The 64,405-nt window shown below is 34.3% G+C and overlaps 5 protein-coding genes and 1 pseudogene across 7 annotated transcripts in view; 4 read left to right on the top strand and 2 right to left on the bottom strand.

Annotated features, from left to right (window-relative positions):
* Nucleotides 1-273: 273 nt before the first annotated feature.
* LOC115958053 (LIM domain-containing protein PLIM2b) lies at nt 274-2,196 on the bottom strand. The gene is made up of 5 exons (XM_031076415.1): nt 1,908-2,196; nt 1,300-1,399; nt 1,173-1,195; nt 889-978; nt 274-614 (listed from the first exon to the last, which is right to left on the bottom strand). Exons 1-5 carry the CDS (start codon nt 2,040-2,042, stop codon nt 348-350), a joined length of 615 nt encoding a protein of 204 aa, XP_030932275.1. The 5' UTR covers nt 2,043-2,196; the 3' UTR covers nt 274-347.
* A 1,656-nt stretch (nt 2,197-3,852) lies between these two features.
* Nucleotides 3,853-11,253, bottom strand: LOC115957008. Its single transcript, XM_031075257.1, has 15 exons — nt 11,076-11,253; nt 10,133-10,209; nt 9,829-10,030; nt 9,272-9,346; nt 8,942-9,043; nt 8,476-8,740; nt 8,121-8,142; nt 7,784-7,897; nt 7,102-7,216; nt 6,814-7,004; nt 6,616-6,732; nt 5,996-6,076; nt 5,568-5,806; nt 5,033-5,072; nt 3,853-4,670 (listed from the first exon to the last, which is right to left on the bottom strand). The coding sequence occupies exons 2-15, from the start codon at nt 10,178-10,180 to the stop codon at nt 4,089-4,091; spliced, it is 2,193 nt and encodes a 730-aa protein (XP_030931117.1). The 5' UTR covers nt 10,181-10,209; nt 11,076-11,253; the 3' UTR covers nt 3,853-4,088.
* A 4,805-nt stretch (nt 11,254-16,058) lies between these two features.
* LOC115957717 (pre-mRNA cleavage factor Im 25 kDa subunit 2-like) lies at nt 16,059-26,328 on the top strand. Its single transcript, XM_031076027.1, has 7 exons — nt 16,059-16,295; nt 18,829-18,874; nt 23,227-23,320; nt 23,383-23,456; nt 24,970-25,056; nt 25,152-25,262; nt 25,720-26,328. Exons 1-7 carry the CDS (start codon nt 16,168-16,170, stop codon nt 25,789-25,791), a joined length of 612 nt encoding a protein of 203 aa, XP_030931887.1. The 5' UTR covers nt 16,059-16,167; the 3' UTR covers nt 25,792-26,328.
* A 1,619-nt stretch (nt 26,329-27,947) lies between these two features.
* On the top strand, nt 27,948-35,337 carry LOC115957716 (annotated as a pseudogene). Its single transcript, XR_004084395.1, has 11 exons — nt 27,948-28,188; nt 28,966-29,585; nt 29,894-29,962; nt 30,556-30,663; nt 30,738-30,911; nt 31,081-31,194; nt 31,278-31,432; nt 31,891-31,942; nt 32,024-32,092; nt 33,481-33,558; nt 34,213-35,337. The product of XR_004084395.1 is annotated as an acetyl-coenzyme A carboxylase carboxyl transferase subunit alpha, chloroplastic-like (transcript).
* Nucleotides 35,338-45,776: 10,439 nt separating this feature from the next.
* On the top strand, nt 45,777-53,671 carry LOC115957714 (DEAD-box ATP-dependent RNA helicase 8-like). The gene is made up of 10 exons (XM_031076026.1): nt 45,777-46,944; nt 48,884-48,944; nt 50,187-50,421; nt 50,655-50,893; nt 51,464-51,715; nt 51,805-51,985; nt 52,551-52,639; nt 52,714-52,787; nt 52,885-52,999; nt 53,346-53,671. Exons 1-9 carry the CDS (start codon nt 46,595-46,597, stop codon nt 52,961-52,963), a joined length of 1,560 nt encoding a protein of 519 aa, XP_030931886.1. The 5' UTR covers nt 45,777-46,594; the 3' UTR covers nt 52,964-52,999; nt 53,346-53,671.
* A 7,689-nt stretch (nt 53,672-61,360) lies between these two features.
* LOC115954573 (transcription factor MYB17) overlaps nt 61,361-64,405 on the top strand; it is a 3,082-nt gene continuing 37 nt past the window's right edge. The window contains exons 1-4 of one of the 2 annotated variants that reach the window (XM_031072465.1): nt 61,361-61,848; nt 61,996-62,144; nt 62,755-62,884; nt 63,397-64,405. The exon at nt 63,397-64,405 is cut by the window's right edge and continues 37 nt beyond it. In XM_031072465.1, coding sequence (XP_030928325.1) covers nt 62,009-62,144; nt 62,755-62,884; nt 63,397-64,081 — 951 coding nt within the window. In that variant the 5' untranslated portion in view covers nt 61,361-61,848; nt 61,996-62,008 and the 3' untranslated portion in view covers nt 64,082-64,405. Of the gene's footprint in view, nt 62,145-62,754; nt 62,885-63,396 lie in introns of both variants that reach the window. The other variant, XM_031072463.1, reaches the window with a different exon arrangement.

Raw genomic sequence — 64,405 nt, 5'->3', positions numbered from 1 at the left:
TTCTGTCCATGGTTGACATTATGAGCATTCTTCAGAAATCATCCACAAAATCATGAAATTGAATAATGGTATCTAAACTCAATTAAAACTAAAGCTGATTATTATACCCATAACATACAGTTTTCAAAAAAAATGAAAAAAAAAAAATTACATTGCTCCATTCTTTTTTTTGTTTTAATGACATTAGTAACTTCTCAAATAAGCTTACTAACTGAAAATAATTTGTAAATAAAGTTTGACATGAATTTCAACAACATGACAGGGTCTGCACCCTTTTTTTGTTTTTCTTTGTTTTGTTTTTGAAGAACTCTGAAAGATAGGGAGGAACCATTCATAGTACGTGCTTTCTAAGACGATTGCTCTTGCACGTTGCTCTCGGGTTCCGGCTTTGGCTCCGAGTCTGCTGGTGGAGCAGGTGGTGTGGCTCCATTCTTCTTGTGTGCAGCTGCCTGGAGGACGTGGTGGTAGTTTCCTTTCACCATGAAGAGCTGAGCAAAATGGTGCTTGCAGTAGAGGTTTCCATCAAGAGCAGCATAGGAAGAATGTGTTAGATGGCACCCACCATGAGCACACCTAAAGCATGTCTTGTGGTAACAGTCTCCTTCCAGTGTCACCTGGAAACCAAGAAAATTAGACAGTTGATTTGGATGGAGAAAAAAATAATAACCACATCAAGTTATTTGACAGGGTCAGATTACAATCCACTTATTCATCAACCAAGTTTTAAAGCAAATAACTCTGTTACATTTACTTGAACAGTGGCTTATTTCTCTTCTTTTGGCATGCCTAACTATTATGATTTCTATAACTTTCCTGAATGTTCACATTTTTGTTACCATTTACAAGCAAGATGGGATATAATAATGTAAGTGGGAAAGTAAAACCAACCTTCTCTAGAGGATACACCGTTTTTGTGCAAACGGCACATTTGTCTTGGGTTCCACAGAACATGGAAGAAAGTTTGCTTGGACGCCTAGCCTATAAAGATATCAAGTTGAATATGTTATTGTTAGTAAAAAAGCAAACAGAAATGATAAATTTGTAGGTGTATTTGAATGTCCCATGATATCTTTTATAGCGTTTAAATGCACCGCCATAAAAAGAAAAAATAAAGACCTTTAATTCACAGGACATTCAAACACAAAAGCTAATAGAGTGAAGGATGAACATACCAACTGCTCAGCAGACTTTGCTACTGCAATTTTGAACACAATACAACTTATAGTTAGCCACCAAGAAAAAAAATATGTATAAAATTTTTAATACAGCAAATATAATGGCCTGAAAGAAAAGTCTTACCTGGATGAAAATTCTTGCTGAAATTGCCAGATTCCTTGAAAAGTTGCTCAAAATGTGGCTTGCAGTACAGGATTCCATCCATGGAGGAGTAGGTGCTCATCTGTCAACCATAGGATGGTTAGCCCCTCTTTAATTATTTGAATCATTGCACTTACAGGACAATGTAAAAATCAATTTGAAGCTTTTATTTCTGAAATTTTTTTAAAACTGGTTCACGAGTTTGTCACAGTAACACCAGATGAACAAGAAATTTTAAATTATCTTTGAATTGAAAATCAGTTTAGTTTCAAAAGCAACCTAAATGCCTATTTGTCATTGCTATTTGTTATGTAGTCCATAACTAGCATCCTCTCTTGTTGATCATGCATGTATGCTGTCCTATCCCGTTGGTCAGGACTGAAAATTTTATTACATCATCCTCTTACATAAAGGTGGATCTACTTGTGGGTTATGCATATGGGATCCACATTTATATGATATATAGAATAATTGTTTTGGGGGGGTGTTGAGAAACATCATTAAACATTGGAAGATCGGGTACACTAAATTATTACAGGAATATTGGGAGTTGAAACCAAAATAAGAAAACTGTGATAAAAGATGTATACCGAAAGAAATCCTTTGCAGTGGCTGCATTTGAAGCATGATTTATGATATGGTACCCCTTCAAGGGACATCATATCAACCACATACACAGTCTTGTCACAAGCCTTGCATTTATCTAGAGTTCCTGTAAATGCCATTATGTTTTTTCTTTTTTTAGGCAAAGATGGGAAACTCTGAATGCTCTTGAAGATGAGGATAAAATATTAAAATGAAATATTTTGATATATTTCAAGTTGTCTGAGGAACAAAGGAAAGTTCAATAGGAAAGCACGGTCACAGGTACCCCAGACAAATGGGATTGAACAAAGTCTTTGATTTTTCTAAACAAAACTCATTTATATCAGATTATGACGGATCCTTAATCGGTGTTAGTTCATGGTGGACAAGTGACTGGAGATCCCATTATTACGAGGCAAAGATGGAAATTTATTGCTGTAATTGTGGATTCTCCGAATGAATGGAGCAAAATAAGGTAAGTACTCTGACTTTGTCAATAGTGAAAAAAATTTTGGGATAAAAAATTAAAGCCAACTGTTTTTATCATTAGCTGATTTGGTAGGTAGTTATGTCTGTTATAGATAAATTGTTTTGAGTGTCATAATATGCGAACGGTCCTAATTGTGTGAGTCACTCCAGACTGTTCATACTTCATAGGAAAGCCAACCATCTGATCAGATAATTGTGTGTCTCATATTATCGGCTATTATCTGCTGCCACTCTTTCCTCGATTTTTAGGGGTGTACTTTGTTGTATTCCAAAGGTACAACCATTAAACGTTAAGGGGTTGTAACTTGCAAGAAGTGCGAGAGCAAAAGAACTAGGCTACAGCAAGAAAATCTGCGTAGATTTAGGTTGCAACTGGCACTAGATTATAAGCTTGTTTTTTGTTTTTTATTTTTTATTTTTTATTTACAGCTTTTTAAAATCTCATTTTTTCTTATTTTGTCAAAGTACAAGTATCTTTTAACACACTTTTAGCAAAAAATTAAATAAGTTGTTTCCAAATCAACACAAATCCAATGTCTGAAATTTACTTTTCATTACAGATAGGATTACTATTCTTGGCGTTTTTTAGATTGAAATTTGGACTAGCTAGTTTCTGAAATAAGACCAACATCCCTTGACCTGCCTATGTATGCTTGGTTTCTGGTAAAGCAGTGAAATCACATAGATCAAAAGTTTACTCTCCACTCAGTTTAACGTGAAATTCCCTCCACAAACAATAACTGTGTGGTACTTTGAGAGCCATCCTAGATTGCAAGGTGGAATTTTAGAGAAGCAACAAAAGAATGTATAGCCAATTCTAATTCATCAACTTTGCTTACACCAAAAACCAATTGATGAAAAAGAGGAATTATCATGAAGCGAATGTCATACATTGAAATTCTATTAAATTCCTCAAAAATATTTGACTCATTGAAGGGAAAAAAAAGTATAGCTAATAGGGTATATTAGCATTAAAAAGTGTGCCGCTAGCAAAAAAAAAAAAAACAAACAAACAAACTAGTTTAGGTGCCAGGCACATGAGAAATTTGATTATATCATGACCATTAAAAATCTCAAAGACAACTTATAAAATTTAATGCACATATTTTATAATTTTGTTGTAACATCAATGAAAGCATGAAGATGAAATAATAAAACGATGACAAGTGCATTGGTTGAAAAGAAATAAAGGTTTTATTCTTTTTCAGTTACCAACTGCCTATAATCAATTACCAGTTGGAGAAGCACTAATACTAAGAAATCAGAATTAAAGAACATCCACTTTTTCTTTTCAAGATAATTGCATAATAAATTCAATAGGGGAAAAGGGAATACTCTTTAAGTAATTTTTCATGATAATTACATAATAAATCCCATACTAGAATGTATCCTATGGGGGAAAAAAAGGAAGAAAAATACAAAAGGCCTGAGAACCTCACTACCGGTAGAGAATTTTTTAAAACTCCGAAAAAAAATTTATTGCCCTTTTATGCATAGGGTAGATTACCAGAAACAAGATCCAATGTACTTAAACATTCAAATAGCAGCTCCGAAGTTCCATTACACTTATTGTATGACAAAGTTTTAACATTGTAATGTGTACAACATACTCAAAATAAGAGGGGAAGAAAGGTAATACTGCAGATTGTTCACCCCATAAGAACAAAGCGTGCTACATTGTAGCTTGCACCACCCTATTAGGGAGGCAATACAACTCGCTGGCACAATATGAGATCTGAGATGGTCTTTCCATGCCGGTCAATCCTTCGAGAGCAGTTGACACCACCATCGAGAATGTTTCGTACCACAACATTCAAAGATTGTATTCCCTTAACTTCATATATTTCCACCTTGACATGGTCATCGACACATTTGTCCTTATCATTGGAATCTGAATTAGGAAATGAGGAGGTATTTAGAAGAGTTGAGACTACTTCCTTTACCCATTGGGATGTTATGATCAACTTCAACCGCTCAATATCTGGAGCAAAATGTGGGACAATGGAAAAGTTCAAGTCATTTCCTTTGTCACCAGCTCTACTATGTGCTACATCATAGAGTGGAATCTTCTGGCCAGATGGAGCAGGAGAGTGGTTGATTTTGGGAGACGGTAAATCCATGAAAAGGTTACTAGTATCAGCATGTGTCTTTGGTGGCAATACAGATTCATGCAAAACATGTGTTTTTGTTAGACTTTCGACGGCAGCTCCTTGGCCACAGGATTCTATTATTAGAGACTCTTTCACTCCAGTTTGCCATAGAACATGTTCACGATCAACCTGAATAACTAAACATTTTATCAAGAATTTCTTCACTTGTACTGCATAATGTCAAAGTGAAATATAAGGTTTTGATCAATTACTGAATATACTTGACAAGCCAACCTGCTTAGCAAAGATTATCACAGGTTTTAGTTCAATTAAAATTGACAGTCAACATTAGACTGCAAATGAAAAGTATTCAAAGAAATAAGAGGAAGAGTAAAACTATTAGATTATAGCTTGATAACAACAAAGTTTCATGTTCCTTAATTGACCTCTTGGACCAATTTTTCTCCAGGTACTAATCCTAGGAGCACTGTGATTTCCTTTCATTTTTTTTACTGGGGGGAGGGGGTGGGGAAGAGAGAGAGAGAGAGTACCAATTGTTTTTGAAGAACAATCTCTTTCTTGTGTCCCGTGCTGCATTCAATAAACAAACAGAATAATCATGTATAGCAGTGAATCTATCATCATTACAGGTAGCAAGGTCTCACAGTAAATTTCTCAATATATATAGGTCAAGTTCAAATTTCTTAATACTTTGTGATGCTATATCCCTCCATAACTTTTCACTAAAAGAGTATTTTCGACAAATCAACAGTTGGATTTCATTATCTCCATATCCTTTCTATGCTTGTAAAATATCAATATGATCTAAGCTCTATAACTATCTCATCATAAAATGTTTAAATTTTATTTTTTTTAATGTTCAAAATATACATAAAACATGAGTTTGTGGATCAGATAGCAAATAGCATGAAACTTGGCATGCATATTAAGAACAACGAGAATATGTAATCCAACGGTGGGATTTTCAAATCATTCATCCAATAAAGAATTATGGACTGGTGTAATATTACAAAGAGTTACACTAAGTGTAACATCCATGGATGCACAAGCTGATAAGAAACTGACCTGATGCCACCACCACCAGCCGGTCCATTTGTATATAAAGCTGAAAACTCTCTAGCAAATTGGACTGCATGTTCCTTAAACTCAAATAATCCATCCATGCGTAACCTAATATCTTCAATGGTTTTCAACAATGAAGCATTATCATCAATGCTGGTTGCCTTGAGGCTATCATGCCCAATTATGTAAGAAAGTATACGGCAGTCAACACCAGGAAATACTTCTTCCATCCATGATCTAACCTAATAAAATATCAAAGAAATATTACTTCTCAGAAAAGGTATAAGCAAAACTAATTTGATGTTCCAAGTAGTCTCCTTCAAACAGCAGAATCAATATAGATTCATTCTGAGAAGTCAAATTTAATTTAGTTCACACTTAAATTATGTCAAAATACCATTAAAAGATATAAAGCTAGCAAGCTTATCTACCAGAAATTCAGCTGCTTGAGCACGTTTAACACATTCATATCCTCCATAGGATATCTCTCCCCATCCTTTCCATCCACAGTCCTGAAAATTAGAAATATTAAAAAATTAGAAAAAGAAAAAAAAAAAAATATATATATATATATATATATATATATATGACTTAAGAACAAGGGGAATGCTTATCAAAAAAAAAACAAAGGGAATGTGCTGGGGCATCACTCAAACACATGATATAATTTAAGTGAGAAGACTGAACATAAGCATCAGATCAGCCAACTTGAACTTGCAAGCTAGAAACGTGATAATCATGAAAATAGGTCCCTTTCTTTTTATAAGTAAAAATTTTATTAGAAAAATAAAAGGGAAAGACAAAAAAAATGGATGTGCACTAGCCCTTTTCAAAGGGTGCAACTCAAAAGAAAAGAAAGTCAATAAAATCAACAAAAGACATGGAGGGGATACCGCCTAGAGCATGCATCCAATCAAACAATGCCCTCAAAATATGCTATTTAATTACAAAGGCAGAATGTTCTACTCCATCAAAGACCATAAAAAAATTGGTCCTTAAATTATCATTAACTCCTATATAACCAACTCAGAATAATACACACTAGAGATACCTTTGGAACCAACCGCAGGAGTTTATCAGGCACTGATGCAGCAGATGGTTTTGCCCCAATGCATAGAACCTTAGAGCTTGACAATGGGTGGAATGAAACATCCCGAATATCAATGATCTGTGTTCAAGGACAATTTTTTAATTGTTTCACATTTATATCCACAATCATAAAAACTGATTCCACACACACCCAACTTACCACATCAGGGGTGACATAAGCACCTGGATCACCAACCTCATAAAGAAGTTGTTCAGCACAAGTACTGACATTTAATACCCCACCACTACCTTCTGCCTTTGCCACACATACATTTCCATCAAAACAAATTTCAGCATAAGGAAGTGACAAATCTAGGAGCTGAGGGAAAGATATGTCTCGATACTTGTCTCCTGCAATAGCAAAAATGAAAAACATTACACACATATAAAACTCATACTAGAATACCACTTTCGCCTGATTACACCTCAAGCTAAAAGAGAAAGTCACCTGGATGCATAAAGTACCCCCCTGTGAGTTGACAACCACACTCAAGAAGGTGGCCAGCCAGAGACCCCTGTGCTAGATGCTGTAGGTCATTCCAATTCCAACCTAGTTCATAGACCTAATCATGTACCAATGTGATTTTAAATTAACTATCCAAAAGGAAATTAAAGAACAGCAATGTTGACAAGATGAGAGGACTCAATTATTCCATACTGCAGTGGAAAACTTAAAAAAGTAAATAGCTACTCAAATAATTGACTACATGGTACAAAGTACAACAATATTTCATCATTTGTAAACCCAAGTCTTTATCAAGTTGCAAAATTCTTCTAGGCAGTAAGAAATTATTTGTACTTGATCTTTGTATTCAAACTATGTTAACCTAACAAATATTCATCTTCAATAATTGGTTATATATCAGAACATTAACTTCAACTTATAATCTGGACCAAGAGAGAAGGGGCAGAAAACTACAATCATTGAACACACTGATGACTGGTATATTTCAGCAGCATAGTTGATAGATGTGATCATTTGTAGTATTTAAAACTGAAACAATATTGCATGCATGAAGCGACATTACAAATTTGATAAAAATCAGTTTCAGAAAATTCGGTAAACATGTTACTAATTTATTCAAAAAGAGGGTATAGAAGAGCGGATATGAAGAAATTAGGTTTTATACCATTGGTGCTAAGAATAAGGAAGCATCTGCAACCCGGGAAGTTATTATCACGTTTGGCTGGTACTTCTCCAAACATTCAACAATAGGAGCAGCTCCCAGATTTGTACTAGCACCCTTAATACATTAAGACAAAAAGATAGGATTCAGATTTACAAAGTAGTAATAAAAAAGAGGGGAATTTCAATAGTGATTAAATAATTCATTAAAAGAAAAGGTTTATTTATGCAAGCATCACATGCTAATGAAAAGGTGCCTCGGATTATGTAGCCAGTGTAGTCAAAGGGAAAAAAAAATGAACTTAAGGCACATCCTCGTGAGTTGACAAAAAAGTGCTCACCTGAGTGAACCAAGGTACTGAACTCTAAATATAAATATTATAAATTGTATGTATCAAATGCTTGTTAGGCATGGTTTGAATTTTTCAAACTTTACAGTAATCTCATATATACAATTAAAAAAAAAAAAAGGGAGAGAACCAACTATTAAAGCTAAAAGATTATGATTGAAATCTAAAAAAATATATATATTTCTAAATTGACGCAGAAAGAAAGAGAGGTGAGAAAGAAGAATGCAAGAGAAAGACACACCCACTAACTTGAATTGAAGTATATAACTATCCTTTTTTGCCAAATTACAAAACTGCCTCTCTTTTTCTTTTTTCTTTTTTCCTTTTTGCTGAATTTCATTGAGACTCTTGCCTCAAATGCCTTACAGTCTGTTTAAGGTGCTCAGGTGGTTGCCTAGAAGGCAAGAGTCTAGGCGAGTGCCTAGATGGCCTTTGACTACACTGTATGTGGCTAACATGTAACAACAGAAGTTTGAAAAATAAAAAAATAAAAAGGAGTATACAAGTTTTTTTTTTTTTTATTTGAACATCAAATACTAATGAAGAGAACATGCAAGACAAGAATCTTACGCCTCCCATTAAATATGATTTCTCGAGTGAGGATGGTGATCCTGGATACATAATGAAAATAATTGGGTTGTAAGTTGAAAGTCATTGCATCAAAACATAAAGGGAAAGAAACATCTGCATGGTATTCAATTAAATTTCCTAATTGACCTTGATAGATATAAAGGTTGCACAATAGTGGTTTTTCAGTAATGTGACAATCTTTATATAATTCATTTAGCATTCTCTTATGCAACTAAGAGTACCTGATTCTGTGACAAAAGTCTCATGAGCCACGGCAATAGAGACACTAAGCCCCAGGCTGCTAGCTATTTCCCTAACCTTTTCTTGGGCACCACAAGGATCCACTTTCCAGAAAGGGAACGAGAAAGGTTCAAAAGGCAAAGAATAAGACATAAGCCATCTATTAAAAGCATAAAGAAGTACCAAGCAAAGTGCATTATAATTTTTTTTTTTATAGGAAGTTACACATGCACCCAATGGGTCTTGAACCCACAACCTCACCCTCCACCTTTCTCTTACAAAAGGAGGAGATGTGCCATTTGAATTAATATTGGCTAATATTAGTTTCTTACTTGCACCCATGTTCGTAATTAAGCAAGTTCGTCTCTCCATAGCCAAAGGTAAAAGCAAACGCATCCAATGCGAAACTGCAAAACCATCAAAAAGTATCAGAGAATAACCCCAGGGAAAAAAGTATAAGAACTATATATCACAAAACTGACTAGATACAATTAGCATAACAAAATTAAGACATGCATGGACAACTTACAGAGTTATGTCATAGCTTTTTTATGATATAACCCTCTCATTTTGCAATTAAGAGTGAACACACATAGAGTTTTACGAAACCCTGGTCTCTGGATATGTAAATTGCCTATTTACAAACAACTGAACACTTACTTTCTAAAGGAGTCCACAAATCTAGCAAAAAGGTTAGAGTTCCTCTCAATAGTTATGCTAGGCAGTGCACATCCCAACTTTTGCAACATTAGAGGGGACATAAACCAGACCATTAATTAAATGTCACCAAGCTTTAAAAAAAAAATTGTTGATTGAAGGTGGACTATATATGAACTTTATTGAAAAGGATATTAGAATTTAGAACTGTGTATGAATAGTAGACACATACTCCAAGAATCATAACCATCGCCACCAGACACCATAAACTGATACCGTTCAGCAAGAGTACGCTCCGCTAGGCATTCCAGTACTAGATAGTTTAGCTCTTTAACTCTCTGAAGCAACTTAAGAGCAGCCATTGGCCTGTCACCTCCAAACCCAGCTCCACAGCCAATATAAACCTTCTCCCTTAGCTTTTGAGGATTAACTCTCTGCAGTTAACGTTCAACATACTCATCTCTTCCACTGCTTCTCCATGCCAAATGAACAACAACCAAAATGAAAGAAATTTAAGGGAAAGAAATGCAAACTACCAGCTTGATCACACAATTATGAATTTCATCTCTGTCCTGGCTTTCCATTGTCACCTTAAGCTCCCTACAAACTGGTCCTGCTAGCAAATTAGTGATCAAATATCAATCCTGTGTAGCCATCGAAAGCCAACTTTATTGAGATTATAGACACTTGAAAGCTTGTTCTTTTAACATGTCCTTCGCATTTTCTAATTTAAAAGAAGACACTTCACAATTCACATCATGTCATATATTTCATCATTTCATTGTTGATACTCTTTAAACAATTATCAAATATGTATTTCAAGTAGTAGAAGCACAAGATTAGTAGAAGTTTTGCCATTTCAAAAAACAACTCTTTCAAAACTGCAAACAAAGCCTTACCTGCCATTTACTTCAAAGATATACCACCTTATAAGATATAAAGAAAAAATGTGCACAGATCCGCATTACCAGAGAATCAGTATCACCTTGAATAACTCATGTACATAATTTTTTTTTTTTTTTTTAAAGTCCATAATTTTGGAAATATTCAGTGAATTATCCCCTGAGTATCTAAGCTCATATGGCTATAACCACCAAAACATTGGAGGGTTTTCAATACCACTTCCAGGAAGCACTAAACTTTTTCGTTCATTATTTTTTAAGAAGTAACTCTAAAATTTTATGTTAAACCCATCACAGTCCAGCTTACTCACAATCATTCAGCCTTTCAAATGATATTTTCTGGCCATCAAAATATGACCAAAAATTTTGCTCAATCTATCCATCTCACAGAAAACCCATTAACTATTTTTCAACTACCAGTCAATAAACCTCATTAATTCCACCAAATTAGTAATCAAATGGTTCAATTTTACTTAGTATTAGCAAAGCTCATCTTTTGGTTTGTAGTATACAATAAAAGATGTCTTTCTTTGGTCAGATACAATACTAAAAACGCTTGAGAGAAACATAGACTCACCGCTAAAGCTTTGTTGAAGGTGATGAAATAGGGAAACTGCTGCTGAAATGTAATGAGCCGGTGTACAACTGTGAAGAAATAAAGCCAAATTTTGGAGCTCATCACTTTTTGGGGCCGAAGTCCAAAAAAAAATTAGTTTTAAATTATTTTTGTAAATGAATTAAATATTTGGGAGAGGAAAAAAAAATACATCGTATTGCGTTTGTATTTTATTATGTTTGTTTCATCATATGTTTTTTATTATGCCAATTTAAATCCTAAACTTATATTCATGTGACAATCCAAACCCTTCATTTATCTCCACCACATTTAATATTTTCCAACGAAAGCTAAAAGAAGTGTAAAATTAGTAAATTTATTTTATCAAATCAGCTTAAAATGCAAATTATACCGCCCCTCTAATTGGTGGCAGTATCCACTAATTTGAAACTTTGCTTGAAAGTCATATTTTGATACGTATCATAGTTGGTAAACTTGAAAGGGAAAGATAAATCACTTTAGACTCTGTTGATTTACTACATGATGATTTCTAATAAAAAGCTTTTTTATTTTTTCCCAATTTTCAAGAAGGGTCCGTTTTGTGATTGTTTACTTTACCTATATATAAATAAATAAAAATACAGGAATTAGCTTATCGACCCCTGAATAGTAGTATAAGAATCGATACTAAACATACCCAATTTTTGTTAACTTTTTTTTTTTTTTTGGCATGGAATATGTTGGGGTACTTTTCTTTGCACCTAATGCTATTTAAATAACGCCTATTTATTTTCCTTTTAAATGTATTATTGGACATGCTTAAATATCTTTTCCAACTATCACTATGTTAGCCCCCACAACCTTTCTCCTTTCTACCACAAAATTGGGATATGCTATAAAACCCAATACTTTCTCGTAAAAGCCCAAATTATTCAGTGAGTGAGACAAAATCTAATATTTTCTAGAGACCAAGAATACTTATGCTTGACAATGTTTGAAAAGCCCACAATTCAAATCCATGGCAAAACAACTTTATCAATGGAATTCAAGTCCATAATCAAAACCTATGGTTTAAACCCATAGTAGTTTATTTATCCAAAAAACCAATTCTCATTGGCAATATTTAAAGCCAAATTTTCATTGGCAACATCAAAACCCAATTTTTATTGGCAACATCAAAGCCTAGTTCCCACTGGCAATATCAAAAGCCCAATCTTCATTGGCAATATCAAAAGCCCAAGTCCCGATTGAAGATATCCAAAACCCGGCCCAAAGGAACCAGCCCAGGTAAGCAAGCCCGATCCAAAAGGCACCAATAAGAGATAAAAGAGTGAGAGTGGACAACCAGCCCTTGTTCATCCCTAACCAAAAAGGCAACTAGAGACCCCTACAAGAGAACTAGGCCTTTGAGGATGAACTAGGGGCTATCACATCAGTTTTCTGCCACCCACTACCTGACATGAATAGTGCCCAAGGGCTGTTATAGTTGCTAAAGCCTAAAAGATGATGGAACTCCATCACTTTCCTCAATACTGCAACTCCAGTGGAAGGGGAGCTAAAACCAAATTATTCAAGCTCTAGCAAATTGATGCTATAAATGTTAAAAACGTTCAAGACATGATTCACATCCCAAGCCCATGAATCCTAGAGGGGAAAAATTGGGAACATATGGTTTGGAAGGCATAAAGGGACCTCCAAAGGAACCCCCTAAAGTAGGCTTAGAACTTAACATCTAGCTTGGGGTATTGAATCTTACTTCTTGGGGGTCTAAAACTCAGTTGCAACTTTAGGATTTGCTCTTAATACACACCTCAATCACATTAATTTAGCTCAGCCCCATAAATCTTGGCATTTAATGCAAAGCACTCCAAAATCCCATCATTACCCAAAGAAGCAAAGCAGCTCATAAAGTAAACCTTCTACTTATGACCAAAAATCCTAGGAAGATTAACCTTGGTTCCCCACCTCTGATTAACCCTACGTTTTTAATTGGACTCATATTAATTAATGCTTTCCTAAAACTCCATTATAAAAACATAAGCATCTCAGCCCACAGGGACAACTACTCCCTCTGAAACCCTTGGTCTATTTGCCATTTTTGCTAGTGGATTGGCTTTCTTTAAGCTCATTGCTCATCCCCTTTAGCCTACACTCATCTAATCTCAGAACATTCTTCCTTCTCCTTCACACAATCACAGCTTATAAATGTCTCCCACTACCCACAAACAGCCCACTACTCACAGAAAGCCTTAACCTCAGAGTTAATCTCGTCCTGCTCACTCAAAACAACCTATATTGTCTTATTCATGCCTTATGAAAACACACTTACCAAAATCTTAGTTTAGCACTTGTTGCATTGAGGTGAAATCCTTCTCTCCTTTCACACCATGCCAATTAATCATTTCCCTCTTCCCATGGAACCTTTAATTTTTACTTTTTATTTTATGGTTGAAGGATATAATGTATATGTAACAATCAAACTTTTCCCTCATATTGATGTAATGATGGCTGAAAGTATAATGAACTCCCTTAACCGAGACATGCTAGGACCCTTAGGAGTTAACACATTCCTAAACTTATTTAATTATTGACCATTAGACTGTTTAAATCTGTTTTTTTGGACTAAGTGTAATTTTACCCTTACTGCATGAGATTTTATTTCACTTGAACTATCAGACTAGGACCACTAATGTACTAATTAAGTATTGTAACATATTTTTCATTGGGCTTTTGTTGTTGTTTTGTCAAGCATAGCCTTTGTTTCTTGCTTGGATAGGCTTTGTCATCACGCCGAAAGCCTTTGGGTATCATTTCAAGTGCCCATAGTCGAGTTTCAGCTTGGCTTCCCAACATCTTAGATAGAGGCAGTGGCAGAGCCACTTGATGACCAAGGGGGGCCTAGGCCCCCCCAAAATTTTTGAAAAAAATAATTTTTTTTTGAAAATATCTTAAATAATTTGATAGTTTTCAAATAATCTTATCATTTTGGCCATTTATACCTAATAATATACCTACATATTTAAGAGAGTCTAAAAATAAATATAATTTTCATTTAAATAAAATACAATCTATAAATATATGTGTCAACAAATTACAATAATTAAACATTCATTATCTTTAAAATGAACGTATAGGTATTTTAACAATTATTTCAACAAATAAAATGGAAAAAATTGAGTTATGAAGTATTGAAACGACCATTTTACATTTCATACACACAAAAAAAAAAAAAAAAAAAAAAATTATATGGCCCTCTCAAAGATAAATTCCTGGCTTCGCCACTGGATAGAGGCATCAATTTCCCCCTCGACAGAATATCTACGAAATTATGTTGTTTCATCACTTATATCCATAGATGGTAAAACATATATATAAGTAGAAAATTCATAAGAAACTCACAAATTTATTGAGAGAGGAGAATAGGGTGAATTCATTGGAAATAAAAGAAAATTTAAATAGTATTATCTTCATTTGCTCATTTGTGAGTTTTCCATTCATCTCTTAGGTGTTCTCAGTATTGGGTTTTGTGTTTTTAACCCAAAAAAAAGGCAATTTAGTAAATAGAAGCCATCATGCCAACCAATATATGGTTCCTCTCTTTTTCTCACTTTTCTTCTTCTTCCAACCATACTCAAATCCATTGGGTGGTGTCAAACCTTGGAATTCGAGACTCATAAATCCATTGTGTTGCCCCACAATGGCTACCAAATGACACCATATTCCTTGTTTATGAGTTTTCCATTCATCTCTTAGGTGTTCTCAGTATTGGGTTTTGTGTTTTTAACCCAAAAAAAAGGCAATTTAGTAAATAGAAGCCATCATGCCAACCAATATATGGTTCTTTTCTTTTTCTCACTTTTCTTCTTCTTCCAATCATACTCAAATCCATTGGGCGGTGTCAAACATTGGAATTCGAGACTCACAAATCCATTGTGTTGCCTCGCAATGGCTATCAAATGACACCATATTGCCCCATGTCAAATGATGTGATGTGATACGTATGATATTATATTTTCAGTTAGTACATTATTTACTGTACAAATTTTTTTTTGCATTTTCATATAATATTATATTTCTCTTTATTTTAGAGATAAAAATAAAAAATCTTTAACATATTATTTTAGTGTGTGTTTGGTTCAAAATTAAAAAGACAACTTATTTTACTATTTAGTTTATTTTTGCTACTATTCATGAGGTCCACTGTACTTTTTGGTACTATTCATGAGTTTCATTGTACTATTTTAGTTAACTTTTACTTTTATTTACAGTACTTTCAGCAAAAAAATTTCAGTTTCAACAAAATAAGCGGGTCTCAAACAGATCTCAATAAGTTCAACCAAATATCCACAATTTTAAATTCAAAACAAGTATAACAACTCTCTTGACTTAAGTCAAAGTACAAATTCTAGCACACAAAAAATCAATTTAAACTTATATGTCCATGTATTATGCAGAATACAATACATTTCACACGGTACATGATTTATGAATATGAAAAATGTGCACCAATAATACAATACTTTTTAAAGTATAGGTCCAACATGGCAGAGGAGCAAATACATATCAAAAAGGGTTTTTGTTTTGGATATTTTCTAAACATATTTTCAAAGATTAACTTATTAAGGCTTCTCTCAAAAAAAAAAAAAAAAAAAACTTATTAAGGCGAAGTCAAAACAAACCTGCCTAACAAAAATCAAACACGCCCAAAATCAAAACAGCCCAAACGGTGTGTTTAGAGCATTTGCAAAACAACTAAAACCTTTTTTTGTGGGTAATAAAAAGTTTCTAAAAATATTTCTTAAATTAATATCTTTAAGACAATTGATTACATTTTCGGATATTTAGGCTTTAATTTAGGATTTTTTTAAAAAAATTTATGAGAAAAAAAGTGATTTTTTTTTTTTTACATGAAAGCAGTATTAAAACTTTATTAAAAATTTAAAATAATCCATTAACAAAATTAAACATGTTGATGCAGAGATTGCCTATATATATAAACAACTCCCGCGGCCCCACCCCTCCGTCACTGCTTGCCCAAGCACAGTCTGTTTTTCTTCGTTTTAATACTCAGCTAGGCTTGTCTTTGGATCAGTTTGGGAAATTCAATCAATCAATGGAGGATATGGTGAGCTCAACTGTGGTGAACACGTACCCACTCTCCAGCTACACCTTCGGTACCAAAGAGCCCAAGATTGAGAAAGACTCCTCCGTCGCCGATCGTCTTGCTCGCATGAAACTCAAGTACTTCCTCTCTCTCTCTCTCTCTCCTAAACCCTAGTCCTCTTTTTTCTTTCAACTTCTAATCTGGTAACCAAACATTAGCTCTCTAAATTACTTAGGTTTTGGAACTAAATCCCATTTCATACCACTAACAAATCTTTGGTTTTTGGTCGCTGAGAAAAGAAATGGTTGCATCAAAATTTATTTTTCTGATTTATTTTTTGTTCTTTTTTTGTGGGGGGAAAAAAAAACCATAGAACACGCTCTTTTATTAGGGCCTCATTAGCATTTTGTAGTTTTGAGTTTCTATTGTATGTGTATGCTGTGCACGAGTGCATTGTACTGTTAGGATGTCAAATTTTCGCTTCGAGATTACATTGTGGAGTGGTACAATACAATGCAAGTCAATTTTGGAAGTGGTTGTTGTTTTCTTGGAAATTTCACACTTACTAGAGACTACTTCTGATCCTGTCAGAGATTGTATTTTTGCTTAGATTTTCTCCCTGCACATTTTCCATGTTTGATTTTGTAATTGGTTAGAATTAGTTAGTTTGTGATATTTTCTTAGGCTTGCTTAGTGATGTAATTTGCACACAGTCAATAGTAACAAGAGTTCTATTTATCACACTTTCTATTTTTTGATAGATCCCATAGTTGTGATGGTTGGACTCAAATTGCACTTGGTGCATTGTCTATCAATAAAATATCATGATGATTAGAGATTAATGACTATTTCTTCCGCAAAATATTCAAGTTTTAGGGTGTATTTTTGTTGTATTTTAAAATTATACACAAATCATAAGTTTCTGGATTATATAGTAAATAAAATTCAATTGGCATGGAATTTTGGAGCGCATGTTAAAATCAAAGAGAACATATAATCTAATGGTGGGGTTTTGAAATATTAATTCGATATAAAGTTGTTAAGTGGGTGGGGGTGGCCATTCATGTAAACCCTCCCCCTAGGAACCAATGCCCTAGATTGCAAAGGGACCACAAAGGCACAGCCACTCCTTAGGTGCATTCAGCCACAGTCTAATAATCCCAACCCCACTAGAGGTCTTATAGCATCAGTTGGTGGGAATCCTAAGTGAACCAACATCATGGCCCATGGATTCAAACTCAGGATGCAAACCCCAACCAAACCGTGTGGTAGTTATGTAGGTTGGGTCATCTACCTATGACATATTAGGTTTGTCATTGGGATCTCCTCTTAAGGCTTCCGCAGTGTCGAATACAGTAATTGAGGAAAAATGGAGAGGAGGTTTGTAGGATAGAACAAGCTTTTTCAAAAGGGGGAGATCACTCTTCTCAAAAATATATTAGCTTTTTCATGCCACCCTTTACCATGCCCATCCACACTGCCAATAGGTTATATAAAAGATTCAAAGAGAATTTCCTTTTTTTTTTTGTTTTGGGGTGGGGGGGGGGGGGGGGGGTTGGGGGGGATGGAGAATGCAACAAATTTCACTTGGTAGTCTAGAGGGTATTATGCTCATCACTGAGTGAAGTTTGAAGATCGACTGTTCATAATTGGAACCCTTGATTTTGTTAGCCTTTCCAAGATTGGGAGCTGGAACTCGGGAATAGTTTCTTTTACTTGTTGCGCTCTCATTTTCCACAATGCTAAGCTTAGGATCAAACTTCATAGAGCTTATATAAGATTGGAAATTTTGACGTATGGTACCTTGCAAGATTGCTCATTTTTCTCTTCCCCCCCCCCCCCCCCTTTAGATGGCAGCCCTAGGGAAAATACCTACAGTGAATAATCTTCAGAATTGTCACGTTTTGATTATTAATTGGACGTGCAAGAATAGCAGAGAGTCAGTGGATCAAAATTTTTTTTTTTTGATAGTGAGAAATTTGTGGTCATTTTTATTTACTCTCTTCAGGGTATCTTGGGTTAAGCTGAAGACAGTGATTTAGATGTGGGAATGTTGGCAATGGAAATTTCATCATTGTAGGAAATAAAAGATTGGGAGTGCTACTCCCTTGTGTGTTGTGGATCATTTGGCCGGAGAGGCAAATAGTAGAACTTTTGATAGTGTTAAACAGTCTAATGATAATAAATATTGAGATCATTGTAAGATTGGAAGAATGTATTTGGCAGCAGCCCCTCCTCTTCTTTTCTAGGTTTTTTAAAATATACCAACTTGATACAGTAATTCTTTGGGAGTAGTTCAATATGCACATTGTGCGGTTGATCTATCTCCCTTTTTGAATAAGAGTTTACTTAATAAAAGGTCATATTTTGATTATTTCTCTGCATTTTGATCAATTTTAGATTCCGCCTATTGAACTGATTCATAAACCTATATATTGAGGATTAGGAGGATCATGCGGACTTGCCTTGTAATATATGTATATCATAGAGCTTACTTTGTGATAAGAGGTTCCCACTTAGGTATATGTTTCTTAATTTTCATAGCTGATTTTAGGGAGAATTGACTGATAATGTAAAGTGATTTTTTGTATAATTGACTGAACCAATCTGATATTCCAACTTGTCTTCATGTTATGATGGGTGGACTGACAAGCTCCTTTTGGTTTACAGCTATTTTAAAGAAGGCATGAGGACTAGTGTTGAAGCAATCCTACTGGTCAGTGTTTGCCACTTCAACCCAAAATAGCCACCTTTTTCTTTTTTGTTTAGATGTTTGAATAATTATTTCTTCTACCTAATTTATACATTTTATTACTGCTCATTTGTGTTGTATGGCTGCTTATGTGTAAAGATAGATAACTTAGGAGTTAGGACTTAGGAGACTCAGGATCAAGTAAGAGAGAACAAACTTAAAGTCAACACCCAGGGTTGGCTGGACCCTGCACCAGAACATTGGAGAAATCTCTAGCAGAAATTTTATTCATCATAAACGTGTGAAGTAAACTGTCTCCATAGGAGTGCAATATTGTGCTGATATAGACTATGGCTTAACCCTAATTCTAGTTGACTTAGGAAACCCTAATTGTAATTGACTTGGGAAATCTCTTTTTTTTGATAGATAAGAGAGTAATATTATTAAAAAAGAAAGAGAAGAAAGAATACAGGGTGTTGACGATAATGAAAAAAGAACAACACAAAAAATAAAGAAACAAAGGAATCAAAAAGCTATGCTAAGAGACAAAAGAAAATTCATTAAGAGAAGAACAGTCCAAGAGACCCCAACACTGAGACCAATCGAAGAGAGTTCGCTGGCACGAATCTATCAACTAAGTGTCCGTTTGAGATCCGTTTATTTTGATAAAACTAAAAACTTTTTGATGAAAGTACTATAGATAAAGGTAAAAGTTAACTGAAATAGTACAGTAAAACCTATGAATAGTACCAAAAAATGCAGTGAGACCCATGAATAGAAGTAAAAATAAGCTAAATAGTCAAATAAGTTGGCAAAAATAATTCATGCCAAACACACCCTAAGCTAGATATTTCTCCGTATCCTCGAAAGAAATCTGATTTCCTTTTGTCCAAATAATCCACATCAAACAACCTGGAACCAAATTCTAAATATCAGAATTATTATTCCCAAGCCATTGTTGCCAACAAAATAATTGAATCACAAAAATAACCTTGACCCTAGGAAATTAAATAAAAATATTAATAACCCAATTAACAAATAATACCTTAAATAAAATACAGTTGACTTCCAAAATGAAATAAAACTAAATTGAAATAAAATTTTCTTCTTGCTTCCTGCATCAATGTGAGATAGTGTAAACACTGCAGATTAGGTATAGGAATCTTAGGCAAGCCTTTGCATATTGCTTCCATAGAACAACAAACTCCCACAGAAGGTTTAATAACATAAACAATCTTTTGGTGGATGGTGAGTTGACATTGGATCCGAATTCTATATCAGCATGCATCTCTCAATTTTACAAACAATTGTACTCTAAAAATGAGGGTCAAAGACCTATGCCAGATGAAGTGGCATTCTCTACAATTTTTGAGGAGGAGGCTACTTGGTTGGATAGACCCTTTGAGGAAGAGGAGGTTTTTGGTGTCATCTAAGGATGTAATGGTGATAAATCTCCAGGACCAGATGGTTTCTCAATGGCTTTTTTTAAGGCTTGTTGGGGCTTTTCAAAACTTGAAATCACGGAGCTTCTTGCAAACTTTAATTTACAAGTTGTCTTTGAGAAAATTTTAATGCAACTTTCCTTGCTCTCATTCCAAAGAAAGTAGATGCTGTTAATGTGAGAGACTTTAGACCTATTAGTCTAGTGGGTGGTATTTATAAAGTCATCTCCAAGGTGCTGGCTAATAGACTAAGAAGGGTGATTACTGGGATTATCTCCGAGTCTCAAAATTCCTTTGTTCTGGATAGGCAAATCCTAGATTCTATCTTGATTGCTAATGAGTGTTTGGATAGTAGACTCAAGGCAGGGATTCCAGGGGTTTTATGTAAGTTAGATGTGGAGAAAGCTTTTGATCATGTCAGTTGGGATTTTCTTATGTATCTGCTGTAGTAGTGTGGATTTTTTGAGAAATGGAGAAAGTGGATTTTGTTTTGTATCTCCACGGCGAGATTTTCAATTCTGATAAATGGCACCCCTAAGGATTTTTTTGGGAGCTCTAGGGGGCTGTGCCAAGGCGATCGTCTCTTCCCGCTCTTATTTGCTATTGTTATGGAGGCATTAAGCCGCTTGTTGGATGGTGTAGTTCTGGCTGGACACATCTCGGGTTTCACTGTTGGTACCAGGACAAATACTCCACTGATGGTGACCCATCTTCTCTTTGCAGATGATATGTTAATATTTTGTGATGCTTCTATAAGTTAGATTGAATATTTGCAGGATATTTTATCCTCTTTTGAAGTGGTGTTAGAGCTGCACATTAACCTGGCTAAGTCAGAATTAGTTCCAGTTGGAGAGGTGTCTTATATGGGGGAGCTTGTGGCATTGCTGGGTTGTAGATAGTCTTCTCTGCCAATGACTTACTTGGGACTTCCTTTGGGTGCTAAATTCAAGGATAGGGCAATTTGGAACTCTATTCTAGAAAAAATGGAGAGAAGGTTATCGAGTTGGAAGCGGTTATATTTATCAAAAGGAGGTAGGATTACTTTAATTAAAAGCACTCTCTTAAGCTTGCCTACTTATTTCCTTTCACTCTTCCCTATTCCAATGGATATTGCTAATCATATTGAGAGACTTCAGAGGAATTTTTTATGGGGTGGGATAGATGAGTCTTGTAAATTCCGTCTTGTTAAGTGGGCCTAGGTTTGTACTCCCTTGCAGTTTGGTGGTTTGGGCATTAGAAATTTGAGAATCTTCAATCAACCTTTGTTGGGGAAATGGTTGTGGAGATATAGAAGAGAGACAACTCACCTCTAGAGGCGGGTCATTGAGACTAAATATGGGAATGATTGGGGTGGTTGGTGTACAAAAGGTGTCTCTACTCCTCATGGTGTTAGTCTTTGCAGAACCATAAGACAAGGCTGGTTAGCCTTGTCAAAATCCATTCAGTTCAAGGTTGGTGTTGGTAATAGAATTAAATTTTGGCATCATGTGTGGTGTGGGGGTTGTACTCTCTGGGAGGCATTTCCGAAACTCTATAACATTAGTTGTAATAAGGAGTCTTCTATTAAGGATGTTATGCACTTTCCTAATCAAAGGTTTCACTGGGATCTTCAATTTTCTAGGGCTCCCCAAGATTGGCAAACAAAACACTTCTACACCTTTCTAGATCTTATCAATTCTATGCCTTTTAATGGTAAAGGTCAGGACAAACTATGTTGGAAACCAGCAAGGAATAAGTATTTTAAAATGAGTGAGTTCTATCTCTCCCTTTCCTCTACTCCTGTAACTTCTTTCCCTTGGAAATTTGTGTGGTGTTCAAAGATCCATCCTAGGGTTGCTTTCTTCTCTTGGACCGCCGCTATAGGTAGGATTTTGACTCTTGAGAACTTATGGTATAAGGGTGTTGCAATTATTGATTGGTTCTATATGTGTAAAAAAGGTGGGGAATCGGTGAATCATCTTCTTCTTCATTGTCCTATTGCCTATGAGTTATAGTCTATGGTGTGGACTCTTTTTGGTCTCCATTGGGTTATGCCACATATTGTTACTGATTTATTTTTGAGTGGGCAAGGTTCATTTGGTGGGCATCGGAGCATTGATTTATGGAGGGCTGTCCCTCATTGTGTCCTATGGTGTATTTGGCGAGAACGGAACTCAAGATGTTTTGAAGGGAAGGAACAGTCTATTTTGGATCTTAAATCTCTCCTTTTTCATACCTTGCTGGAGTGGAGTTCGTCCTTTAATCTTTTTCCTTCTAATTTTTTAGAAATGCTTGATTTTTGTAATTTAAGTGTTTGATGTACTGTTTTTCATGTACACCCCCAGTGTACCTGGCTTTTCTCTTTTAATACAATTCCGTTATTTATCAAAAAAAAAAAAGCCTTAGCATATTGCTTTTTTTTTTTTTTTTTTCTTTCCCCATTTTTTTTTATATATAAGTAATAATTTTAGAAACATAGCATTAGTTTCTATATGAATTAAAGCTTGATGTCCCAGGCTTACAAAAATGCATTATGAATCAACAATTCTCCCCAAAAAAAAAGGTGTAGGCTTCATATTGCAGAACTTGGCATCAGAATTAAAAATATTGCCATTCCAAATTTTATTGTAACTGTGCTTTGGTGATGAGCAATAAGTACAGCTGCATTATAGAGTTCTTTTCTCTATAACCAGTATCCAGAGAATGAAATTAGAATTAGTTGTGTTAGTGGCTGTTGACTCTGTTTGTTTTAGCTTAAAATGCCAGTGTATTTTCATCTCTAGCTTAAGTACAACTTTTTAAGGCTTCACCTTTTCAAGGTCCAGCTGTACTTTCACCTGACTTATTTTTTAAATTAAATAAGCCAGTGATAATAAGTTCATCCAAACACACTCTGATTGTATACACACTTCCATTCTTTAATTTTCCCCTGAATATTTTCCTTTTACTGTGCAGGTGCAAGAACATAAGCATCCTCACATTCTTCTTTTGCAAATTGGAAACACATTCTGCAAACTTCCTGGGGGACGTTTGAAGCCTGGAGAAAATGGTACTATTTATTCAGGAATTCCCCTGCATCTCTCTCTCTGATGTTTCTGCCAATCTTTGCAGAAATTGAAGGCTTGAAGAGGAAACTGACGAGCAAATTGGGCGCCAATCAACCTTCACTTCAGCCTAATTGGCAGGTTTGTAATTTTCCTTGTAATGAAGCATATGTGCCTATATTTTTAGATGCTTTTGTTTTCCCCAACTAAATTTTGGAAGAAGATTAATGCAAACAGAGAGAGCTAAAAATCAGCATTATTTACTTCTTCTCTTTTTTTGGGGGGGGTGGGTTGGGGGGGGGGGGGTTGGTGCAGTCATAAATTACCTGATGATGGATGTCAAAGAATTTCAAGCACTTCTCTTGTAATTTCCTTTCCTGCTTCCCATATTTATAATTTTCTTTTTCCTTTTGCTACCAAAACGTAAGGATAGACAACGTGTGCGTTTGGATAGTGCTGACATGCTTCTGCGTTTTTTTTTTTTTTTGAAGCGCGTTTTAGCGCTGAAACACACTTCCAGTGGGTCCCGTCTACTGTTCACGGTACCCACAAACACGTTTTTTCACCAAAGCTTTCATTAAAAATGGGTCTCACAGTATTATTCACACATTTAAAAATTATTTTGCTACGGTGTTTTTAGTTTTCAACAAAATAAGCGGTATCCAAACGGACCTAATATATCCTTCTTCTTCTTCTGTCCTCCAAACACATTGGTTACTTGTGGCTGACCTTAGCTAATTTGTTGAGAATCCATAGCTGACTCAAACAAAAAAAAAAAAATCGCACTAAGGGTCCGTTTGGTTGGGAGGATGGAAAAGTGAGAGGATAGAAAAAATTTAGTTTTCCCTCTTTTGTATTTGGTTGGAGGGGTGAAAAAATATAGGGATGGAAATTTTTTTTGTTTGGTTGAAATAAAAAATGAGAAGATGAAAAATAAAGTTGATATAAATTTATCATTATGTCCTTACTAAATATATATACAAAAAGTAACACATTTATTGTTAAAAAAAATTTGTATGGACACTTTATTTTTATTTATTTATTTATAAAATAAGCAAATCCTAAAAGAATATTAGAAAAAAAAAAAGAAAAGATAAAAACAAACAAAAAGAACCAACGTGTACTGTGCAAAATTTTATCTACAAAAAAAAAAAAAACAAAACCAAAACCAAACCAACGTCAACGTACTGTGCAAACTAGAAGAAATTTTATCCAGGCAAAAAAAAAAAGAAAAGGAAAGACAAAAAGTTGGCTATTGGATGGAGAAGGGCAACGTGGAGACGTGCTATGTGTAAAGATGAGGATATTTGTGTAATTTACTGCCCACATCATCTTTTCCCCTTAGTTTTCCTCCCAAATTGGGAGGAAAAAATTTTGTGGGCTTGGAGGGAAAATTTTCTACACCATTTTCTTTTTCTCTTGTTTTCTCTCCTGAACCAAACAAGGGAAAATTTCATTTTTCACCCTATTTTCCTCTCCTTCTTTTCCATCCTCCCTGTTTTCATCCCAACCAAACGGGGCCTAAGGCTTTGATGTTGTTGCAAGTTATTTGGCCCTTATTTCTAGGCATCTTACTAGATTGGCAGGAAACATGTTTAGAATTTGTAGTCAAAATACTTTATTGCATTTGAAAGATTGTTGCATTTTGTTGCAGATTGGTGAGTGCGTGGCAATCTGGTGGAGACCAAACTTTGAAACGGTGATGTATCCTTACTGCCCTCCCCACATCACAAAACCCAAGGTACAGCCATTATCTCTTTCAAAACAATGGACATGTTTTTCTAATCAAAGTTGTCTTTTGAGCTGAACTTACCTTTAAAAGTTTTCATGATCCAGGAGTGTAAGAAGCTTTACATTGTTCATTTGTCTGAAAGAGAGTATTTTGCTGTACCGAAAAATCTGAAATTGCTTGCTGTTCCCCTTTTTGAGCTCTATGATAATGTTCAGGTATGGCAACATAAAAGCCTTCTTCCTCCTTATTGCCTTTGTGACAATCGTTCCCCAATAATCAAAATCAAAGGCAAGTGCCATTAGAGGAGGCATTAACATCCTGCAAATGTGTCAAACAGAGAAAGAGATGATGATAATGGTCTCCCTGATGTTACGCCTAGTAATAATGCTTACTCATATGAGGAGAATGCTAGCCATAGTCACAGCTGTACAGCACCTGTATCTTTTTTTCTCAAATAAAGGTGAACCATGTATTACACGTGACCAACCTGGAGCATGTGTAGCATGGAGTTCATAACTGCTAGGTCCTACTTTTAACATATGACCTGCTATATTGGCTGCACCTGCAATTGTAGGACGGTCATTGACTGTGGCTTGCAGTCCACTCTGTTCATAATGCTTTTCAAAATTTATGCTGTCTGAAGCCTGAAGTATTGCTTTTGCCCCATTTCAGAGATATGGACCTGTTATTTCGACAATCCCACAGCAGCTTTCCAGATTCCAGTTCAACATGATCACCACCTGAAAGGCTTATAAAGGAATCCATGCCATCAGAACTAATCATTCTTTAGGAGAACATATATGACATCTACTTACCAAAATTAGGATTCTCCTAATCAGCAAATAGACTTGTTACTCAAGCTAATGTAGCTTAGCTTTATGGTCTACTCCGGTGGTCTTTCATATGAGACTGTAATGTGTACCTCCAATTCGAAGGCCTTTGCATGGTTGAAATTTTGTTTGTTTTGTGCTGACAAAAAGAAGATAGGTCCACTGTTATTTTCATGTTTCAAGAGTATTGTGTGGGGCTATGGAGATTGTAGCTTGTGCTTCTCCAGAAATATTTTTAGGTGGAAACTATAAGAACCAAGCTGATGATACCAACATTGTACTTGTTAACCAAGAAATTATGGCACTTTCTGAAAGCTTGGGAGAGGAAGGGTAAAAAGAGAAGGGGGACTTTCATGATTGATCATGTATGGAAAACTTACACAAAGGTTTGCAGGTCATGTGATGTGCTTTTGCTATTTTTCTTTATTTATTTCTGGCTATGAGTGCTTTAGCTGTTTTCTTTATATTTTTTTCTTCTTGTTTACATGTATTAGGATGGTTTACTTTAAAATCTCTATGTTTAGCTGGGTGAAAAGTGAGAGGATGAAAAATTGGTGGAAGAAAGAGGGAGGTTAAAGGTGCGTTTGGGAAGCGCGTTTGCGTTTCCCAAACGCACGTTTTGCGTTTTCAACCATTTCAGCCTTTTTTTTCTTTTTCTTTTTTTTTTTTCTTTTTTTTTCACGCGTTTTGGCCAATTTTGTTAGTTCAGAACTTTTCAGCAGCAATATTTGACTTTTTTCGTGAACAGTGCATATCGTGCACTGTTCATGGACCCATAAATTACACTTTTCAACAACTTTTTCATTAAAAATGGGTCCCACGATATTATTCACATATTTAAAAATTATTTTGCTACAGTGTTTTTCAGTTTTCAGTTTCAGTTTTCATTTTTCAGCTGTATCCAAACGGACCCTAAATGTGATTTTCTATTGTTTTGTTGAAGCAAATGGGGAGAGGAAAGAAAATGGAGTGTATAAAGTTTTCCACCTGGCCCACTATTTTTTTTTTGGCCCTCCAAATTGGGGAGAAGAGGAGAAAAAATGGCATTGAGAAGAAAAGTATAAAACAGTATTCCCCTTTTTTAACATTTTTCTACTTTTAATAATAAGATAATAATAGCAATTTACTTTTTAGCTTTCAACTCTTTTCATTCTTTATGTCAAACACACATGATAGAAAACAAGTATTTGTTATCCTTCCAACCAAGAAAAGCCTAAAAGTATCCGGGAAAAATGATTTTGGCAAAAGCATTGTACATCATTTCTACGCAGGAACAATATTTTGTCAAATAACTAGGTACCAATATTGTTTTTCAATTTACCAAAAAAGAAAAAATATCGTTTTTCAATCACTAACAATCACCAAAAGCTATTGGTTGGTCAATAGTCACTCACACCAATCTCAATTGTTGGAGTGCAGAAAGCAGAGAATCAGATCTTGATTTAGGAGAAAAGTCTAGAGAGACAAAATATCACACCCGTGGCAAATTGTTAGTCAGTGGTACTGGTGGGTAAAAAAAATGACGTTAAACAAGTAAAAACTTGTTATCTCAAATATCAATAAAAAATGTGAAAGAAACTTGTTGGATATGCAGAAGCATTGGTCTTGATGCAGATGAAAGAATTTAGACCGCTGTCGATTTCCCAATCTGTGCATGGTGCTGCTGGGCCTGGGTGTTGCATTACTGGAATTTCGAAAAAGCCCATCTAGAATTTTTTTTAAGGCTGCGAGGCCTAAGTAAAAGTGAAAGCACAGTTGGCCCACCACTTGCATTGTAGGGCCGAAGATGGTGGACCAGATTGCTGGGTGATCCATCTGGTGGGCTACTCATTATTTGGGGGTTGCATTTATCCTAATGTGATTACATGTCTATCTTCGGGATTAGGTCCATATCATATCATCCCCACTCACCTTCCATGCGCGTGATTGCTGCTATCCAATCATAGTAGGCCACTTGTCCTGAACAGTACAATTCTCAAATCTGCATGAAACACCAAACTCCAGTTTCTAAAAAGAACCCCAAGTTTCACTCCCACCAGCAAAAGTTGGGACAAGGCAAAGGCAAAGTCTATGAGAACAAGTGAATAACAATACAAAACAAACCTTATTATTGAAAAAAAACATGCTGTTGCCACTGTTTTTTTTTTGTTTTCTGAGAACGCTTTTGTGCAGTAAAATGAGCAGAACCATTGGTCCTCAAACATTTTAGTCTTTAGCCATATATAGTATTTGTTAATAGTTTGCATGTGTTTGTGTCTGTGTTTCTGTTGAGTTCTCAGCTTTGCCAGCTCTTGGATGTCCTAATATTGAGGTATCCAATTCTCTCACTCTCCCCTTGCTCTCTCAGACAACACAGCAATTCATATATACAATCTTCTTTTTGTTACGTGTTTCTAAAGAAAAAACAGTTCGCTTCAATTAAGTTGAATAATTGTAATAAAACTTAAATATTTTATATGTTACATTTGAAGCTGTATAATTCTACTTTTTTTACTACATTTTCTCAGCAACCAACCAGATCATCAAACTTTTATAATAATTTTTAAAAAATAATCTAATCTTTCATCATGGTTAGCTTTTTTTTCTTTTCCTCTTGGGAAAATTTACTCTGAGCTTCTTTGGTGATTTATATAGTTTTTGCTATGAGGTTACCATTAATTTTGGGGAGTTGGGAAATTGTTAAATGTTTATCAGTAAAGCAATGCATAACTGTAAGTTTCCAAAGATTATATTGAAATTTGATTGTTTAATAGACTGGGGTGATTATATTTGGAACTAATTTTATGTAACTGTGTTGAAGAGTACTTTTATTAGTTATGCATTCTAAGTATGTTAAGAATTGTGCCATTGGAGCTTATCAAGCTCTAAAATATTAAGGCATCTGATGCTATAGAATACATTTTTATAGATTTTTTTAATCAATTTTTATCTTGATTTTGATGTTCTTTCATAGTAAGAAAGTTATGAATCCAGTGATTGACCTGAGAGGGCTTTATTTATTTATTTATTTTTTCCCAAGTTTCTCAATTTTTGGGGTTAATCAATTGTAATTCAGATAAAAATGCTAATAAAATCATCACTGTTTTAGGTACCATGGAATTGAAAGGAAATGAAAGAATATAGAAGTTTTTCTTGACTTTGTTTTGGATTAGTGGAAAGTGAAGGGAGGGAGGGAAGTGCATACTAATTGCAAGTCTTTCTGAATTATTTTTCAGAAACAAATTTAAGCTTTATAGGGATTTAATTTAAAAAAATGCAGCACAGGTGAAGCATCAGTATATTAACTTTGAATATCTGCACAAAGATTTCAATGTTGAGATGGCGACCTTATCAATAGTAACTGGAAAGTGTGGAAGAGGGAGTGAAGGCGACGACCAGGGCTTCGAGTCCAGGTCTCATCTAGATTTTGGAAAGGACTTTTTTGATAGCTATTTATTTAGAACTTCTTCTAGAGAAGCAAACAGAAATTGGTCAAAGGCTTTTGAAGGTTCCAGCATTAGAAGCAGGAACAGATTTCGCATCAGTGCAAAAGTTAAAAGGGGGAAGAATCATGATTACCCGTGGTCAGATGATATTGATCCAAATTTCACTGGCAGTTACTTAACTTTCCTGTCTCACTTCAAGCCTCTATCCGAGAAACCAAAACCAGTGACTCTTCCTTTTGAGAAGCCACTGGTAGATTTGGAGCAAAAGATTATTGGGGTGAGATTTTCATTTAGCAGCTTCATGTTAATAAGTTTGTGTTTCTAGTAAACAAGTTTAATAAAAATGACATTCATCATTACGGCTAAGAAAAATTTGGTCATTAAGTATTCATGAAGGCCCATTCAGTATGGTTTGTCTTCTAAATGTTCCTGTTAATTAAACCAATATTTTCATTCTTAAGCTACCAACATAGAGGCATAACATCTTACCGTTTACCCTTGACATGTGAGGCCTTCACAAGTCACAAACCTCAAAAATTACGTCCCTTCATATATCTTCTGCTTAACTCAAGATCTTCCTTGCGGGTGCATAGGATGGCTGATGAAACTGGCCTAGATTTTAGTGATCAAATTGGTTCTTTGGAAAGAAAGTACCAGCAGGTGATTTTCAAAAGTGCTTAATTTCTATCATGTCAGAGTTGCATCTTTATCATGTTCATTTTGTGTTGTAACTTGTAACTTCAAAACATTTCATCAATTGCAACTAATTCTAAGATGGCCTTCTAGATCTAAAAGAATTTCTAAAATTAATTGCAGGAGAGAAATGAATGATGATCATTTGCTATGTTTTTAGTCTATGCAAATAATTTCAGTTTCAGCATTACCATTCATATTTTCTTCTGGCACTTGCTCTGAAGATTCTGACTAGTTCTAACAAATTCTACAAGCATCCTTCCTACTTGTCACATTATTATGGAAAAGGAAAGCATACTTGTGAGGCATTAGTTCAATGGTAATAATGTGAGGAAAAGAAAATAAATGTCTGCTCAAAGTGAAGCCTGGATTTCCTTAACGTACAGTTTATTTATTGAAATAATAACAACCAGATGCCTTGGCCAATTGCTAGCTTATTCTGATGGTTTTTTAGTTATTTGTTTGCTTATTCTTGGTAGGCAGCAATCCACATTGTTGTTTTACTTCTTTTTTTAAAATTCCTGTAGCAATCACTCTAATATTTCTCATTTCAAATTCAGGCTCTTTAAGATTTATACACAAATTTGACACCCATGCAACGCTTAACTATTGCTTGACATCCCAACAGACCAACAGTTCTTGATTATATATTTAATATCACAGAGAAGGTAGTTTATCACTTACATATTTCATTTTATCACAACAATAAGAATAATTTCTGACTTAATCCTTTATGATATAGTGGGTGGAACTCCATGGAGATCGTGCAGGCTATGATGACCCCACTATTGTGACTGGTATTGGCAGCATGGATGGTAAGACCTACATGTTTATAGGTCATCAAAAGGGTAGGAACACAAAGGAGAACATTGCACGAAACTTTGCAATGCCAACTCCTCATGGGTACTTTTTTTAAGTTCTTATTCATATTTATTACGGGAGATTTCAATTACACATAACTTCACATATAACAATGGCCTTTGCTTATAAAAAAAAACTGCTGAAATTAATTCTCTTCTTTAAGCATCATCTTCATTTTTTTATAAATAATGGCTGAGTTCAGTAAAACCATTGTCTGCAAACAGTTATTGATGGCTTTGCGTATGATGAAATATGCAGATCATCATGGTTTTCCTATTGTAACATTTGTTGACACTCCAAGGGCCTTCGCTGATCTCAAATCTGGGGAACTTGGTCAAGTGTGTTTTCAACTTCTCTTCTCACTCTGCAAGTTGTACTGTCTGATATACTTCAATAATGAAATTGGTCTGTATTTATGCAGGGTGAATCAATAGCGCATAACTTGAGGACCATGTTTGGCCTGAACGTGCCCATTGTAACAGTTGTAACAGGTGAAGGTGGCTCTGGTGGAGCTCTTGCCATTGCTTGTGCCAATAAATTATTTATGCTAGAGAACTCTGCTTTCTATGTTGCAAGGTGATAAAATTATTTTTTTCTTCTTTCTTTTTAGTATTATCATTAAAAGCTACTGAAAAGAAATTAGACAGCTGTAGACTTTTGTTTGTAAATGGTATTAAATTTTTTATTTCCTCTCTAGTTTCTGAAGTTGATGAAGCAAAAAATAATAATTACGATGATACTCATACTAAAAACACCCATTTTGCTTAAAATTTATTGCTTATGTTCATGTTTATATTGAACCAATTTGAATTTGTTATTCCTCTTTAGTGCTCTACATCTAGCTTACACACACACACACACACACAGATATTGACCACCTTTTCTGAAAGTCATCATCCTTGTTATAGCTCTCATTGGTCTTTTATGCCATGAGTAGAGCATTTCTCTGGTTTGTGTCTCACAGTAATAACTCTATAGCATTTCTCACAGCCTCAGAAGTTCTAATGTTTCTTGTGGCTTGTTTATCTTACCAGTCCTGAGGCATGTGCTGCTATATTGTGGAAATCTTCCCAAGCAGCTCCTAAGGTAGTTGAATAATTTGATGATTGCAGTTAATTGCAATGTGGGCCATTTTAATTGATTATGTTAGTGATAAACTTGTGACAGGCAGCTGAAAGGCTGAAGATAACAGCTCAAGAGCACTACAAGCTTAAAATTGCTGATGGTGTAATTCCTGTTAAGTATTTTAATCCTTAAATATATTTTTCATTGTTATATCTTTGGTTCCTTTGTCTTTGTTAAAAAGAGAAAGAGAAAGAGAGTGGATGGCAATTCTACATTTCTGTTTCTGTACAAATTTATATACAAGTCACAGTGGGTGGTCCTCAAGAAAAATAGATAATCAAGGCTTGAAAATCAAGCAAATTTAATACTAACAGATTCTAGAATATCTCTAGAACATTCCAATAATATTCTGAAAGTCATACAGAAATTTGATATGGGAACAACAGTTGTGAGATTCCACTTTCTTTTTCTGGAAGGCATTCATCTTGGCAACAAAGGTTAAAACTGTGTGTACCTTTTACCAGTGATGTACGGAGTTTTCCTTTCATTTTTAGCAATCAAAATTTCTAGTAATCTCATGTGTCCTTTTGAGTAAAATGGGAAATGGTTTTTGTTTTAACATCGCAGTTTTGTGATGCTTTATGCTTAGTTTGCAACCCACCAAGGTCTTTGAGATGCCCCATATCTTTTGTTAAGGGGTGTAGTTGGGTATACAAATATGAGTGGAGTCCCACATTGAATAATAATGAAAAGAGTGGGTGGTTAATATAAAATAATTGGGCCCAAACTCATAGACTTAAACTTTTGGATTAAATCGTGTCCCTATATATTATATTAACAACTTAATTGGAGTCACCCCAAGGTGTTATCTCCCTAACAGGGGCCTCCAATTGAAAAGACAACATCAAGTGCTTTAGTCTTTAATAATGAATCTCTTTTCTAGTTTTTGGAGCTTAAAGTTCAAGCATTCCGTTCTGCCACTTCTACCCATCTTCAGTTATATCTTGGGTCAAGTGGAAGCAAGACAATGCATAAATTTGGAGCAATCATTTTTTATTGCACTAGCATTTGAGCACAGTTGAATCCCTAGGTAAAACCTTTTCATATGCAAAGATTGGCGTAATAGAATCTCCCAGGTTTCAAGGGTTTGTACTTTGTAGACCTATCATATTGATTGATACTAGTTCCCGTGACTAACTTATGCTTTAAATTATAAAAAACATGTCATGATGGATTGGAGTTCAACGGTACTGTAGGAATGTGAAATTTAATGCTAACTTGCATGATGATTGCCTAAAATGTCAAATATATGATAATCCACAGGCAAGTTTCTGTGTTTACTCAAATCTGCAGATTCTTCATCAGACTCTATGGAATCTTATCACAGTAAAAGCAAAAATAACTAAAAACAAGCTCAAAACTGTTTGACTGAATTTAATAAGTTGTTGTCTGTACTACACAAAAATCAACCAACATTTCATATTCTTTTATTATTGAGCGATGATCAATTCCATTGGTATAGGTTTTCTTATGGTTGATGCTCTTAATATTATTCGCAGGAGCCTCTTGGTGGTGCACATACAGATCCTGTCTGGACTTCCCAACAAATTAAGCTTGCAATCACTGATGCCATGAAGGTAAGTGCTATTAAGATCTACACACGGATTGGAAGAGAAATTTATGTGTTGAAGTACTGTAATATTTTTTTAGTCCCAAACATATTTTACAATTGTTCCATGATCATGATAACCTTTCTTGTATTCGTGTTACTATATATGTTTCTAGGGAGTCATTTCTCTTATTGAATATTCTTTGTTAGATTGCTGATTCTCCCAAAAGCTTAAGCTACTAGGAGATTGTGAATTTATTCATTTAATCTAACATTCTTATTCCAAGAAAATGAAGTTTGAAGAAGTGATGTTTTCCAAGAAAAGTTTTGTTCTCCATTAATTTATTGAGAACTTGTAAAGGCAATCAGTAGTTTCTTCTTCACAGCAGAGAGATAGAGAGTTGTTGCTCCTATTTTTGTACAGCATAATTTCTTTTCTGCCATTAAGTGACTTTCCACTCAAACATAAAGTAGTCTGTTTTGTAAAAGCTGTAGTTAAATTCCATTTATCCAATTTGATAGCTGATCTAATCAGCAATTACAATTGATAAATGGAATTACCCATCTATATTCTTTGTATAAACATACTTGGTTTAGCCACTTTTATTTTTCATCTTTGGTTGTGTTGATTTCCTAGTCATCCACCAAATGATTTCCTAGTTATAATACCAAATGTACAGAGGAATTGGCAAATATGGATAAGAAAGAGTTGCTCAACCACCGCAGGCTCAAAATCCGGTCAATTGGTGGCATCCAAGAAGGCATTGCGGTGGACCCAGAGAAGAAACGTAACATGAAGCCATGACGTGCCAAAGACTGCTGATATGGAATCAGAGCTTGAGAATTTAAAAAAGATTCTTGAAGCAGGACCATCTGATCATACTAACATTGAATTAATTGAGAAACACAAGCAAGATGTAAACCAGGAGATTGACAGAGCATTAATTTCAATGGGCTTGCAAGAGAAGCTTGAATCAATTATGTCAGAGTTATCTAAATCTCCAAATCCAACTGATCAGCCCCTAATTGTAATTTAAAGGAAGATATGTATACTATAATGCCGGAATTTAAACACAAATTGTCACAGCCGGGGGCCTATCTTGGGTTAAAGTACAAGCTTGGCAAGTTAAATTTGGCTAGCAGGCTCATTGAGATTAAAGAGAAAAGTGAGAAACTAAAGGCAGAGATTAATCAGAAAATTCCAGCTGAGATTAAAGAAAAGATGGAACTTCTGAAGAAGGCTCAGGAAAGCTTATCGAAAGGGGATTCCATGAGCAAAGATTTGGTAGAGGAAGCAGAGAGAGCAAAGAAAGAGCTTGAGGAGGTTCTCAAGTCAGCTAACTTGGAAATTGTTGGGGTGACTAAGAGAAAGCTGGCTAGTCCATCCCCGGATTTAAGAAAGAAGATAGTAGATGTGAATAAAGAGATTGAACATGAGATTGAGAGAGTAATAGATGAAGCAGGTCTTAGATACAAACTTAAGCAGTTGAAGACTGAGATAGCAAAAGGATCAAGTTCAAAAGATACAGAAAAATTGCAAGCAGAGATCAAGGAGGGAATTCTTGCTGCATTAGATGTCACAGCACTGAAGGAAAAGGTTGACAAACTCAGTGTGGAATTGTCATCCTCAATAGAAAGAGTTACTGAAGGTCAAATTGGTGCAGAAAATGGCAAATGGTGAAAAAACTTGCTTGTTGCACACAATGATACATCTTCTTGTATTCACAGTATGTACTATTGTCTTCTTTTCTTTTTTGAACATTTTATTGTATTTATATTATTCATTTTCAATATTGTTTATTAACTTCAAGTTAAAAATATATAGTATGGTAAAATTATATTCTTTTGTGCACTTCATTTCATGAATGACTAGGAATAAAGCATTCACCGGTTCTTCATATCCGATTTAAATGAAGAACTTTAATTAAGGACTGTTCAATCACTAAAAGCAGCCAACTTTGTGGGAGAAAAGCATCAGTTAGGTTTCACTTCCAGCACACATGCTTCTTTTGCTTTTGAGACTGTGATTGCATGCCAATTGATATATTCTAAGTGGGATTTCAATCTCTCTCAATATCTCTTAATGAGTCTATAAAATAATGATTCAGATCCTCCATAATTGTCAATCAGATAGAAAATCAAAATGAAGAAATAGAAAAAGAAAAACATGATATGACCTTTAGTGAGTGAGAGAAAGAGAGAGAGGGAGAAAATGAGCACTTGTCATGATCAAATCATCTCTTCCCACCATGAAAAGGAATGTGTCCCTATCATGGCATGATTCAGTTTTTTCCCATTTCTTCCTGTTTTCTTATCCCTCTTGAAGCCAGGTAACGCCAACTGCCATAAGTTTTTTCAATAATTGCAGACAACTATATGCTTTTGAAAATTTGCTGACCTTATCTTGGATTTATCAAACACTTTAGCCTATAGGGTTTTTCTGTGTTTGGATGTAACTTTTGGCTAAAAGTTTATTTGTTAAAAGTTTTGTTGAAAGTTAGTTAAAGTATAGTTAGTATTTAGGAAAAAACGTGGTTTTAAAAAGTTATTCCTAAGTGTGCGTTTGGTTCCAAATTAAAAAATTAATTTATTTTACTATTTAATTTATTTTTGCTACTATTTATGGGTTCCATTTCACTTTTTGGTACTATTTATGGGTGTCACAGTACTATTTCAACTAACTTTTACTTTTATCTACAGAACTTTCAGCAAAAATATTTCAATTTCAGTAAAATAAGCAGATCCTAAACAAACCTACCACTATTATAAATAAATTAAAATTTCAAAAGAAAGTATAATATATCTTTTTTTTAATAAAAAAATTTAAAAGAAAGTTGTTGACAAGCGCGCACTTCAACTTTTTGTTTCTTCTCCAATCTTCAAAAGCAAAACAAAATAAAGACCAATTAAAAATACTAATTATTAATACAATTTGAATCCAAAACATTAGAAAAATCATGGAGCGACCACTTATAAAATTTCCAATATAGTTGCTTTATTGGGTCGTTGGGTCCTTGAATTTCTAAGGCTGTGTTTGGTTCGTGTAAAAGCATTTTCAGAAAATAGATATTTTTCGGAAATGCTATTTTCCGGAAAAGAAAATATTTTTATGTGTTTGGTTGCATTTAAAAAAAAATTTCGAAAATTTTTTTCTGATGTTTGGTTGTGTTCTTGAAAATACCATAGAAAATACATTTTCTACTTGTTGCTCACATTTTCTCACATTTTCTCGGTTACCAAACGAATACATTCCTCAAATCACAAACAAAGCCCAGAAAAAAATCATCAAATCCGGACAAACGAAGGCGAGATCGCGATCTCGATCGGCGCGATCGGTGGGATCGCAATCTTGATCGGCACAATCGCGATCGCGATCGGAGCTTTGCGCGACCACGATCGAAGCTTCGCGCGATCGGAGCTTTGCGTGACCACGATCGAAGCTTTGTGCGATTGCGATCGCGCGATACGTCGATCGCGATCACGATCGACGCCGATCGGCGTGGTGTCTGGATCGGTCTCTCTCTCTCGCTGCGAACGATCTCTCTCTCTCGCTGCGTTTGGTCTTGTGTTTCAGGTGTTTTGGCTGAATGTGTTGCTCTCACAGCTACAGAAATCGTTTGAAGGTAAAACATGTAAAATGATTTCCGGGTCAACAATTGTAAATTTTGGTCAAACGGAAATGATTTTCCGGAAAATCTATTTTCCGTAGCTGCCAAACGCGTGGATTTTACGGAAAATAATTTTCGGAAATGATTTTCAGTCAATTCAAACACAGCCTAAGTGCGATTTACGTAGGGACACCAATTTACTGGGTACATTTTCCGACATGGGCCGATGGGCAGGTTTAGTTTTGGTTATTTTTGTTTAAAAAAAAAAATCAAAGAAGTTGCATCAAATTATATAAGTAATAAACCACCCATTAACTTGTGCAATGCATTAAAAAATCTGAAGACATGCATGTATATGGGTTACGATCAAAATCATCTTTGGCATATGTAGGGAAGTCCAAAAGTTAAAAGGATCTAAGTCCAAAGAGCTCAATACAATGAATTTGTAGAGAGTGTGTTAGAAAACTAAACTCTAATGAGTTAGGTAACTACGCGCACCAAAAATGAGGTTAATGGACAACCCCCACTTGGGTTCACAATCTACTTGTAGTGTGGGTTTTGGGTTTCTTACTCTGGGTAGTTCATAACATAGAAACTCCACAAAGCAGCCTTACACTATGAATTCCTCTACTCTCCCTATTGTTATTCTTTTGATGCTTCTCTTGCTTCCTCTATTCTCAGTTTCTTATGGAACCTTTCAAACCCCCCCCCCCCTTTTTCTTCATCCCCTTCTCCTCTTTATAGCTTGAGATTAGTGGAGGGATTATAATTACTTTCGTTTTGAGTGGGAAAGGAAGTCCAATGTTGTTATCCTTAAGTGGGTGCTTAGATGGGAGTGGGGTGTGGTAGAAGAAGCATTGGAACTGATTCCCATATCAGAAGATTTGCCCAGCAGCGATGTTTCCTAAGGCAATACCGGACATCCAGGGTCTCACTTTCCCGAGAAATTGTACTCCTTGACTAGGTTAGAGTTGACTAGCAAGGTCTCACCTTTGCCGTTCATACCATAATGGTTCCATTGTGGTTTTTGGGCTTTGGACAAGCGTTTAGGCCTGTCTGGGCCAAGGTTGTGGGCCCAACAAAATACACAACCGTTCACGGTGTCTCAAGGTCCAAGGCCCAACGCCCAAGACCCAACAAGTTCAAGGTCTTCTACATGTGGCATCATTGTAATGGATTCTATGAACAATGAGCTTGAGGGGGAATATTGCCCCGTACAGTAACGATTATAGTGGGTTCAAATGATAATAAAGTAAAGTGGACTGGTTGTATCTAATGAAAATCGTCATTGGCATAGTCTGAGGAGATCAGTTCTTATATATAATTCTTGAAGTTGGTGTTGGGGTTTATGCCCTAAAATCCAATTTATTGGCATGTTATAAGTAATTAAATTGTTTAATTATATGAGACTATTTATAAATGAACTAATGGAACATTATTTAAGTCCATGAGATGCATAGTATGTGATTTAGTTATAGAAAATATAAATCACAAGTTCTTTGTAAATTTAGAATTTTAGTTTGTAGTCAGTGATGAAATTGGGCATTTCATCTACGAAGATTATAACATATCAATTAAGATGATTTGTCTTGATCATAGAAGTGGAGACTTCTAGTTGGTATGTTGATATGTTTTAAGAGTTAAGACATATTGAACTGGACTACTGTGAGATTTGTTATTCTTCTAACGATTGTCAAATGAATAATAAATTTCACGATTTTTATTTACATCAATTCTAAATCTTGAGAGAATAATGAACCTAATCATGAAGTGTAAATTGCTTTGATATATCATGAGTGAGATATATAAGACACGGTCAAAACCTCAGTATGTTGGGCAGCCGCATTTTATGTTGATGGAACATATATTCTTAAGATGGAATTCATAATCTCTTAACAGAAATATAAAATATTCCCTTGAAATAAGTTTAATGAGTTTGGTTATTCAGAGTGTTGGACCCAACCACTTTAGTAACGAGTTACTAAAGTATATATTTATGAAATTGGATTTCATAAATATATGATGAATAACATAAAGGATTAAATCAGGTACTCAAGGATTAAGATGTAGTAATCTTCAAAGTGGCAGTTTACATTCATAACTTTGTATTACTACGAATATTTTAATGAAGGGGTTATATGTATAATAAAGTTTTGGAATATAATTTATAGATAAGGCTTAGAGTGCAACTATATTTATATAGTGGTATCAAATATAGTTAATGGTAACTTTGGACTTGTCAAGAGTTAACAGAAAAGCCCAAGGCCTATTGGAACTAGTGTCTTATTGGTCCATTTTGGTCCCACTCCAAGCTACACACTTAAACTTAATTGGAAAGGCCCAAAAAACTAGCCCAATTAGATAATCAGTTATATATAAGGAGAAAAACATACAGAATTTCATAAGGTTTTCATATAAGACATTTCATAAGGGTCTTTCATTAAGATCATAAAAAGAATGGAATGATGTATATGAGTATTGGACATTCTTTTATTCTCTCCTTGGAAACTGATTGAGATACCACACTTCTTAAGCATTAAGTGGAATTGGAGTAAAGATTAAAAGTGTTTCCAAATGCTTTTAATTTTGTTTTAAATTTCACCACACCAAGGTACGCTTTTTATTCTTTGTTCTAGAATTCAAGGTTATATGTTATCTTTCATGAATGAAGTAGATCAGTGTTTGTTGCTTCCGCTGTGTGTTTTGTATGAGATACAAAACCAGATTTTCCAATAGTTGGTTACAAATATAGTTCTTATTGCTACAATATTTCTCTCTTCTTTCTTCGATCCTCATCTTTAGGATCTTCTCTCTGTTTTATACCATCTTCCTCCTTTCATCTCTACCCTCTACGTGTAAAGTAGATTGCTGGTGTTGATCCTTATCCCATTAGTACTTTCTTGAAGTCTCTGGTAGTAGTTGTAAAACTGAAAATTACTGTTCAGGTATTACTTCCTTATTAATGTGGCCAGAGAGTTAGTTATAGAGCATTCAACACGGTGGTAGTAACTTTCTCTTAGATATTTCTTAGTCCTCATCTGTCCCGTACCTTTTGGTTATATATTCTTATCAGTAGAATTTCCTAGAATGTTGCCCTGGATGGCCGACCACAGTTTCGGACCTCGGCTTTGACCAGCTGAGGTGGCATCCCTCCTCAAATCACTTTCCTAGACTCTCATGATCATACCTCACATCTTCATTCATTGACGTGGACTCCTTTGATAGTGTTTCCCCGTCCTTAGACTACCCAATGTTTTCGAATTGGGCCCTCGGCTCAACGTATACATAGATACACACTACTGGGCCTACCACCCCTACAGCTTATATCATCTTCTTATATTTAACAAATTTATTCCTTATATTTATAGATTAATGACTATTTTATCTATAAAATGTTTAATTTTTTTATTTTATATTTAATAATTATACACATAATATGAGCTTTTACCCATCGGATAGTAAAATATTTTTTTGGCATTCATGTTAAGAATGAAGAAAAATGCTAATCTAGACTATCTAGTGAAATAAAGGAGATCTAGTTGGGGGAGAGACAAGTGAGGAGACCTGTGCAATTAAAAATATTAATCAATTAAAATTAAAAATGGTAAAATATACATTCAATAAGGCAAAAAAAAAAAAAAATGTAGATTTAAAAAATTGGTAGAGTAAAAAACATCGAATCAGTATAATTGTCTTGTAATAGAAACTTCACGAAGTTTATCATTCATAGCAGTCCTCAAAACTTTTTTTTTTTTGGGGATAAAAGTCCTTCTCAAACTTAATAAGTATGTATGAACATTACTATGAAAAGTTGCCAGCTCATATTCAAAATGCAACATCCAATAACATTTGAAGGCCTAGCTAGTGTACTAATTCTTGTTTTAATTTAATCTAAGTATATATGTGTATAAAGTTTCCTCTTAGAGACTTGAACCCTGGTTTTTGTCCCCACACCCCACAAACACTTATACTTGTGGAGCGACCATCGCGTTAAGGGTGTGCAGTGGTTGAATATGATAATTAGTTATAATTGATTTGATTCAAGGCAAGTTCATTATTAATTACAATATGATAATTATTATTAATTAGTTGCAATTGATTTGATTTTAAGCAAATTCATTATAAGTGCCGTGCAAGCTTTGATAAGTCGCACCTGGTATATTTAAGCTCATGACTTGATGAGTTGCATAAGTTCCAGAATAATTAAATTTGAAATCTTGAGGACTTAAAAGTAGTAGTTTGTTTTTTTTTTTTTTTTAAAGAAAAAAAAAGTAGAAGAAGAAGACAAATTTGGACAGAGGGCATATGGAGGATTGGATAAAAAAAGTTTGTCATAGTTTCAACAAATTGGTTATGCATTTATGCTCACTCATCCATAAGTTTACAATCATATTGAAACTGACATTAAACTAATCATCTGAAATTCATACCCTTTTTTGTCTTACTCATCAAGCAAAAGAAAGTCTTCTCTTCATTAGAAATAAATCTAAAATTGCTACATAAAACTAAATCATAGTTAAAATCTATGTGGGATTTGAATATTCTGGCATTCCAATTCATGCAATGTTAAGGATAACAATCATATAAATATTTCACATATGAAACAGTCATAATAAAAGATGGTTCCCTTAACATTAAAAATTCTCTCTCTTCCAAAATAATTATAAAAATCTATTACCAAAAAAGAAAGAAAGAAGAAGTAAAACAGACAGTCCTAGCTCAATAATGATGATTCCACTCTAATTCCATCTCATATAACAATCTCCTATTCAATATATTTTTAGATTATTGATATCACTAATTGGAAAAAGTGCTTAAACAGCTATCAACTTTGAGTTTAACCTTTGATTTCCTTGCTTTGCTTCAACGGCGTTTAGACTTTAGAGGTCAAGAAATTAAGGCAAAAAGCGTGTGCCTACAAGAGAAAGTAGGACTAGTTTGGTCATGCTGTTCATACATGATGCATCCAAAATCTCAAGCAGAATTCATACATTATTTGTAATCGGAATTTGCTTCAAGTCTATAGAGTACCCAATATATTCCCATTTATTTTTTTATTATATTATTAGATTTGATATGATTCGGGGATTTTAAGCACAATAATATTCAATATCACTATCCAACTCTTCAAAGCACTTTTTTAACCAAATCTCCATCCCATTGTAACAATCAAATTATCAACAAAATAAAAATAAAAATAGAGAGCATTGTAGCCAAGAATCACAAAAAAAGGAAGAAACAATGTTCAATTTTTTTGCAAAACACTTTAGTATTCACAAGTTCAGAGAGCACTTTAGTGTTTTGTACAACTTTTCTTATTTTCTTCTCTAATTCATTACCTAACAATGTATACGACGATTTATGTGTATTAAATCACATTATTCATTAAATTATTTAAATAAATCACATGACTATTAAACCGTGCATGTGACTAATATTAGTATATTACACATTTATAGTTTTTTAAGTTACCACGCAGAGGGTTGGATGAATTTGCCTCCAAACTAATTTGTAAGAAAGCTCCATATAATGAATATTTTAATTGGATGTAAGAAAATGAAGATTCAATTTTATGGTGTATTTTTGAAAAGTTAATGTTGTTAGATAGAAAATGTGGTCTTTAACTTCATAAATTGGCCAAAGTTTACAAAATTTGAAATGAATGTTTAAAAAAAAAAAATTGATAGTTACAACAATGAGAGGGGATGAAATGTTATTTACGAATGTTAGGATGGAATGTGCTTGGATTGAAATAAAAAATGAAAGAGAAGTGTGTGTGCAAAAAATTTAATGACATTTTTATTTTTATTTTATAATTCGATAATGAAAAGAGAAGTAATTTAAACTACAAATTCCAGATGTCTCTATATAAAATTTCAAAAAATGCCAATTGAATTACTTTCACATTTTATTCACTTTTCATATTAGACAAAAGAGAGAATTGTTTGAGATGTACAAAAATACACTTGCAAGTTCCATCTAAAGTTTTTTTTTTTTTTTTTTGTATATACAAGATATAATTTCTACTCTAGTCTAATCTAAGTGTATACGTGTGTGAAGCTCCCTCATAGAGACTTGAACCCCGGCTCTTACCCCCCACACCTTACAAACACTTATACTTGTGAAATGACCATTGTACTAAGGGTACGCGGTGGTAAGTTTCATCTAAAGTTGATTCCAAAAAAAAAAAGGAAAATAAGTTGGACTTTATTAATTATTATTTATTACTAGAGGTACGTTACACTTACATCTATCATCTCTAGGCTATAAACTCATATTTTTTAGCAAACAAATAAAATAAAAAATTGTAACACAATCTTAATGCCTCTCAAAATTATCCTAATATTCTATTCCGTTTCATCCATTGCCAAAAACAAAATAAGGTACCACAAAGTACAAACGTAACTTTTCTTTTGATCGATTCTCTTTTCACCTGCGATCAATTCTTTCCTAAATAGAGAATATTGCCAAAAAAAACTTTCAATATGATAAATATTGTTTGATTTGTAAAACTAAGAAGTGACTTTAATGCCTAAAACAGTACTTCATTCAAATTTGTTCATAAGACATTCTAAACTTTGTTATTAAGGCCGACCACCCATATGGTCTATTCTTCCTAGGTACCTAAACCTAAGGGTATGTTTGGATGAGTGGATTTTAGGAAGGATGAAAAAAAAAAAAAAGTGAAAAATAGTAGAGAAAATGAGTGGGAATGGTATTTGGTTGAGAGGGAGAGGGGGAGAGAAAAGTGATGGGACTCAGCTTTTTTCTCTCTAGGCCATGGAGAGACCACAATTCAATCTCTCCAAAATGGAGAAAAAAGGAGGAAGAGTGAGTCGGACAAAATTGCCCCTCTCCATCCAATGGCCAACTTTGTCTTTTTCTACTTTTGTCTTTCCGTTGTTTTTTTTTTTTTTGCCTGATAAAATTTCTCCTGGTTTGCACAGTATGTTCACATTGGTTTGGTTTTGGTTTTGGTTTTTTTTTTTTTTGATAAAATTTTGCATAGTAGACGTTGGTTCTTTTTGTTTGTTTTTATCTTTTTTTTTTTTTTTTAATATCCTTTTAGCATTTGCTTATTTTATAAATAAATAAAAAAATTAAAGTGTCCATACAGTTTTTTTTAATAATAAATGTGTTACTTTTTGTTTATATATTTGTAAGGATATAATAGTAAATTTATATCAACTTTATTTTTCATCCTCTCATTTTTTATTTCAACTAAACAAAAAAGTTTTCCATCCCTCCACTTTTCCACCCCTCTAACCAAACACAAATGAGGGAAAACTAAATCTTTTCTATCCTCTCACTTTTCCATCCTCCCATAATTTTTTATCCTCCTACTTTTCCATCATCTCAACCAAACGGACCCTAAGAGTTGAAGGGGAGGGGAGGAGTTTGGATAGTAAAAGCATTTGCAATAGTCCATGCAAATTTTATTAAAAAAAATTTATTTTAATATAAGAATATATTCTTTTTATTTTTCATACAATTTTTTCAAAATATAACACATTAGATTATCAATTTTATACTATATTTAATTAAAATATCTTTCTTTTTTCTTAATTTTATACTATAACACATTAGTGTTTGTGTAAATTTACATGGTTACAAAATTATATATTGACTAAAAGTAAGAACACTCTAAACACTTAAAAAAAAAAAAAAAAAGAAACCAACTTGGTTCTTAAGTAATCAAAAAAAAGAAACCAACTTGGTTATTAAGTAATCAAGTTCGTAGTCAAGAAAAAAAAAGTTGTAGTCAAGAACTTTTTTTTTTTTTTGGGAAAAACAATAACACTTTTTTTCTTCAGTTTTTTAACAAATTTTAATTTATAATTGGTCCAAACTATATAAGCAAGAATAGAAATAAGAATAACACCTTCTACGTTTGACATTTCAATTCAGTCATTTTTCGTTTTTTTAAAAGAAAATTTCTAGTAATTTAACTTTTGATTTTTTCCAATGTAGTCATTGCATCCACCTCCATCCCATCCACATCTTAAATTGGACAAAAATATATCGTTTTGAAAAGTGAAAAATACTAAAATTAATGATAACATTGGACAAAACTAAACAAAATAGACTAAATTAAAAAAATATATATTAAACTTAAAAAAAAAACACAATATAAAATGACTGAATTAAAAACCGACCCCAATTATTACCTAATGCTATTATTGATGCTCTCCCTTTTGATGGGGCAAATTTGTTGGATGGATTTTGTTGTTAAGCGCTTTGATCTCGTTCAAGTGGATGTGCTCACACACCACTGAGCAAGAGATTCATGCCTTAATTCAAGAATCTTCTTATACCTTTTCCTTAGACACAAATCGATCACGTATTCATAAAAACCAACCAGTAAGTTGATGCACCGATAAAACGGGCTAAATCTAAACTCTATACTCGTAACTTTTATTATCCACCAGCTTTGGGGGAAAACTTACTCGCTCGTGATAAGGCAGTAAGTAATAGACTTATTTCTATTTTTATATAATCCAATATATTTTGACAAAATTAGGAAGAGAAAGATATATTTAATTTTTAAAAAAAAAGAAAAGAAAAGAAGAAGGGCCGAGAGAATCGGTAGGTTTAAGAATATAACCAAAAAAATGGGGCCAAAAGGCGAATAGAGAAAATTAGAAAGAAACAATATTGTTGGTCTGTGAGAGTATGACGCCCTAGGCTCCCTTTTGGTTTTACTCACTTGCTGTGGACGCTAATCATCATCATCAAAACTTCTTCTTCTTCATCTTCGTCTTCTCTGTTTTCTCTGCTCTTCTCTTTACTATTTCCTCAACTTCTTCATCAATCTTCAAAATTCAAAATCAAATTCCTTTTTTTTCTTTTTCTCTCTTTCTCACTCTCCCATATAAATAAAGCCACATCCTCTCTTTTTTCTTTCTTTCTTTTCTTTTCTTTTTTTTCTTTTTTTCGATCTGGATCTCTTCAAATTCAGCCCACGGTTTTGCCCCAAATTTACGCTCCAACCCAGCCCCAAATCACTCATGGTTTTGCTATAAACCGTAATTTTTCTGCTTCGTATTTGAATCTCTACCATTTCCGAACAGTTTCGGATCTTTCTCTGTATTTGCGATCCCGCCACCGAGAAAACCCTAGCCTTCTGAATCTCATATCAGACTTCGAATCTTGCCTCCAGCGCAGTCTCTTTACCCTCATTTTCGCTTCTTATTTGCGATCCTGCCATTTTGGAACCCTAGAAACTTTGTGTAATTAGGTTTTTATTTTAGAGAATTTCTAGCACAAAAAGAGTTTTCAAAACGCTCTCGGTTTTGTTCTAATTTGCGATCCTTACCACCAGGAAACCCTAGCTCTTTTAGTTTCTTTTTTTGTTTTTAGTTTTTGGTTTTTTGGAGCAAACAAACCCTAGATTTTTCGACCCGATATTTTTGTTTGGGGACGATTTTTTGGGGTCTGGAACTTTGAATCGGTGAAATGAACAACAACAATAGAGGGAGGTATCCGCCAGGGATGGGCGGCATGGGCCGAGGCGGCGGCATGAACGCAAACCCGCCGTTCCAGTCGAGGAATCCGCAGCAACAGTACGTGCAGAGGAGCATGCTGCAGAACCAGCAGTATCAGCATCACCAACAACAACAACAACAACACCATCATCATCAACAGCAACAGCACCACCAGCAACAGCAACAGCACCACCAGCAGCAACAACAGCAACAACAACAACAACAACAGCAGCATTGGCTTAGGAGAGGCCAATTGGGCGGTGTAGATTCGAGTGTCGATGAGGTTGAGAAGACCGTGCAGTCCGAGGCCGTTGACTCGAGGTGCGTATGTTTCTTTTGAATGATGTAAATAGCTGTGTTTGTGTGTTTGGATGATGAGAATGTTGATGGAAATAGTGGAACTATAAGAGTAGAAATGAAACCTTTGCGATTTTAGTTGAAATGTCGGAATTAAGAAAATGATAGTGGAAATGGTCATTTCCGGGCAAAAATGAAGGAAATTATGGTGCTGGATGTGTATACTTGAGTTGTTCTATTGGCTGAGGAATATTGTTTTACTATGAGTTTGTTATTGTGGTGGTGGATTGGATTATCTGTAGTGTCATTTGAATGCAAAATTGAGGCCTTTGTTATGGGCGAGGCTTTCACTACTTTGATAAACTTCTAGACATCTAGAGACAAATATGGGATAGGTATATAATTTGAGACAAAACAGACATGTTGATACACCAATAAAACCAAGAAATTTTAGTTAATCAATATATATATATAAGTAAATAAATTATCGAAAGATAAGTAACTTCTGATAAAAGGTGTAAATTATGTCTAAATAACACTACTAAGTAAGAAGCGGTTAGTTTCACTGAGAGAGAGAGAGAGAGAGAGAGAAATGGGTTTCTTGCCACATGTGTATCAGATATGGATGCTAATTTGAAGAACATGGTCGTGCTTGCTAGCTCCTAGTCTAATCACCTTGTGTATGTTATAAATCTGTTTTTGATAAATATGTATAATGGTTTTTTATTTTGTAGTAGGATCCTCTTATGTATTGAGTGGGTTTTTGGCTGGAGTTGACATGTCAGAAACTTAGATATTGTAAAGGAGCTATTATCCCTGCTTGGAAGTGCTCTGCCTCAAGAACCATATCATATGATTGGTTGATTAATGTTTTAAGAGGGACAATTTAAAATTTTTTTTTTTTGTAATGAAAACCCATTACTAGCTCCCTTCTGTCATGGAGCTAATACAACTGGTGTTTTGTCCTGGCTGAATGTGTTATACTGTAATTTGTGCCAACTCTTGGTAGTATTATATGGATTATGCAACATGTGAAGGAACCCTACAATAGATCTAATTGAGTGACTAGCTTAGGGCCTGGGAGTTTAGAAGAAAATTAGGTCAACAGCCAAAGCGGACTAGGACCTGGTGCAACTTGTGCTTGGGCCATCCAAATCTAGGAAGAAGTGTCCCTGAAACAATTTTTGTTTTCTGCTATTTTGTATGTATTTATCTGGTATTTATAAAGACTATAAATTTTATTTATATTGAAGAGGACTCTTACAAAGTCTCATTTTGCGTGACACAGTAGCCCATTTTGATAAAGATATGATTTTATTTGTAAATATGAATCCACTCCTTGTGTGAGTAATTTTTCTTGTAAATTTTGTCCTTCAGTGTTAGTTTATAGTATGACTGAAGTATTGTGCAACCAGGTTCATCATTGCTTTTTTGTTCGAGAAGACTTAATTGGTGTCTTGTTACTTGTAGAGGATAAGGCATTTGTTCTTTTTTTGATAAGTATAAATGCTTTATTGAAGAAAAAGCAAACAATTTATGTTCACGATGATGAACACAAAGGGTCTTAAAAAATTACACAGAAAAGCTACTAGAATCATGAAACTCTAAACAGAGGTACAATGAGTAAAGCCCCAAACTCGAGACCACTCAAAACAGGTTGCGAATCAATAATGAGCATCTTTTGCATAAAAAAATATTTCCCAAGGTGTTTTATATCGAGCATCTTTCACATTGCCCTTGATTTTACAAAAAGCTGATGCACAAGTGCTTTTAATTTTTATATTGGAATTTTTGTATTGGGGCTAAGTAGTGAACATAAAAGATTTGCTTTTTATTCCATATGTTATTATTTCTGTTGATGTTCAGTTGTTTGCCGAATCCTCTCTGTTTTGTTTTCTGCAAATTGTATATCTTACAGCATATAGTTTACATTAATGATAATCCTATTTTTCCCCCTCTCTAGTTCACAAGATTGGAAGGCAAGGCTAAAGATACCACCACCTGATACACGCTTCAGAACCGAGGTATGATTGTGCATGTGTTTGTTATTAATTGTTATCAAGCATTAAACAGTTATGTACTTAGAGAACTTTGGATGCTTGAATTCAATGCATTGTATTCTTATTAGTTTCTTACTCTTGTTCTGCTCCCATTTACTTGGGTTGATTGTGGTATTTATGCATGGATACATGGTTGTGGAAATTAATTTTTAAAAGGATCCATGTAATTTAGATTACAGGATGGAAATTTGTTTCAGTTTACTTTGGCACACTACTTTATCTATGGACTGCATAAAACACCCTGCCAAGTTTATACATCACTTCAACAAGTCTCTTTACTGTATGTTTTTCCATATCTTGGATAAGTTTCCCTGTCAGTGAAGTTGCTTGACAGTTGACAGAGAATATGCATGTATCAGCATGCGTATATGCATTACCTTCAATGGTTGGAAGGCCTTCTACATTTTTATGATCGAACTATTTGTTTGGTCCAAAACTTCTGAATTTATTTTCAACATTTTTCTTTAGGACAGAAACATAGGTTTGTTATTATTATTATGTATTTTGAAAATTTTTGATGTTATTGTGGTTAATTATTAATAGTAGACATTGGACTTTAGTGTGATGGCAAGTGCCCTCCACCCACGTGGTATGTTAGGAGTCAAGTTTGGGAATCAGCCTTTGGGGTTAAGGCTGCCTGCCAACCACCTCTTTTAGGCCCCACAGAAGCCAGAGCCCTTGTCTGCTGGGAACAGAATTTTATAAAATTAATTTGCAACCTTAAAGGTGTACATGGATGTTAACCTGTTTTGCGTCTGCTTGAATAGGAAAGGTTTTTACCCTGCTGTTTGTGTGAAAGATAGTTTCATTCTTGTGTCATTCATGTAAACACAAAAAAGGAATGATCACGTACTAATTTTATTGGTTTTTGGGTTTGAATAATTTGATTTCTGTACATGATTAAAAGTTATTAAACACCTGCTAAAATTATTGTTTCCAAAGTTCAAATAACTTCATTAAACATTCCTTCTGTGTGTTGAATATTGTGCCAGAAGTTGATCTTGTCACATGGTTTGCTGGCACTGAACAACATATGCTATGCACTAATAATAAGCCTTTTTTTCTTTGTTGAAGTTATTGGATCTGGTAATTCTTATTTTTTGTATTTAGCAAAAAGGGATAATGAATGGTACTGTTTATTGGTTGACCATGTAGATTATAATCTTCAAATTAGCCTGATAAGTTCATATTAATCTTTTCCATCAGGATGTGACTGCAACTAAGGGAAATGAATTTGAGGATTACTTTCTGAAGCGTGAGTTGCTTATGGGAATATACGAGAAGGGGTTCGAAAGACCATCTCCTATTCAGGAAGAAAGTATTCCAATTGCTTTAACTGGGAGTGATATTCTTGCTAGAGCAAAAAATGGAACTGGGAAGACGGCTGCGTTTTGCATTCCTGCATTGGAAAAGATTGATCAAGATAACAATGTTATTCAAGGTTTGATCACCAGTATCTGAATACATCTACTTGCAAAGCATTTTGTAGTGTTGGTCAAATGACAATGGCTATCATGGTTATTTAAGACAAGAATGTGGAACCTTTGATGCATGATTGAGATTGCTATTGTCATCTTCATCGCACAGCTTGAGCTATTACAGATTTTTAATTTATTTTGATGGTTGAATTGTCTTCATTTTGTGTATTTACTTGAAATGTTATTTTTCATGCAGTTGTTATTCTTGTTCCAACTCGAGAGTTAGCTCTTCAAACATCACAAGTGTGTAAAGAGCTTGGCAAGCATTTGAAAATCCAAGTTATGGTTACTACAGGTGGTACTAGTTTAAAGGATGACATCATGCGTTTATATCAACCAGTTCATTTACTTGTCGGAACACCAGGAAGAATCTTAGATCTTGCAAAAAAAGGTGTTTGCATTTTGAAGGACTGTTCTATGCTTGTTATGGATGAGGTAAATACTTGATGTTTCAGCTTTGTTGGCAATAGTTTTTTTATTTACTGTTCATTTTCTGTCTAAAAAAATGCATGTGATGGTTTTCTCAAGCTTATTTCATCCTTATTTTATTTTATTTTCTTTTATACTTTTTCTATAATTGTATTCAATGTATCTGAACATATATAAATGTGCAGCACGTTTTTGTCAAGTTGATAGGTGAAGTAGCAGTTTTGCATATTCAAAATATCCAAACATTTATAAGTGTTACAGTTTTGAATATTTCAAATGGCTCAGATTCTACCAGCTACTTTGGAGATAAAATGCTTTAATTCCTACTTGATGTAGCTTCTTTATGGTGAACATTTACACATATGATTGTGAAGTGAATTTTATTTTATTTTGATCCCTGATTATGTACAGTTCCTCCTGGCCTCTTTAGTTGTTTGTTCTAGTTCAAATCTGACTTGTGGAATAAAATTATGACATTGGTGGTATTCTTATTTGATTATTCTTTTACATGCAATTTGGTTGGTTTAAACGTCATGAACTGCAAGCTTCTAAAGATGTATTCATTAATGTCTCTAGGCTGATAAGCTTTTGTCCCCGGAATTTCAACCTTCAGTAGAGCAGCTGATTCGATTTTTGCCTACAAGTCGTCAAATTTTGATGTTTTCAGCAACATTTCCTGTTACAGTCAAGGACTTTAAAGACAGATATCTTCAAAAACCTTATGTAATTAACCTTATGGATGAGCTTACTCTAAAGGGTATCACACAATTTTATGCTTTCGTTGAAGAAAGACAGAAAGTCCACTGCCTAAACACACTGTTCTCCAAGGTTTGTTTCATATGAACTATTTATGCGTGCATACTTTGTTTCCTTCTATATATGAATATGATATAATAATGGATTTTTTTTTCTCCCAGCTGCAAATAAACCAATCAATCATCTTCTGCAATTCAGTGAATCGGGTTGAACTGTTGGCCAAGAAAATTACAGAGCTTGGCTATTCTTGTTTTTATATTCATGCAAAGATGCTGCAAGACCATCGTAACAGAGTGTTTCATGATTTCCGCAATGGTGCATGCAGGAATCTTGTTTGTACTGGTATGATATTTTAATCATTCAGTCATGTGGCTTACCATTTCCCTCCATTCCCTATTTTTCTGTTAATTGTTCCAACCAACATGATTTTTTCTCTTTGTTTCATAACTTTCAAAGTATTTTCGCTTCCATGTTTGTTTTTAGATTGATGAGAAGCCTATATTTGTACTGATTGGACCTGTGTATACTTAAGTTCTTTTCAGATCTAGTCTCATCTTATTGAACCTTGGTTTTTAGAGAGATGGAATAGACTTGGTGTCAGTTGTGATATGCAGCAGTTGGTTCTCCCCCTGCATTATTCTTTTTTTTGGGTTGAAAAGGGTTTTTCTTTTTGGGGGGGGTGGGGGTGATGATTTCATTTAAGTGGTGAATATGCTGGAAGGTAAAATGACATTTGGGTTGTCAGCAGTTAGATTTAATATGACCCATCCTAAATATCATATATTGGCTGAATTTGCAACAAATTTGATTCTTTACTTTTTCTTATATATTGTTTGCCATTTTTTTTGTACTTCAATTATTTAGTGTTTCTTCTAATATATATGTTTTTGGTGGGGTGAAATGGCAGATCTATTTACAAGGGGAATAGATATTCAAGCGGTCAATGTTGTTATTAACTTTGATTTTCCAAAGAACTCAGAAACATATCTGCACAGGGTATGTAGAATATAGTTTTCTCATGTAGTTTTATCCAGTTGCGTGTTCTATGCTTACTGACATCTTATATGCAGGTTGGTCGATCTGGAAGGTTTGGGCACCTTGGTTTAGCTGTGAATTTGATCACATATGAGGACCGCTTTAACTTGTATGTCTGTTTTATGTTATTATATTTATGTTTACCGGAAGTTATTTATTGGTGGTTGCAGGATTTATTTATTTCCATATATATTCTTCCCATATAGGTACAGGATTGAGCAAGAACTTGGGACCGAGATAAAGCAAATTCCACCACATATTGATCAGGCAATTTATTGCCGATAGTTGTTGGTAGATATCTTGCTCTAGTGGTCAATGATGGTGAGTGAAGCATACGTCTTACTGATGTATATCCTAATTGTCAATTTTAGCTCTGTCTCAGAAATTTTGATCAAGCTTGCTTATATCTTTTATTCTATATTTGTTACTGAATGATAGTCTGACACTTTCTCTTCATTATTATCTCCTCGGCTTTCCTCAACTGAAAATAATGGTTATAATGGAACGTCAACATAAGCTTTTTCCTAGTTACTTGGCATTTTTTTTTGTGAGCTTTTTGCTTGATGCTAGATTGGCCTGCCAAATTAGGTTTCTTGGAGGGCTATGATTTAGACTGTTTTACTGATTGTTAATTGGAAATTAATAATGTATTTTCTTTTCTCTTCAGATGCTGTCCTGTCATGAAGGTATCTTCAGTATAGAGGACGCATTCAAGGGAAGTTATGTATTGTGGGTAAAAGTCTCGGTTGATGTGGAAGGCGTTTCCTTGGATTGCTTTTATTAGTTTCTGGATTTGCATTTCCCTGAGACTTAACAGGATATGGAGTTTTAGATTGGCTTATAAATCCCGGGTAGATCCTGGGTCCAGTTCAGAGTTGACTTAGATTTTATTAACAGATTGGTATCATGCTATTTACTCTTATTCTAGTTTAATTGCTGTTGAACCGTTGAAGGGTGTACCTTGCGGAAGAAATCCATGACTTTTTTTTTTCCTTTTTTTTTCCCTATAGCTCTTTTTTGGTACAATCATGCTGGTGACAGATGGGCTTATGTTCCTCAGGTTGACAAATGACCAGTCTGTGCATGGTAAGAGTATTCGAAAACTGGAAAAAATATAGTGTCCAAGTAGGATAAGAATATAGTGGCTCCTTTTTCGAATGTACTGCAGAAAAACTAAAATAAATTAAAAAGGAAAGAAATCAAAATTGCTCTGCCTTTCTTTTTGAAGAACATTCTGATTTGAGTTGAGGATTTCCTTGGCACAGACCGGGTTTCCTGAGCTCATTTAGGATATATACTATTCTGACTTCGGAGGATGGAGTTCGGCCAGGTATTGCCCCATCCCTTTAAGGACTCTTGTTTGGGGCGTGGTTTGGGTTAACCCAAGTAAGATTTTATTTATTCTTTTACTTACTCTCTGGATCTTTATTGGATCCTTATTATAGAGCTACTCATTATTATTGTTGTCTCGGTATAGGAATAATTGATTAACTCGTTAAAAAAAAAAATTGGAGGAAGATAAGAAAGGACAGTGGGGCTGCATGCAGTACGGCCTATAATAAATAATACACCAAGCCATTCCTGATTAATAACTTTTCATGTTCTTATGCCTTTTGCTGTCGATCTTCGTTATGTTTGTGTTTTTTTGTTTCTTCTTGGGAAGCAAAGAGTATAATTACTGTCAACAAGTGTTTTAAGGGTACGAACTAAAGGATATTTGATTTATTTTTTCAAGAAGTAAAATTTAATTAAACACAAATATGAAGAACACAGTCACTTTGAATTTTGCTAAAATTTAATTCAGTCAATTGATTTGTACTTCAATTTTCAAATTAGTCTCTAATGTTAATTTGTGTCCAGTTAATTATTTATTTTGTAAAGAATGAGTCAATCTATTCCTTATATCCAAATCTGTTAGTAAATGATATTTTTTGAACATTTAAAATGTATATATATAAAATAGAAAACATTTATGAGATAGGATATTTAATAGATATTGTTATTTAATGGATATAATTTTTTTAAAGGAAAAAAGTTTAAAAATCTTCATTTACTAACAGATTTGGGATAGTGCCTATATTGACTTAAGAGATTAAGACAATACATAAAATATATATATATATATATATTATGTTCATAACATTCTCATAATAAATTTTATGTAGCATATTGTTATTAGTGGATAAGAAAGTAATTTTAGTGGTAAAATTTGTCAATTAGGATTTGTTGTGAAGATGATATGGACTACTTCTAAAAAAAAAGAAAAGGAGAATTAAAAAAAAAAAAAAAAGGAAGAAGAGAAGAATTACTTTGACGATTGAAATAAATATCAAAGACTAAATTGGATTTCAGCCTTGAATTTGTGCTATAGGTCTTAGTTTTTTCATTTAGAAAAATGTGTCATGATTAATTATTTAATATTTAATATTTCTTAATTTATTTGCTTTTCAGCCTTGAATTTATGCTATAGGTCTTAGTTTTTTCATTTAGAAAAATGTGTCATAATTAATTATTTAATATTTCTTAATTTATTTGCTTTGCAGACAGCAACTTTGAGCTCGTTAGAGCACACCATAGTTTTTGTTGTTGTCGTTTTTATTTTAATTTTTTTAAGGAATGCCCTACATATTACTAGTTACTTTAACCCCTGGGTACAAAAATCGTCTGGGTGGTCTGCCAGCACACGATAATAAATAGCCGACACAAAAGAAGAAATAAAACATAGATGCCATGCATGTGGGCTACATCTCAATTATTGTAATAAAACTTATGACTCGCCGACAACATAATTGAACAAATACATAATGTTAAATTTTTTTTTTTAAAGAAAAGAAAAATAACAAACCCTAATCCACGCGAAATATGTAGTTCATTAATAGTGAAACTGGTGGCAAATGTACTTCATGTTTTGGGCCGAATAAATATTGTTATAAAGCGAATCGTTATCTTCATTGTCAGCCCTCATTTATGTGGACAGGAATACTGCCCCCCTCCCGCCACCCGCCACCCCTAGTTCGGCTGTTAGGGGAGGAGTTTAAAGTTGTCAAATTAAGACCGCACAGTACCGTGAGGAGAGACTAGAAATGTTATAAATACCAAAAAAAAAAAAAAAAAAAAAAAAAAAAAAAAAAAACAAAATTACAAAAAAATTTTCGTAGCAATTGAGTTGAAAAACTTTTACCAGTTTCATCCTAGTTCAAAATTGATATTACTTTTTTATCTATCACTAACATCTCGCCACATTAGCTATTGTGAAAATTATTTGTATCTATAGGAGAAACACTCAAAACTTCAAAAGATAAAATATTCATTAGAAATATCATCTAAAAGTCTTGTAGCTAGCTGAATTGGTTGATACTTTCTAATATTTTCTAACGAAGACAACTAATGTTCAAATCTCCCTCCCCAATTATCTTCCCAGGGAACAACCATAAATGCCAAGTGGCAAATCGCATGCTTGTAAAGCAAAGTTTATTTTTGGATCTACCTTGCATCAGTGTTTCAATGTATTATTGAACTCAATGCAATGTGTGTTTAAAATTGGTTACATGTCTACATCATGTCCTATCTAGCGTTTTAGCGCACTAGAAGCTTTGCCCATCTCCCATTTGTTAAATAAATGTAAGTTCCACGGATGAACTAGAATTCCATGCTTAGGGAGTTAATGTATGAATCTTTTGGTTTTTTTTTTTAAAGAAAAAATATGTTAATATTCAAAACTGAACTAATATAAAACTAACTCCTATTTATAGTGTAGGGGCAAAGGCCCAAAGACCCAAAATCATACAATAGGCCTTGGGCCCCATACGGGAAGATCAATCATGTCCGAGGAGAAGACGTGGGTGCCAAAAGGGCTCCCAGCCCAATTCTCGTGGGCATGAAGACATTTAAAGGGCAGTCCGAAGAGAAATGTCTCCTCGAATGAGACGAGTATGGCTTAAACATGCACTCTGCCTACTAAAAGGACCCACCCTAACGGACATTAGTAACAAGGACGAGTCCCACAGACTCGTGGCAAAGAAGGAAACGTAAGATGTTCAAGGAGAAGCTGCAGCTGCCACATTAAATGCGTTGCAGCTACTTTTCTGACCGCATTAATGTGGAGAAGACATGTGAACAGTGCTGCCTTGGCTACCACAACTCACAGAAAGATGGAGGGGGTGTTCGATGGGACAAGCACTCAGGTGAGGGTCCAGATAATCAACAAGTGTAAGACCATGATGGCTTCAAGGGGACTATATAAGAAAGGGAATCCTCATGAGGAAAGGGACGGAAAAAAGGAGAGGAGAACGGAGGAACAAAAAAATAACTGGAGACTTAGAGCAAGAACCAACAAACATCCATCCCATCTTCTCGGATTGACAATATACGGACATTAACAGGATTTACTTGTGTCTAATTGTTGTGTAGCCCAATCTTAGCCACTGTCCATTTCGCTAAGACCTAATTCTATAGCCCACTTTTTACAAATTCATTGTTTCTGGGCCCCTTGGACTAAGACCCTATACTTGTTGGGCTTGGGCCCAAGTTGAGACCCTACATATAGTATCAATAAAATATAAACAAAAGAAAAATGCAAACTAATTAAACATTATTTGCACTTCAACTCAATCATCTATCAAACTAAAATATGATGTTTGGGCAAGTCCCAAAAATAATTTAGGATAAAATTTATACTAAATTTCACTTTAATTTTTCTTTCAATGTACAAAATCAAATAGTGTGGCAGAAAACTAAAACTAGGTTTCATTTTTGTTGCAAAAATTAGTTTTGACAATATTTATCAATGAAAGTGTTTGTTTTGTAATTACAGTAGAACTGGAAGAGTATTTACTAGTACAACAATTTTATAATAGGAAGGGCAATAGATTGATTTCAATAGGTTTTCGACCCAACCTAAGTACTCAACGTTAATAATAAAGGTTTGGGATTTTAAAAAAAATGGAGTTGGGGTTCAAAATTTTAAAACTGCTACCGATTGGGAAATGTTTGAGTTTTACACCTTACGTACTTGAAAACTTATTGGACTATACAATTAAATTATTATAATAAACCCTATTATTAATTTTATCTACACGAAACTAGAGATTTTATATAAACTAGCCTCTGAGCACGTGCTCATGCGCGTGCTTAGAGACTCTTTTATTTTTTTTGGTAAAGGTTAATAATTTGCATCCATTATAAATTGGGATATTACATTTTTCAATCACAAAAATTCCTAAGACTGTGATGAGTGTTATGCATGGAGAAAGGTTAATGATTTTAATATTTGGTACAAATGCATAATACTCACCACACTCTTAGGTATTTTTGTGATTGAAAAATGTAGTAATCCCAATTTATAATGAATGCAAATTATTAACCTTTACCAAAAAAATAAAAGAGTTTCTGAGCACGCATGTGAGCGCGTGCTCAGAGGCTAGTTTTATTTAAGGAAGCTGATTAAAGCATTAAAAAATTATCAAAAGCATTCAAAATGAAACTCAACAATTTATTTTGATACAATATTAAAATCATATAACCTTTTACATGACATTGAAAAACAACATATGTACAATATTCATATACATGTTTATCAACAAAAAATAAAATATCCATATGCATACAAAAATAATAAAGAGAAATGAACAAAATGTGTCACTTGCATTCTAAACCATCAAAAGAACATTTGTGTGTAGCCTTCTTTATTTCACACACTCTATGCACATTTTTATAGGCTTTTTAGTTTCTTTTTTCCCCTTTTTTCTTTTGGATTTCCTAATAGTTTCTATTGGCATATAGGTTCAAATTAAAAGAAAGTGTTCTAAGAAAAACTCACATGCATGAATAACATGAAACTAATAGAAAATACTCAATGTAGTGAGCATATTTTATAAAAACTTTTTAAAGATTCAATAACTTGGGCACCTAGCATGCAGATGATGAATTTAAATAGAAACTTTGTGTTAATCTTGTGAGACACTTTGAAACAACATCATTCTAAACAAAAAGGAAACTAAAAAAAAAATGAAAAACTTTTCTAGACAGCCAATAATAGAAGCCAAAATGAAGAGATATAAATAAAGGGAACCAAAAGAAAGATCTCATTTGTCATATTAGATGCAAAATTATTGAATTCAAAAAAGAAAAAGAAAAAAAGAAAAGAAAAGAAAGAACAATTTGACATTAAAGAAGAGAAATAAATACCAAACAAATAGAAATTGTCATGTGGCAAGTGACAACCAAATACATATTGTGAAGTCAGGATTTCACCAAATAGGTGTTAATTGGTTGTTGGTGAGATGTTGACAAAGCAGGAGGAGCCAGTGGCTTGAAACATAATCGCAGCTATGTTGTGCCCTTCTTGATTTGGTGGAAGCATGATATCAAGAGCATGGTTGTGACGGTAACATCTCATTATCACAAATACATGTTTGAGAGGCATTTAATATAAGAAACCAAAACAAATATTTAAAAACGGTAATTGAATATATGAAATAGGAAAACTTAAATAAAAAGAGAAGAAGAAAATAATCGGATAAGTAAAAGAAAATTATTTGCTTACATCTACTTATCCGGTTAGGTAATCAAGTCTATTTCCAGCAAAGCAATTTATACATATCCAAATTTGTTTAGTTTGATATTTCCAGAAGAAGAAGAAGGATATAGCTTCAAACTCGGAAAATAAAAACCGGAAATGTAAAAGAAATTAATAAAAGTTGTTCTTAGGAAGTTAATAAAGTAGTTTAAAAACCAACGTGGGTGTATTTGGAGTATGGTCTTATTTTGTAGATAGTGTTTTACGTGGGAGTTTAAGAAGTTTTTTTTATTTTTTATTTTTTAATTAGAGATGTATTTTTACAAACAAATGTGTGCTTGTTTTAATTTTTTTTTTAATAAATGGATAAAGTAATTTGAAAACCATTAGGAGAGTGGTCCTATCTTATAGACAATGTTTTAGTGGGAGTTAAAGATGTATTTTTATCAAGTTACCCCTGCTTAAACGTAGGTTATAGGGGCATTTTGGAACAAAAAAAATCTGGTCCAAATAAGGAAGCCCCTTAAATAGTAGTATAGACAAGTGTACATTACTACATTATTTTTTTCTTTCTCTTTTTTTTTTTAATAAAAAAAATTATACCATTATTTCTTATTCGACCTTACTTACATTGAAGACACGAGTTTGGTACGAATTTAGGTCTTTCAATTATAAATGGGATGAGTTTAGAATTAAATTCTTGAAATGTATTTTGGTAATGCCATTTTAGCAAGCATATCTTTTCCTCCTGTTAAGTTCAATCAATGATGGGAGAAGTTCAGAGAATCATTATTGGTTTTGGAATCCCCATCGACGCTTAGAAGGATAATAATTCTTTTTTAAAACTGATAGTTCCACATTAAAAAAGAAAAAGAAGTAGAGAAGTGTGCAAGTTCCTAAAAATAAAATGGCGGTGTAATTTTGCTTTTGTGAGAGAGAATTTAAAGCAAAACTTTGTATTAAAGACTAAGGCTCCGTTTGGTACATCTATTCAAACATATATTTTCAGTTTTTAAATAATATTATATGTATTTTCATACACTTTTTTATCTACATGTATTTTCACACATATTTTCAAACAAATGTTTTCAGTTTTTAAGTGTATGTACCAAACACTAAATTCTGCCTATTTTATTAGTGTGGAGCACCTTTTGTATGTATTAGAATTTTGTTTGGTTTAGTTTTTTTTGTGTGGTTGAAACCTCTATTATTGATAGTGAATTTCGGTTAACAAACTTAAAGTTAGCTGAATCACATTCATTTCTGTAAATTGGATGCTTGCTGTTTTATTGTTTTAGTGTGTAATTGTCTGCAATTCGTTATAATAGACATGAATGAAGACTTCGTGTATTGCATTATAAATGAAAAGGACATAGAAACAAAATTGTAGGGAGTTTACAAATGTAGAGCTGTTGGTCAAACAAACAAACGAGAACAGTAACGTTTATTGGAATCTCTGTTTTTCAATTGACCACATTTATTATAAGCGCCATAGATTGAAGTTGCCATGTTACCTACTTTGACGTCTCTTTGCCTATTTGCTGCAACTGTCTGTGTCCTTCCCACTCTCAACAATCAAACGTAAACGGAACCCACTTTTCTCATGCAAAAACATCATTAAAATCATAAAATGACAAAGAGTTCTCAGCGGCGCGTGTACAAATTATTCGCACACGCGCCGCTGTACGACTCTTAACGTGTCCTTCCTTCTTTGGCCACGTGCCAACTCTTTGCATGTTCAAAGATCGATATTTCTCACCCACCCACCCACTAGAGCTTTAATTTTCTCAATGTTCTTTCAAATCCATCATGTGAAAGAGAGTCACAGAGAAGCTATAACAGTACACATCGGTTTTGTTTTTGTTTTTGTTTCTTTTTGGGGTTAGTTTACATTTCTCGCTAACCAAACAATGTTTTTAAAAATCAAGGATCAAGAACTTTATTAGAAGAAAGACTAATTAACATAAGTCTACGAGACTATTAAAGAAAACAGCTTTTTTGCCTTTGCACTCCTGGTTTTCTAATTGATCAAATGAGGTAACTTGGCAATAAAATTGAGAAAATCCCTCCAAAATTATGAATACTATATAGAGAAAAAGATTATGAATTCAGATTTATCAAGAAGCATGACAAGTAACTTCATGGTGTGTCCGTACTATGCATGTCATTGTCGGTGAATTAATGTTTCTCTCTCTCTCTTTGGAAACCATTCTGTCTTCTGTGTTAGAATAGTAAGATGCACCATAAATGCTTTCACTATCAGCTTCTACAGTGCAGTCTCTCTCTCTCTCTCTCTCTCACATAGCAGTTCTGTGCAATTTAAAACCTCAAAAAAGAAGCAAGTCCATTAACTCTCTTAACATTGTTTTGTGCAAAATTTTCTCTCAATGATGATTCAATTTCTCAATGTCTCTGTACCTAGCATTTATTGCAAAAGCCAGCCTAAAACTCGCTGATAATCGTCCTTGCAAGCCCACAACATTTATTGCCACTTTCGAATTCCCCTTAGAAATATACTGTCATAAGTGTTTTTAGCATTTATAGCTTCTCTCTCTGCAATTTTTCTCTGAAAGTTTCTGTCTTTATAAGTGTTTCTTGGCGCTTGTATGTGTTGGACTGTTGGTGTTTGCTACTAGTGGTGTCTTAAGGTCTGGTGAGTTTTATTGGGTCATAAGTTTTTGGTGTTTTGTTGGTGGTGGTGTTGATCCCTTTAGAGGGTCTTCTTGGATCTTTTATTTGTTAGTGTTTTGTGGTGGTGGAGTCTGACACTGTGGGGCTTTTGGGTTGTTTTGGTGTTTAGTGAGTGAAGGGATATGGGAAGGGCACCTTGTTGTGACAAAAAGGGTTTGAAGAAAGGGCCATGGACTCCTGAGGAGGATCAGATTCTGGTTGATTTTATCAAGAAAAATGGTGGGCATGGGAGCTGGAGGTCTCTCCCCAAGCTTGCAGGTTTGAGTGTTCCTACTTTATGGTGGTACTATTTTTCAGTCATTGCCTGATGAAACTTGTGGAAACGCTTTCCTTGCTTTGGAAGTAAAAGTTGATTCATTTTTGCATTTGTTGTGCTCTGAGTCTGAGAGCAAGAAAAACAACTTCCAAGTCATTTTTTTTTTTCTTTCCAAAGCATTTCAGCACTTTCAAGGTGCTAGTAAGATGCTATATACTTGCTTTGAGACTTGACTTCGTATCGAACATCTAACTAAGTCAACTCATCGCATTTAAATTTGACATGTCCTTGGTGTTGTTGAAAATGCGAATCATTGCCATAGTTTGACTTCTGTTTTACTGAATGTTCCTTGCTCTGCTTGTGTTGTACTAGAATCTATCTAGAATTTGAGAAAACTGGCTTTGTATGAACTTGTCTTTTTTATTTTTGTCTTTCGATGTGATTACTATGTTTGCTTGTGTTACTGTAAGTTCATTATAGTTGTTTGTATGTCTCTAATTTCTCAGTATGTATTTTGAAAATCCAATGATAGTGCTTTACTAGACTGTTCAAGATATCAACGGCAACATCAACTCCCTAGTTTTATAAATCATGGGTTTCCTTTTTGTACAGGTCTTCTTCGCTGCGGGAAGAGTTGCCGGCTTAGGTGGACAAATTATCTTCGACCAGACATTAAACGTGGTCCCTTTACTCAAGAGGAAGAGAAGCTTGTCATACAGCTTCATGGCATTCTTGGGAACCGGTACTTCATTTTGCTTCCTTTGCTTGCATTTAAATCATGACTTCTCTTGCTATTAGAATCAGTCCTAATTTGCGGACTTCAAACTATATAAACTATAAAAGTAAGAGTACACAAACCATATGGCAGAACATTGAGGAGACCATTATTCTGATGGGTACTACTGTCTTCGGAGGGGTTATTAAGTCACATGCTTGGTTGATCTGCATGTATTAAAAGTAAATATAACTCGAAAGTTAAAACTAATAATACAGTGGTGTTTGGAAACTGTCCTGTTTCGTAATACATACACAATCAACCTTAAAGAATCAAAACAAGCTGCAACAATGATAATTTAATCTGCATTCCCTTTATGCTTTAGCAAAATCAATTTTCTCGTGTGACATCTAACACTTCTAGAACTTGAACTTCTGCTGCTGTATATCATAATCAAACTAGAACTATTCCAGAGTGAATTTGTTGGAACCTGCATTATAAACCTTGTGCCCTATTAATTCACTTGCTAAAATTTTCAGGTGGGCTACTATTGCTTCTCAACTACCAGGTAGAACTGACAATGAGATCAAGAATTTATGGAACACACACCTGAAGAAGCGACTCATGGGCATGGGCCTTGATCCACAAACACATGAGCTCATTAGCTCTTGCTCTACGACTGTAAAAGCACCTGCCTCCCCTATCACTCGCCACATGGCGCAATGGGAGAGTGCTAGGCTTGAAGCTGAGGCCAGGCTTTCAAGGGAGTCATCACTCTTCAATCCAATTCCTCTGGGAAAAACTGATTCTGACTATTTTCTTCGCATTTGGAACTCGGAAATTGGAGAATCATTTCGAAAGTTCAATAGGGAGGATAAAACTGCATGCCAGAGTCCAGTTTCTCAGGCGTCTTCATCCACAAAATGTGGATCAATCTCAGCCATTACAACTGAGATTAGCCCCATTTTACTGGGATCCTCAATTGCGGGAAGCAATCAAAATGAAGATAATGAGTGCAAGAGTTGCAAATCCTACCCTGAAGAAATGATGGTTGGGTATGATACCTCAAGCTCTGATGAATTAGAAGATTCATCGGACAGTGCATTACAGATGCTGTTGGATTTCCCCATTAACAATGACATGAGCTTTTTGGAAGAAGACATAGATAAGTACTCTACGCCTTCTGCCATGTTGACAGAAAACTCATTCATCTGCCCCCTCTGAACCATGCCTCAAATGCTTGCTATGTATTTTGAAGCCTCTGCTACCTGAAGTTTGTCCTGATTTTTTTTTTTTTTTTGGAATTTAAGCTGTTAAGGAATTGAGAGAGCAAAGAGTTGAGCTAATTCAAAGTGTACTTCAGTCAGTTATTTGGCTGATTACAGTTAGAAATGGTGCTTTACCATTTTACCAGGTTTTGTTTATTAGATCAGGCCTGTTATTCAGTATATATAGGACATACATATTCCTCTCTTTCATTAAGAAACTCCAGTGCCACACAAGAGTCTTTCTTGTACTCAAGTGGTGTCCATGTTATAATATGGATGC

The sequence above is a fragment of the Quercus lobata genome, chromosome 8, assembly GCF_001633185.2.
Source record: "Quercus lobata isolate SW786 chromosome 8, ValleyOak3.0 Primary Assembly, whole genome shotgun sequence".
Lineage (NCBI taxonomy): Eukaryota > Viridiplantae > Streptophyta > Magnoliopsida > Fagales > Fagaceae > Quercus > Quercus lobata.
The sequence above is the reverse complement of the archived record's forward strand: the minus strand, read 5'-3'. Positions and strand labels throughout refer to the sequence as shown.

What these genes read in the sequence shown, in the direction of transcription:
- LOC115958053 (XM_031076415.1), bottom strand. Translation starts at nt 2,042, where the DNA reads ATGGCATTTACAGGAACTCTAGATAAATGCAAGGCTTGTGACAAGACT. An exon ending in CAAAGTCTGCTGAGCAGTTG is followed by an intron (nt 979 to 1,172) that starts GTATGTTCATCC and finishes ATATCTTTATAG; the next exon opens with GCTAGGCGTCCAAGCAAACT. An exon ending in CGGTGTATCCTCTAGAGAAG is followed by an intron (nt 615 to 888) that starts GTTGGTTTTACT and finishes CTTGGTTTCCAG; the next exon opens with GTGACACTGGAAGGAGACTG.
- LOC115957008 (XM_031075257.1), bottom strand. Translation starts at nt 10,180, where the DNA reads ATGGAAAGCCAGGACAGAGATGAAATTCATAATTGTGTGATCAAGCTG. An exon ending in CCTTATTCTTAGCACCAATG is followed by an intron (nt 7,217 to 7,783) that starts GTATAAAACCTA and finishes GTACATGATTAG; the next exon opens with GTCTATGAACTAGGTTGGAA. An exon ending in TTGTTCTTCAAAAACAATTG is followed by an intron (nt 4,671 to 5,032) that starts GTACTCTCTCTC and finishes TTAGTTATTCAG; the next exon opens with GTTGATCGTGAACATGTTCT.
- LOC115957717 (XM_031076027.1), top strand. Translation starts at nt 16,168, where the DNA reads ATGGAGGATATGGTGAGCTCAACTGTGGTGAACACGTACCCACTCTCC. An exon ending in CTTGCTCGCATGAAACTCAA is followed by an intron (nt 16,296 to 18,828) that starts GTACTTCCTCTC and finishes TTTGGTTTACAG; the next exon opens with CTATTTTAAAGAAGGCATGA. An exon ending in GTGTTGAAGCAATCCTACTG is followed by an intron (nt 18,875 to 23,226) that starts GTCAGTGTTTGC and finishes TTTACTGTGCAG; the next exon opens with GTGCAAGAACATAAGCATCC.
- LOC115957714 (XM_031076026.1), top strand. Translation starts at nt 46,595, where the DNA reads ATGAACAACAACAATAGAGGGAGGTATCCGCCAGGGATGGGCGGCATG. An exon ending in CTATGCTTGTTATGGATGAG is followed by an intron (nt 50,894 to 51,463) that starts GTAAATACTTGA and finishes TAATGTCTCTAG; the next exon opens with GCTGATAAGCTTTTGTCCCC. An exon ending in TAAACACACTGTTCTCCAAG is followed by an intron (nt 51,716 to 51,804) that starts GTTTGTTTCATA and finishes TTTTTCTCCCAG; the next exon opens with CTGCAAATAAACCAATCAAT.